This window comes from Arachis ipaensis, chromosome B1, assembly GCF_059453495.1.
Source record: "Arachis ipaensis isolate K30076 ecotype BB chromosome B1, ASM5945349v1, whole genome shotgun sequence".
In the NCBI taxonomy this organism is placed as follows: domain Eukaryota; kingdom Viridiplantae; phylum Streptophyta; class Magnoliopsida; order Fabales; family Fabaceae; genus Arachis; species Arachis ipaensis.
Genome location: NC_142436.1, coordinates 12751499 through 12823587, shown reverse-complemented (window position 1 = coordinate 12823587; position 72089 = coordinate 12751499). Strand labels below are relative to the sequence as shown.

Here is a 72089-nt window from a genome sequence, read left to right as displayed (position 1 = left end):
TATTTCATCATCTTTTTTAGACATTTTCTCCATGTATGGAGGCTTTTTGACACTGCAAACCACTAGTCAGCATCGACGGTACTCACTTGTATGGCAAGTATGGAGGGACTTTGCTGTTGGCTATTGCTCAAGACGGAAACTCGAATATCTTGTCCATTGCTGTTGCACTTGTGGAATGAGAAAATGTAGAGTCCTGAGCATATTTTCTAACCAACCTGAAAAGACATGTGACTCTACAAGAGAGTATTCTGGTGATATCTGACAGGCACAATGGCATCAAGGCTGCATTACAGGCACCTAACAGTGGTTGGCTACCTCCTCATGCTTATCAGGCATTTTGTATTCGTCATGTTGCAGCCAATATTGCTCTTAGCTTTTAGGGGCAGGATGCGAGGAGGCTACTTGTGAATGCTGCTTATGCGAAGATTGAGGCCAAGTTTGAGTATTGGTTTGATATTATGAGAACTGAAAATCTGGCCATGTATGATTGGGCAAACAGAATGGAGTACGAGAGGTGAACAGTCTGAACACAGCACAAGGATGGCGGCAAACGATTTGGCCACATGACTAACAACATATATGAGTGTGTGAACTCTGTTTTAAAGGGCAGCAAGAATCTACCAGTCACTTTGTTGGTCAAGTCGACATATCTATGGTATCCAAAATTGTTTGTTGGTTTTGGGCACTATCATGGAAAACCTGAGAGCTTGACCTAACATTGAATATCCCGCCGCTAGCCACAGTCTCCATGTCCCCACCACTCCCATGACCTACCTGCTAGGTACCACCACCAGCCCCCATACGTCTAGCACTAGCCCGACGAACACGATGCTCGCCAATACCTCCACCGTCCCAACCAGCCTCCTCCTCCTACATCATATCATCTAACCATCACCATTCCTGATCAGTGTCTCATGTACCAATACGATGGCGTCGTTCCACACGCCTGTTATCTGGCATGTCCGGAACTTGTCCTCTTTGTGGTGCCTGTGACGACTCTCTCTAAAAGGCCTCGACTGGTATTTCCACCGGCCGAGGATCGGCGAATGCCGTTCTCGGAGAAAGAACCATGTGCGTCACCCGGTGCCACCAATCTAAGAACTCCACGGAGGGGCCTGGATCAGGCACTCTGTCGATACTAAGGACGGAATCATCTTTGTTCTCCTAGTATAAATTCCATGTATGATAATAATGGGGGAACCACCTATTTCCTCCCCTACCGTCCTTAGCATGAAGCCAGTTTATGTTCAAAGCTCGCTCAGGAACATGCTGCACACCGCCAAGTTGTGGGACCACCCTATCAACTTGATGCCGCTCAATGACGGCAAAAATATCAAGCTGGTAACCGCTCGTCATAACCGACAATGCTCCTCCGTAAGTATCTCATGATGAACCACAACAAGTACGTCAAGGGTGGAGTAAGGCTCCCACACAATCTGAAAATTCAACATCCTCGTACGTTAAAACATTATATGCAGTAAGAATGGTGAACCGCTACTTATGAAACCAACCACACACATGAAACTTACATCTCGAGTGCTCAATCAATCTAATGCAACACGATAATGTATAACCCTTTGCTCATTCCCATCATTTGCTGGTAAGTATGCTGCCCACTTGAATGATAGTAAGTGGTAAGATGAAGGTTTAACACGACATATAATAGTTTATAAACTTGGAACAAATAAACGACACCTGGATGCCAATAGAAATGAAAAATCCTCAAACCCGTGCGGCCTCAGAGAGGAAAACCGCCAGAAGATCCAATTCTGTAGCAGCTAGAGAGGATCCGCTAAGTTGGTGACATTTCTGTTCACTACCTGACACATGCATCGATACAACCATGCCAATGCAGCAGAACCTTGGCTATAACTGCCCACGTCATCAAGATTCGCCACAAAAGGCAACCACTGAATATGAACTCGGTTCGCACTCTTGTCACCAAATAACTGAGTGGATAACAACATCATAATATAGGCACGTGCGTATATGCAAACAGTATCCTCAGTCACATCAGCTAGTAACACTCTAAACCTCTCATGGAACTATGTGAAGTAGACAGTCATCTGCTTGACCTTATTCAGCGGTGACAACTCACCGAATAACTTTTGAAACCATTTCCAAATTGGTCGGCCACCCTCCATGAATTTTTCAAACTCAGCTAGGAACCCACAAACGGCCTACAGACAACCCAAGTTGAAACGCCACAACGTGCAGCGTGAGGTTAAAAAGAACCCTAAACGTATTAACACTACATAATTAATTAATTATTTAATAAATTAATTAATTTATTAAATAATTAAAAAGAACCCTAAACGTATTAACACTAAATAATTAAAAATTATTCTACTTGATACATGCATAAACACTAAATAACATTTGCAGCCTTTTTAATCACAAAATCACAACAAAGTCTAACATTCCATCCGCATTAAATCTAACACCCTAAACTATAAATCTTAAGGTATGATATTATCCATGTCTTATACGCTACAACATACTACATTCTATATTCTAAAATCTGAGATTAAATTATAAAAATTAATCTATTTATTCTAACTCTGTCTATGTTACACTTGCGGTACATAGCCGGTCCCAAACTCGGATAAAGAAGGAGGGTTGTGTTAGGTATTCGACAACCAAATAAAATTTAGTCGAATCTTCATAACATGAATCAAAGACGTTATTGCGCTAAAGCTAGGCCGTTGTCCGAAAGCAACGCGTTGTGTGGCTTGAGTACAGTATCAAATGAGCAAGAGCTGCTGCATCAGTGCCCAAATGTAGTGTTAAATGATCAAGGATTCCCACATTTTCGTGAACGGACGAGGGTAAATAAGCTAGTTTACAACGTAAAAGGTAAAGGTTGGAGCAACAGAAGGTTGAGATTTGGGACATGGAACATAGGCACCCTAACAGGAAAATCCATGGAGGTGGTGGACACCATGACAAGGAGGAAGATTAACATTATGTGCCTACAAGAAACAAAATGGGTTGGTGCAAAGGCTAGGGAGTTGGATACTTCTGGATTCAAACTTTGGTATGCAGGAAAGGTGAAGAATAGGAATGGGGTAGGTATTATCGTAGATAAGTAGTGGAAGAAGGGCGTAGTGGATGTCAAGAGGGTGGGAGATCGGATCATTTCTATTAAACTTGTGGGGAGGGAGGTACTTTTCATGTGATTAGCGTCTATGCACCACAAGTGGGTTCGAACGAACAACACAAGATAAGGTTTTGGGAGGATCTAGAGAGTTTGGTTCAAGACCTACCTTGGAAAGATAAGTTTTTCTTAGGAGGAAATTTAAATGGCCATGTTGGAAGAGAAGTGACTGTGTATAAAAGTATTCACGTAGGCCATGGTTTCAGGGTGATCAATGTCGATGGTAAAACTATTTTGGACTTTTCCTCAACTTTTGACCTTCTCATCGCAAATACATGATTTAAAAAGAGAGACGAACATCTTATAACATATAAGAGTGGCATGACACGCTCTTAAATCGACTTCTTGTTGAGGAGAGTCAACCAGAAATTTTGCATTAATTATAAAATTATCCCGGGAGAAAGTTTAACAACACAACATAGGATGCTCGTCATGGATTTTTGTATTGAGCAAAAGTTGAGAAAAAGACATCATACGAAGTACCCAAGGACGAGGTGGTGGTGGATGAAAGGTGAGGAACAAAGAAGCTTCCTAAGACAAGTATGAGAAGAGACAAAGTGTGATGGGAATAGAAGCGCGGAGGAGATGTAGAGGGAGATGGCAGAAGTTATCAGAAGAACAGCAAAAGAAAATTTTGGTGAATCTAAAGGGATGGGACCAAGAGACAAGGAATCCTGGTGGTGGAATGCGAGTGTACAAGAAAAGATAAAGGTAAAAAGGGAGTGCTTTAAAGAGTGATCTTTGTGCCATAATGCAGATAATTGGAAAAAATATAAAGCGGCTAAAAAAGAGACAAAAGTGGCTGTAAGTGAAGAAAGAATAAGAGCATATGAGGGTCTCTACCAGTCTCTAGGCATGAAAGATGAAGAAAAAGGTATATATAGAATCGCAAAGACTCGGGAAAGAAGAACGAGAGATTTGGATAAGGTTAAGTGCATAAAGGATAAAGAAGAAGAGGTGTTGGCTCAAGAAGAGAAGATTAATGAAAGGTGGAAGAGCTACTTCTACGAGTTATTTAATGAAGGGCATAAGACTTGGTCAGTTATGCACAAGAAAAGAAGATCAAAACTTTGACTACTACCGAAGGATTCGATACATTGAGGTAAAAGAGGATCTAAAGCAGGTGAAAAATGGCATGTTGAGTTAAGAAATTAACTAAATTAATTAATGATGATAAACATTATTTTATTGGAAAAAATAAATAATTAGTGTTAATTATTTATGATGATATGTTGCAGGCCAAAAATAAATATAATGGAGCAGCCCAATTGGATAAAAATAGAAGCAAGGCTGGAAGGCTACTAATCAACAATAGTCCAACTCAAAGCAAGTTGAATCTATTATAATGGGTCAAAAAATAATAGAAGCCCAAAGGTGATGAATAAAAAGCAAACGGGTTGCATGAATGGAAAGACCGACCCAAGCCCGTTAGCAAGCTGATCCCTCTCATATGCTTTCACCAAAAGCAACGTTAACTTTTTCCTTGTCTCAATCAGAAATCACAGAAGAGAGAGAGAGAGTGCTTAGTTCCTAAGCTATTCAAAGAAGAAGAAAGAAAGAGAAGGTTAGGCAAGAAAGGCTGAGGTCAAATCAGCAAAATCAAACCAAATCAAGCTAAGGCAAAGGTTAAAGGTAACACATTTCCTTATGCATGCATCATATGCTCTTCTCTTCTTCCCAACACTCTGCAAGTTTGAAAATGGCATACAAGGGAAAGTTGATTTCTGTTCCAATCTGCTGTGTATCTACGGTCACAAGTGATTCTTGGTGACCAAGTAGCTTCTCAATGGCTCAGATCCGGTTTACCATTGGAAGACTTTTGTGGTTGTTGTTTTATGGCTTTCGGTCAACAAGAGAAGGTCAGAAGCAAAGTTTCTACTCTGAGGATTAATGATAAAAAGTGAGTTTGTAGGTTGGTGAAGTACAGTGCTCAAGAAGTTGACCTAGGAAGAAGAACCTAGCAACATGCAAGGAGATAAAAGAAGATTTTCTGTTTATTCAGAAGCAAAGAGAGATAACCCAGTGTTTTGAGGTTTTGTTCTGAGAATAAGCTCTCTGAAGAAGTTCATCTACCTGGACAGTGCTTTCTTTCAAAGAAGCATTCCGCCAAAATAAAGAACTAAATCAGAGTAGTGCAAATCTGGTTTATCACATAGCAAAGAGGCTGTTGAAGAAGTCAATCTCCTTCATGTTTTACAGATTGCATTTTACTTTTCAATGGTTATCTTTCTGTAATTTCTTGAGTGAAAAGGCATATTGAGAGAGCTCAAGTAAAAGCCAATGAGTTGAAAAAGGCTGAGTGATACACTTGAGAGAAAAGCCTAGAGTTATTTTTAGATTTCTTTAGGTAAGTTTGTGTCTTGTATCTTGTACCTGTGAGGTATCCCTTTCTTAGTTGGGTTAGCACTAAGAGTGAAGAGTTAGGTATTAGCATAACCAATGTCAAGTTAGGTTAGAACTTTAGTGTGAAAGGATTGTGTCAATCCTATAAAATTGGTATATGTAATACTTTAATTATAGTGAAAATTCCACCACTGTTGCGGTGGAGACTGGACATAGGTTGCATAGCACAAGACAACCGAACCAGGATACATGATGGTGTTAGCTCTTCTCCTTTCTGCTCTGTTTTGTTTTCTGATATTCATGAGACAAAAATAAATTGTCTCATAAATTTTCGCTGCTGAGTTCAAATAGTTTCAGACAGCAAGTTTGTTTTAAAAGGGTTAACTCATTAAGTTAAAAGAAAGGCATAGATTCAACCCCCCTTCTCTAAGCCTACTACAACCTTCATGGCAGGGCGGTAGGACCTGATAATATCCCGATTGAAGTTTAGAAGGGCCTTGGAGAAAAATGTATCAATTAGTTAACCAAGCTTTTTAATGAGATTTTAAGATCAAAGAAGATGCCTGACGAGTGAAAAAAGAGCACATTGGTACCTATCTACAAGAATAAGAAGGATATACAAAGTTGCAGAAACTATAAAGAGATCAAACTCATGAGCGATACCATAAAGTTATGGGAAATGGTGGTAGAACGGAGGTTGAGAAAAGAGACACAAGTAACAGAGAACCAAATTGGTTTTATACCAGGCAGATCCACCACCGAAACAATATACCTGTTAAGAAGAATGATGGAGTGGTATCGTAGTAATAAAATGGATCTACATATGGTGTTTATTGATTTGGAAAAAGCATATGATAGGGTGCCAAGGGAGGTCTTATGGAAGGTTTTAGAAAAGAAGAAAGTAAAGATCGCATATATTCGTGCAATTAAAGACATGTATGATGAGGCCACAACAAATGTGAAGACTCAAGGTGGTGTGACAGAGGAATTTTTCATTGGTATAGGATTACACCAGGGATCTTCCTTAAGTCCGTACCTTTTCACATTAGTCTTTGGAAGTACTCACAGAGCACATCCAAGAGCCTGTGCCATGGAACATGTTTTGTTTCCGATGATATCGTCCTTATGGGAGAGTCAAGGGAAGACTTAAACAAGAAGTTGGACTTATAGAGAGAAGCTCTGGAAGTGTATGGTTTGCGGATAAGCCATAGCAAGACGGAATATATGAAATGTAAGTTCGGTTTGTAAAGGAAAAACCCTAATATAGAGGTGAAGATTGGAGAAAATATCCTATGAAAAGTCAAAAGTTTTAAGTATCTTGGGTGCATCATACAGGATAATGGAGAGATTGAACAAGATGTAAATCATAGGATCCAAGCAGGTTGGTCAAAATGGCAGAATGCATCTGGTTTTATATGCGACCAAAAAGTGCCTTTAAAACTTAAAGGTAAATTCTATCGCACTGCTATAAGACTGGATATGCTTTATGGTACAAAGTGTTGGGCAGCCAAAGTGGAGCACGAACATAAGCTAAGTGTGACAGAGATGAAGATGTTGAGATGGATGAGCGGTCATACGCGATTGGATAAAATAAGGAACGAAGATATAAGGGAAAGAGTTGGAGTAGCACCCATTGTGAAAAAATATGGTAGAATCGCATCTCAGGTGGTTTGGACATGTGAGAAAAAGATCGACAGAGCACCTAGTCAGGAGGGTGGATGAGATGGATGATGGACAATTGGTGAAAGGCAGAGGAAGACCTAAGAAGACCATCTATGAGGTGGTCAAACGAGATCTACATGTAAATAGTCTCGTTGTAGACATGATACATGACAGAGCTCAATGGCGTTGTTTGATTCATGTAGCCGACCTCACCTAGTTGTTGTTGTTGTTGTATTAATCTATGTATTCTATTTTCCATACCCTATATTCTAGATCCTAAATTTCAAAGTCTAATACTCAACTATAAAGGTTAAATTATAAATTCTAGCGCCTATATCGTACATACTAGATTCTATTTTACAAATTCTAGTACTTAGAAAAATAAAAACAAGCTAACCTCGTCAACAATGGCACCGGCAATGTGGACAACGCCGTTCAGTCGATACAAGCTCTGTTCGTCTGTCATGATGTCCAACTGAAGGTCACTACTGAAAAAACTTGAATCCGCTCCCAAAGTCCCCTCCTCTCTCTCTCTCTCTAGAATTTCCTCTCTCTAACAAATTTGAAGCTCCACACCAAATGAAGAATCCGCAGTTGGATATCGCAGTTTTATAGGCCCTTTGAACGTAAATCGCGGTTGCCTCCAGCGGTTTACAAACAACCAACACAACACATAAACCGCGGTTTATGTCCAAATCCACTCCTTCAGAAACCGTTGCTACCTATAGCGGTTTCTGCTTGCACGCTCTTCCACGTAAACTGCGGCTGTCAATAACGGTTTATGTATTGCTCTAATCCGCTAATACCAGTAGCGGTTTCTATAGAGTAAGTGAAAGTTGCAATTGCGTCTTCAGTTTTATAAAGTTGTATTCTGGTAAAATATTTCTCTAAACATTTTATTTAAATGAATTGTCCTAAAAATAAGATGCAAAATATAGAGATATAAAAATTAATAGAGAAAATGACAAATAGGTCCCTGACCTTTTGTCCCGAGGACATTTTCGTCCCTAACCATTGAAAAATACTTTTAAGTCCCCGACCTTCACAAAACTTGGACGGATCAGTTATTGACGGAGGCATTTGGATGGATCAGTTCCTGATGGAGGCATTTGGACGGAGGGACTGATCCGTCCAAGTTTTGTAAAGGTCAGGGACTTAAAAATATTTTTCAATGGTCAGGAACTAAAATGTCCATAGTACAAAAAGTCAGGGACCTATTTGTCCTTTTCTCAAATTAATATTTTAAAATTTTGTTTGGTGATAAATTAGAATAAATTATAAAAGTTCAATTTACTCTTTTTTTTTTTTATTCAAGACATTTAGAAAGAAAAATATAATAATAAAAATTATAATTAAAAAAAAATAATAAAAATAATGAAAAATAAAATTAAGTTGTATTTTTTGTAAGCGTTTTTCTTTTCAAAATAAATACAAAATATACTACCTTAGTTATTTAAATTTTGAACACAATATTTTTATTTATGTCTTATCTGCCAAATATAATTTTATATATCTATGCTACTGTCTTAGTGTTTGTAAATAAACATAAAGGTGAGACACGAGATATGTTTTTCAATGAATAGAATTAAAGAAATTAGAGGCACAATGATGTATAAAAGTCAAACCTACTAATTAATTTTTAACTTGTTTAAAAAGAATCAGACCGATTTACATTTTTAAAAATGAAAAACAATTAACATTAAAATTGGATTCTTTGATTTTTATTTTTAAAACTAAAAAAATTTAAAATTTAAAATCGGACTTTTTTATTTGTAATTTTTTTTTTTCTTCAAACAAATCATACAATCCTGGCTGGTAACTTGTTTTCTCTTTTCAAAAAAAATTAATTTTAATTTTGTTTTTAATGTTTTAATGTATCTAAATTATTTCCTAGATGTGGACAACATATGACACGACAACATTAATGTCATTGACACTAGTATATGGTTGACACATGCTAGTAACATATTAATGTATAATTATTATGTTTATTTTTATTGATCATATTGAGTTATTGACTCTAGTAGTATTATTGATATATATGTAAAAATTAAAATTAAAATAAATTAATAAATTAAAAATTAATAGTATTTTTGAAATCGGATAAAAAGTATGCTTTGAATATTTAAAAAAAATCTTTAAGCTCCAATCGTATTAAATTAATTTTTGAAATTAAAAAAATTATACCATATTAGTCTGATGCCATTTTTCTCTCAAGTGAGTCATTATGACATTAGAAAGAGTTTATAACTTTATATATTGTTATGAGGAGACTCACTATCACTAATCACATGCACGTGGAGTAGTTTTTTAGCGTTCACCCACACCATTGGTGCACCGTGGACATGCGCTGCAACTGCGCGTACACTACGTTTGGTTTAAAGGAAAACAAGAGGAAAGAAAAAGGATAGAAGGAAAATAAATAAGTTTTCTGTTTGAATGTCAAAAAAAATGAAAAGAAAAAAACAATTTTTATGAGTCTCACCAAAAAAATTTTTCATCCATAACAAACAAAAAAACAAAAAAAAAAGATTATTTTTATGTATTTATAATATTATCCATAGTTATATTATTATTAATAATTATCAATATAAATTTAGTTTAATATATTATTATAATAAAACATTATATTTAAATATTATATATGTATTAAATAAATAATTTAAATTAAATATATAAAATTATAATATTTTAAATATTTATAAAATGTGAATTTATATTTTATTTTATTATGAAGATATTAATATAATTTTATATTATGATAATTTTTTTTACTTTTATTTTTATCTAAACAAAAAAAAATATTCTTTTTATTTTTTTTTCATTTATTTTCTCTTCATTCAAATAACACATAAATAATTTTATTTTTTTTTTATTTTCTTTCTTTTCATTTTCTTTCTTCTTATTTTCTTTTCTCTATCCAAACAAAACCTTAGTTTGCGTTGAATTGCCTGGTTTTTAGCATGTTTGATCTGTTGACTGATTTTTGTGTAGTTTTTATAATAATGATAAAAAGACTTGAGTCTAAAAAAAATAGAAGTAGGTGAGAATCCACGAAACACAAGAAAGAAGACTTGAAGTCCGAAACTAATCATTTATACTTGCGGATTCACCTTTAAATTAAAAGAGACAATAAATTTGTTGAAAACGAGAGAGCCTCTATTGATTCACATAGTTATACCATTTAAAAGCTTTTCAATCACATTATCGAACGGAGAAGATGAAGTGTAAATACATATGCCTTTTATTCTCAAAATTTATATTTAATTTCAATTTTGTTCCTAATATTTTAATGTTTCTAGATTATATCACATTAATGTGTCATTGATACTAAATATAATTGACACGTGTTAGTAACACATCAATGTATAATTGTTATGTCATTATTTTTATTAATCATATTAATTCTGAGAGTATAATTGAAATATATGTAAAAACTAAAACAAATTAATAAGTTAATAATTAATAATATTTTTGAAATCCAATAAAAATATACTAAGAATATTAAAAAAATCTTCAAGATCCCAGTTGCATTAATTTAATTATTAAAATTAAAAAAATACACCACATTAATCCCCACTAATTTTCTATGAAGTGAGTCATGATGTCGTTAGTGAGCTGGCAAAAGTGCCACACTGGGCTAAGTAGCAACTAGTTCAGGTGATAGCCTGATAGATGAACTTTGATGAATCAATAGGGTCCTTTCCCCCCTTCTGTAACCCTAATTTTGGTAGCATTATATTTTCATCATTTCAATTGTGCTACAGAAAACTCAACCAATCAACAAGACAGTAAATAACTTCAATGATTAAGATTATGCAAAAAAATACTTCTCCAAATATTCAGCTTTTATCCCCGCTCTCTACCACTACCCTTGTCACACGCCGCCATACTCAAGGAAGCTCCTCCTCTACTTCTTCTACCATCCCCTAGGGTGACTCCGACTGGGAGAAGCATGTGAATAGGTCGCCACGCCATGCCTCTCCACTAGTCTTGTTGTCATCGTCAATGGCCATGCAGAATTTGTTGGAGCACACATCTCCCTCGAACTCAAGCGCCACAGTGAAAAAAGTGCCGTTGACCTCAACAACTTCAACCACAACTACAATCCAAACCTCAAGCGGGCATGGCAGCGCCTCTTGGAACATGCCAACATTTTGTCGCCAACCGCAACATCAACGACATCGTAATCATTCACAAGCTCTTTGATGTCGTGTCATTCACACACATTGCCACATATGATTGCTCAGGCTAAAATTCGCTACACAATGAAAAACCCTTCCTCTTACGTCCACACCAATGTTGTCAGGTTCGTGAACCTTTTAAAAGCATGCAAGACCGCGAAGGATATATTGAATGGAAAACATATCCCAATGTTTGAGTTGTGGAACAATTGCTAGGGATCACTTACGTTAATGATGTCGTGAAGGAACTCTTGGAGATTTGAGGATATAACAAAGATGAGAGTACCAGGAGTGAGAAAAGAAGAGACCAAGGCATTTGAGAGTTTTTATATTTTAATTTAGTAAAAAAGACCACTTTAATTTTCCAAAATTTATTTGCCACCTCAGCTAATTGTTATTTAGTCTAGCATGACAAAAAAAGGTGATGCAGTTCACAAACGATATCATAACTCATTTGATAAAAAAAAGAGCATAAGACTAACATGATACAAATTTTTGAATTTTAAATACTGCATATTCAATTAGAATTTTGGGATTTTTTTAGTGCATACTGCCACGACCAATTGAGGCTTAACTTTAGTTGTTTTGAACTTCAAGGTCAATTAAAAAAAGAGTAAAATCCCTTTTTAATTCCTGTTTTTTTTCAAAATTGACAAAACTCTCCCTAATAAATAAAAAATAATTATTTAGCTTTTATCCTTCTCTTTCAGGTTGAGAGTGTGAGTTAGCCTGCGTGATGGTAATATGGAATATACCATTTATAAAGAACTGATTACCCATTTTCAGGTCATCGAAACGATGTCGTTATGTTATTTCTAAATCATTGTGTACTCTTTTGCTAATGGATTAGGTACTGTTTATATTTTTATTTATCATACTTGTTTGGACATTCACTCAGTTAAACTAAAGAACCAAGCTAATAGCAAAGTAAAAGGAATAATGTACACAAACTTATACGATAGTAGCAACAACTCAAGAAGATTCTGTTTGAATTCGTTGCTGTTCCAGATTCTTACATGGCAACATATGCTCCAAACTCGCATTTAGGGTGTTCGAATTTCCTTCTCCTATCTCCACTTGTAATGCTTGTCGATGCCATCGAATTGCAATCTTCCTCCCACTACAACATTGCTGTGAGAATAAAAGAATGCTCTATGAAAGAGCACTAAACACCGATTTAAAAAATTTACTAAGTTTAAAAGCTCAAATTTTGTTGCAGCTCTAAATCGAAATTCAACATTTTTCAAAGTTTAGTTTAAAATGTCACAATTTAAACAAATACCAGGAGTTTAATTTCGGGTCGTTCTTCCTAAAAATTGCAATCGGATACTTAATCATTGGTTATGAGAGATCGAAAGTTTGATCGCAATAAACGAGAATTGAAATGCCAAAAAGTTAAAGAAGCAAATAATAACTAAATATCAAAAGCAATTAAACTAAAAACAATTAAGGCAATTGACAAGTAAAAGGAATCAAATTCAAGCGCTAAAAGGCCTTGACTAGGTTGATGAGTCAATGATCACTATTCTTGTCATTGACCACAAATATAGCAATTATGAAGAGTTAATCCCACTTCGTCAACTTCTACACATTGAGAAAAGTCAAGTAGGCATAATTAATCCTAATCCGTAAGTTCTAACTAACTTACTAATTGAATTAGTAAAAGATTAGCGTTAATAGATGTTGAGTTAAGAAATTAACTAATTCAATTAATGATAACAAACATTGATCTAATGAGTTAAATACTCAATTAGCTTTTAATTGTCTTGGTTATTGTTGCACGCCAAAATTACAATAGCAACATCCTAATGAGATAAAGCAAATTAAACAAAGATTGTTGGTGAGTTCCATATCTAACAAAGCCCAAAGTTATAAAGAAATGAAATCAGCTAGGCCGGATGAAAAATATATCCAACTCAAGTCCAAGGTGATTCCACCAAGAAGAAACATTCCAAGGCCAACATTCACAAATTTGCTTCGGTTAAAATCAGAAAGAAAGAAAGAACTTCGTCCTTCTTGTTCATTCACTAGAGAAGAAAGAGAGAGAAAGGTAAATTACAAAAACTAATGTCTAATCACCTAAATCAAAGCAAGCTAAGCTAAGTCAGAGGATAAAGGTGATTTATTTCCATTTGCATGCAAGTTATTTTCTTCACTCCTTCTCCAACTCTCTGCGACACCATTTTTGGATTAATGAAGAAAGTAGTGTCTGATTACTTCTACTGAAAATCAATGGCTCACAAAGTTACCTGGAGCCAAAGCACATTTTCAAGGGTTTGGATTTGGGATTATCACTGAGTAAGACCATCTCTGATGCTTTGTTGACCACGGTCAAACAAGAGAATTAGATTTGATATCCCTAATTTAGGGATTGATTGGAAAAAGAAAATGGATGGTTTTATCAAAGCTCAAAATCCAAGAAGTTGACTTGGGAGAAAATCTCAATCGTGACACAGCACAAGGTACAAAAAGAAAAATATTTTTGGTAAAGAATCAAGGGAGAAAGAACCATAATCTGAGTTTGTTTGAAGAGTTTTCCTGAGAAGAGTTCAACATTTTTGGACAGTGCTTTCTAAGTTAAATAAGTATTCTGCCAAGATGAATAACTTAATCAGAGTTACCTGAATCTGGTTCAACTAATAGCAACAGAGGCTGTTAATGCATCAATCTCTTTCATGTTCTACAGTTTGTATTTTATTTTCAATATATATCTTTTTGTAATTTCTTTGAGAGGTAAAGGCTGGAAGAGATAAACAAAGAAAAAGCCTAAGAGTGACAAAAGACTGAGTGAAACACTTGAGAGAAAAGCCTATAGTGATTTCAGATTTCTTTAGGTTGTTTCATATGTCTTGTGTCTTGTACCTGTGAGGTGCCCCTTTCTAAATTGGGTTAGCACTTAGAGTGAAGAGTTAGATATTAGCATAACCAAGTCAAGTTAGATAAGAACTTGAGAGAGAAATGATTGAGTGAATCCTAAGAAATTGGTGTATGTAATACTTTAACTATAGTGGAAATTCCATCACTTCTGTGGTGGAGACTGGATGTAGGTTGCATTGCACAAGGTAACTGAACCAGGATACATGCTTGTGTTATTCTTCTTCTTTTTCTCTAAGTTCTGTTTTCTGATATTTATGAGACAAAATAGAATTGTCTCATAAAAGTTTTGCTGCACAGTTCAAACAGATTTTTAAGTGAACGTTTGGTATTACAGGCTTAATCCATTAAAGCAAAAGAATGCCATAGATTCAACCACCCATTCTCTAAGCCTTCTGTAATCTTCAATAGAAACAAGATTAATTAACAACCCTAAAATACTAATCAATATTGGATATCAATGACTCAAGATCACCTAATTTATCAACTCCAAGCCAAGAAAAGAAAAAAATTACTACATGACTAAAGTAAATATTTTTTCAAACACTTAATGTACATGAAAGAACACTACAAGAAAATGGAATATTTGTAACAAAAAATTTATATCAAATTTAAAATTGTTACAAAAAAATAGTATTTTGTAATAATAATTAGTGATTGTTACAAAAGGATAATGTTTTGTAACAACATTACAAGTTATAAAACATGATAATATTTGTAACAACATGTTTTATTTTGTTACAAATTATGTTAGTTTTTGTAACGAGATGGTGTTTTGTTACAAAATATTGTAATATTTTGTAACAAAAAAAAAATAAATTGCAAAAATTTAAAATATTTTGTAACAAAATATTTTTTTGTTTCAAAAACTCCAATTGTTTTGTAACAAAACAACTTTCTGTTTCAAAAACTCCAGTTATTTTGTAACAAAAAAATAATTTGTCACAAAATTCAATATTATTTGTAACAAGTTAATTATTTGTCCCAAAATATAAGTATATTTTATAACAATTTTTTTCAAAGTGTTAATCTGTTTCGAAAATTCCAGTTATTTTTTTCAAAGTATATTTTATAAAAAGTTAATTAAAATATTTTATTAAAATTAATTTGTAAATTTATGATTAAATAATATTTTTTTTAAGATAAAGAAAGTTAATTGTATTACCATGTATTTTCAATTAGAGTAATTTATTGAGAATCAGTAAGTATTTTTATATCACAAATAATATTTTAAAATTTAGAGATTAAGTTAGTTTTTCAAATATTAATACTTTATACTCTAATTTTATTAAAAATATTTTACTCAAATTAAATCCAAAATTTCTAATTCTATACACAAACTCTAACCCTTTTACCCCACTGTCTTACTGTCATTCACCACCGCCATCCCTTCCCAAAAACCCAATACTCAGCTGCTTTTGAAAACAAAGAAAGAAAGAAAGAAAGAAACAGAGGGAGCGAAGAGGAGAAAGGGGAAAAGAAAGGGAGACGTCATCGCTGCTGCCATCGTCGAGGGAGAGAGAGCACATCGCGAGCCAGAGACGCCGCTAGGGAGAAGAGGAGCCGTTGTGCTCCGCCGATGACCATCCGCCGTCGAACTTCGAAGAGAGAAAGACAGTGTGCGAAGATGAGAGAGAGGGGAAGCCGATCCTGTCACCGCTGCCGCACCCAGTCGTCGTCAACGTTACGAGAGCTCGTCGCCGTCACTGGCGAGAGTCGTCGCCGCTGCTGTTGCTGAAGCCACTGTCTTTGTTAGTTACTCAGTCTTGTCTCTGTTTTTGGTCCTCCTTGTATGCCAAAGTCGCTGCTGCCGTGATGGGTGGTCGTGGGGTTGCTTGTGCTTAAACAAAGCTATTACTGCTGCTGCTCCCTGTCGTTTGTTCCTTTCAAGTTTTAGTAAGTTGTCCTTGTTCCAAAATCCTTATTGTTATCGTTCTGTTTTCATGGTTGATTGAGAATGCTGAGATGTTAATATGTTAGGGTTATGTCAATACCACTGCAAATTGTTCACTGGCATTGCCGTTGCTGATCCGATTTAAGGCTATTGCTGCTGCTGCGGGTTAGAACGAAGTTGAAGTCATGCTTAATTTTGTGGTTTTCGACTAACTGAGGTAGGGGATTTGTTTTTAAAAGGGATAAGTACTTTTTTCGTCCCCAAGGTCTGGGGTCAAAATCAAAATCGTCCCCGATCTTTTTTGTTTTATTAAAATCATCCTCAACGTTACAAAACGTTATAAAATCATCCTTTTTACAAAAAATAATAATACTTTGACAATTTTACCCTTGAAACAATTATAAAAATAATATTAAAAAAAAAAAGAAAAACCCCACCCCACCCCACTCCCAGCCTCTTCGGTCTCTCTCCCCCACCCACACCCATCAAATCTCTCCTCCCCCTCCCCCCCCCCAACAATTTTCCTTCCTCCTACACCCACCCCCAAACCCTCACTCCATCACCCCATCACCCCTCACCCCCCAACCCGCCGCCGCCCCTGCGTCCAACCCGCCGCCACCCCTGCTGCGTCCAACCCGCCGCTCCTGCTGCGTCCACGCGTCCAACCCGCTGCCACCCCGCATCCAACCCACCGCCGCCTCTGCTTTTCTGTCTTCTGCTTCTTCTTTTTCTTATTCTTCTTCTATGAACTGAATTTGTTGTGGAATATTGTTGTTGCTGAAATTTTGGTGAAATCTGCGGATTGAATTTTTTGTAAAATTTGTTGTGCATGGGGGGGGAGGAGGCAGTGAGGGGTGGGGGGTTACCGGTGAGGGGGTGAGGGGGAGGCAGTGAGGGGGTGAGGGGTGGGTGAGGGGGAGGCAGTGAGGGGTGGGGGGTTACGGGTGAGGGGGTGGGTGAGGGGGAGGCAGTGAGGGGTGGGTGAGGGGGTGAGGGGGGAGGCAGTGAGGGGTGGGGGGTGAGGTGAGGAGGTGAGGGAGTGGGTGAGGGGGAGGCAGTGAGGGGTGGGGGGTTACGATGAGGAGGTGAGGGAGTGGGTGAGGGGGAGGCGGTGAGCGGTGAGCGGTGAGGGAGTGGTGTTTGTGTTTGTGTGTGTCTGTTGTGGTGGTGGTGGTGGGGTGAGGAAGGTGAAGAGGAGAATGATGATGATGAGGGTATTTTGGTCCAAAAATTTGAGAAAAGATGATTTTAAAGCGTTTTTGAATGTTGGGGATGATTTTAATAAGAAAAAAAGGTTGGGGACGATTTTGATTTCGACCCCAGACCTTGGGGACGAAAAAAGTACTTATCCCTTTTTAAAATAAATGTTTTAAGTTATGAATGCCAATAAAATTAAATAAGTAACTGTAAATGGTTTATGATTGCTTTGTGTGAATAATTGTTAGTATTGAGTTGAATCATAGCTGTAATTGGTGATTGGTTTAATGATTTAATGTAATGATTATTGATGATGTTGTGTATTTTGAAGTTATACTTGCTGCTAGTACTTGTTGATGTTGATTTTGTGTATGGAATGTTGCTATGGCTGCTGAAAATTGATTTTATGAATCAGAACTTGAGATATGTTGTTATAGATGAGATGCTGAAGAATGGATGCTGTGATAATATGGTTACGTTGCACCAATGATATGAAATTGTGATATATTGAATTAAGAGTTCTTGGAAAACTTTGGTTAGTCAAAAGAAAGTTAGAAATATGGTTTTAGATGAATCCTAGGCTTGAATATAGGAATTGGTATGTGAGGTTGTTGGAAATACTTTGTGCAGAATTTTTGTAGAAAACTGCATAATTGGCAGCAGAACGAATGACTTTTTGGGAGTAGTCCAGACCTAATTTTTAGATGAAACTATTTTTCTGTAAAACTTTAGTGTGTCTTGAATATTCCATAAAAATTTCAGGGAATTTGGCCCAGTGGTTTGGAAGATATGATTTTTGAAAGTTTAGTGGTTGCTGCATATTTTTCTGGTTTTCTGGTTCTGCAGCACCAACTTCCAAACGCTATAACTTTTAATTTAAACATAATTTTGAGTTGATTTCAAAAGGATTTTAAAGATATATCAGTCTATTTTAAGTGAGTATAAGTTTCATGTTCATATCTATTTTGTAGACTTAGATAAGTCACTTGGAAGGTCGGTTGTTTGCTGAAAACTCTAAACTGGTTTATGAAAACAGGGCTCCACTTCCAATTGATAATTAATTAATCAAATGAAGTGATATGAACCTGAATCCTGATAATGTAAACTTCATTTTTAATTGATCCAATGTTGAGTACTGTTGTTGTGTGCTTGTTAATACCACCAATACTTACTGATTTTAATTGTTCATTGCTTAGTCATGGTGATTCTTTTAATTATTGAATGTCAATGATATTTTTTCTTATAAATGATAATGAGTAATGGTTTGGGGTTTGGCTTGAAGCCTGAAACTTAATTGAACTAATTGTATTTGCCTACCTATCTGCAGTGGCTGAAGATGATGCTTTCTTGGTCAAGCAAATTGGCCAGAGTTTTCGGTATTCTAAAATAGAGGTATATTCCTCTTCTTATATTCATGAATAGTCAATTTTGTTCCTTGTTAACATACATGCATCATCTATGTATGGAAGACTAAACATAGATCGAATCCATTTTCTTATCAAGGCAAGAAGGGAGGAACAAATCCAAGCTGCTCATGACGAAGCCATGTTTGGTGCTTCATCACTCCCACCTCCTACCAGTACTGACAGTGAGCCTGAAAGGGAGAATGAGAAAGAAGTTGATAAAAAAGTTGTTGTTACAAGCCTCTTAAGTGAAACGGTAAGTGGTTTCACTGCAGACTTATGTGGATAAGCATGATGAATCATTTAAGTAATCCTTGTATTTGTGTGTGCATTTGTTGTTGAATAATTTCTCACATTAAGTTATTATTGCTGCTCTATACTTGCTGTTGGTTGCTGCTGATTTTCCCCCCTCATTGCTTGCTTGTTGAATGATTATTAAATTCAATGAGAAAGGAAATACTGCTGAGTTATTGTTGTTTGTGTTGGAGTAGATGATGGTTGCTGAACTGAGATTAGTTTTATTGATAAATCTGTTGCTGAAATCGTTTAGTTTAGCTTTATTGATTTTCTATTGAATTAATGGATAAACTGCTGTGCCCCTGCTGCTTGCAAGTGTAATGGTTATTGACTTCAATGAATAGAATGCTGCCTGAATCCATTACCTTTGTTCATTTTACTGTTTTGGATGCTGTATGATGGGCCATTGATTGCTGTTCTGCTGAGTGCTGCTCTACTTCTTGGTGGTTGGATTGGTTTTAATTGTTTCCTCATGTTTTCTTGCTGGAATTGGCTTATTTACTTCCTTCCTATGAATTCATTATGATTTTTTGTATTTTTAACTGTCAAAGAATTCATATGGAATTTGAATTGATTGATTGAAATTGTGAAATAGGCAAATTTACTGCTGAAATGCTGCCGAAATTTATCTTAAGCTGTTTTCAATATTCATCTTTGATTCTATTAATTGATTGAGTTGGTATTTAATTGCTTTTGGTTTTCAACTGTTGCTAAGCTTAATTGATTGATTATCCGGTTAAGTGCTTCACTGTTTTGGTTGTTGGAAGCTGGAAGCTTGGGTTTTGTTATTCACTATTTGGTTGTTGTCCTATTTGGTTGCTCAATTAAACTACATTGTGTTATTTGAGCAAACAAGTTCTATTTGACGAATTTCTGTGTCAAAATAGACCCTTGTTTGCTACATAATTTCTGATTGCCTCAAGATATTTCTTTTGACTATGCACCTAACTTTTTGTTTCGGATTTTCTTATTTATAGGAGTGCTGAAATGGTGACCACATGCTACTTTGAGGGCTCAAGAATATTTTGATTCATAGAGACACTAATCTATGTTAGAACTTTTAACTTTTGGTTGAACTTGTGCAAGACATATAACTTGTAGAACTAATCAATGTACTCACTAATGTTATTTTGTTTTAAAACAATTTTAGCTAAATGAGGCATGTTTGAATTATGTATGTTTTTACATATTATATAAATATAGATTTGCTTAATAAAATAGTTAATATATTAGTTAATTAAAAAAATGTTACAAAATTAAGTTATATTTTGTAACTAAATTTTTTGATAGGAAAAAATAGATTGTCACGAAAAATACCTTGAAGATCAAAATTTGAATATAGATTTGCTTAATAAAATAGTTAATATATTAGTTAATTAAAAAAAATGTTACAAAATCAAGTTATATTTTGTAACTAAATTTTTTGATAGGAAAAAATAGATTGTCACGAAAAATACCTTGAAGATCAAAATTTGTTACCACTTTTGTAACGGCTTCTGGTTTTTTGTATCAGAAAAAATTGTTACAAAACATCATATTGAATTGTAACAGTTCCATTTTTCGTTACAAAAACTTTTTGTAACAGGACTTACCGCAACGGCCCCTTTTTTTGTTACAAAAAACTTTTGTTTCAAAATTTCGATGTTTTGTAACAATTTTTTTTGTTACAAATACGCCTTTTTCTTGTAGTGAAAAAACATCATAAATGGCTAGAATTAATAAAAACTACAACTAACCAATGCAAGAATTCAATACTAACAACTTAAATAAATATAAATAAAACATAAAACATAAAATTCATTTATAAGAAATCAAAAGAATTCACATAGTTCATCAAAGTAACATAAACAAAGTCAACTCAACAAAAAATCTAATTAAAGTAGTGTAAAAAAAAAACAAGAAAATGAGATTAAAACCTAAAATTAAAGAAAAAATTAAGTAAAACCCTAGGAATTCTAGAAAGAAGTTTGAGTTTTTCTCTCTATAATCCCACTAAAAATCTAAGAAAGTGTGAAAATGAGTGTGTGTATGAGTGTTGCCTTCTTCCTTTTCATCTTGGCTTCAAAATATATCAGAATATAGCTTTTTTTTTTTGAAGAAAGTGAGCTCAACACAGTAAAGTGGAGCAAGTATGAACAAGATAACAACAGAGAAGCCAAAATAAATAAAATAAAGTATATTAAAGAGACATAACTATGAAGTAGATTCCGTTGTCATCTCCAACATTGCCATCAACAACCAAACGGATCTACGCCACACCATTCCTTATAACTCAGAAACGACTTATGCTTGATTCCATCAACACCTGTCTCCAATTTCTGGAAGATCCTGCTATTCCATTCTAACCAAATGTTCCAGATAACCACAAAGAATCCTATCTGCCACTTCTTTCTCTCAGAACTACGACCAGACACTTCCATCCAACTCTCAAACAGCTCTTTGACAGTCCCCGGAATAGCCCAAGCTCTGTCTGCACCCGCCAACCAAGCGCACCACACCTGCCAAGTGAAGTCACAGCCAAGAAACAAATTGTGCACAAATTCTATTTCTTTTTTACACAAAACACAAATATTATCGCTATGTCGTATGATTCCTAACCTACTCAGTCTCTCTTTAGTATTGATCCTGCCTATTAGGACAAACCATGCAAAAAGCTCTACTCTTGGAGGAACCAATCCTCTCCAAATGGCACTAGTGAAGCTGTAACTTGTGATGTCTTCTGCGAGGGTCTCATTCTGCAGCACCTGCACAAAAGAATTAGTAGAATAGATACCTTTTTTTTTTTTATCAAATTTCCATACAATTGTGTCCTCTCTACTAGGCGACATTCTTACTAGTTGCAGTCGGTCATGGAGTTGATTGAATAACTTAAGTTCCCATTGGAATAACTCTCTTCTCCACTGAAAGTTCCACACCCATTCTATCCCATCACAGAACCCACAATCCCCTACCATAGATCCTTGTTGATTTGAAGCAGAGAAGAGTCTCGGAAAACTATCTTTCAACGTACCACCTTGTAGCCAATCATCCTCCCAGAAACGAGTACGCCTGCCATTTTCCACCTCCATAGCCAAACCACTGATCATCATATCTCTCCCATGTGGTTCTTGAATATTAAGCTGACAAATATCTTTCCACGGGCCACCTCTTAAAGGTAGTGGCTGTTTTGACAACATTATAGAAGGGTTTAATAGATTACACGAACAAACAACCTTCTTCCGCAGCGGACTGTCTTCCTTCGAGAAACGCCACCACCACTTGAACAGAAGCGCTGTATTTCTGATTAGCGCATCCCCCACCCCCAAACCGCCTAACTTTTTTGGAGCTTGCACCATCTCCCATTTCACAAGTGGTATACCATTTTTCCCATCTTCTTTACTCCACAAAAACCTTCTCTGTAGCCCGATTATCTTTTCTGCAACCGCTTTTGCCATTTTGTACAAGCTTAAGTAGTAGACCGGCAGACTATTTAGGACTGATTTTATGAGTACCAGCTTGCCAGCTTTGTTGAGGGACTTAGCTTTCCACAAACTGAGCTTATCTTCCACCTTGTCTATGATCAGTTTTCATGTCTTCACCAACCGGGAGTTTGCATCTAACGAGATTCCTAAATATCTGACAGGTAAAGTAGCTTGAGTGCATCCTAACAAACCACACATATCCGTCACTCATTCCTGCTCACAGTTAACCGAAATCAGATTTGACTTATCGAAGTTAATACTTAGGCCAGACATCCACTCGAAACAACGCAAAAGCCTCTGATAGTTCCGTATTGTTTCTGTATCCTGTAGGCTGAATAAAATGGTGTCATCTGTAAATTGGAGATGCGATAATTCTATGTTATCCCTACCCACCAACAGTGGAGAGATGCTCCCATTCCTGACTGCCTCACCCACCATCCTATGCAAGACGTCGACAACCAGAACAAACAGAAAAGGAGACAGCGGAGCTCCTTGTCTCAAACCTCTCTCCATTCTGAATGGCTTGGTTGGTGATCCACCTATCAACACCGACATAGATGCTATGGTCACACATTCCTTCACCCATGCCCTCCATCTTAGACCAAAAGCCATTTTATGGAGCACCTCATCCACAAAGCTCCATCTCACTCTGTCGTAAGCTTTCTGAAAGTCTAGTTTGATAATTGCCGCCTGCTTCTTACGCAATTTCAGCCATTGGACCGTCTCACAAGCAATGAGAGCACCATCATGTATCTTGCGACCCTTGACAAATGCAGACTGCGTCTCTCCCACTAAACCTGGCATTACTGACCACATTCGTCTCACCAAGACTTTGGATATCGCCTTGTAGATACAACCAACCATACTAATTGGCCTCAAGTCCTTAATTTCCTTAGCTCTGATAAATTTTGGAGCTAGCGCCACCCATGTTATATTAGCATCTGTTGGTAGCTTCGCACTTTGGAAAAAACCCAAAACAGCTGCAGTAAACTCTTGGCCAATCTCACCTCAGCATTTCTTTATGAAATTCATATTGTAGCCATCAACACCTGACGCTTTACTGGACCCACAATCCCAAACAGCCTCTCGGACTTCCTCAGGCGATGGTATCACCTCTAACTCTCGTGCCTCCTCCTCATTAATCTGCCTTACCAACCCATCGCGGATTCCAACCCTTGGATAGTACTCCTGTCGATATAGTTCTTTATAGTATCCTGTAATTGCAACTTTTATTCTGGCCTGGTTCCTCACTACTCTGCCATTAATTACCAGGGAGTCGATTATGTTGTTCCTTCGTCTAGCCGACGCTATGTTATGAAAGTATCTAGTGTTCTTGTCCATATCTTTAGCATGTTGAGAACCAGACATCTGCTTCCAATGAATCTCCTTTCTGGCATACCACTTCGCACAACAAGTAACAAGAGCCTTTCGTCTAGCCTCCAGCGTTCCATCATGACTACCAGCACTAACCATGTCGTCAATCTTCTTCATCTCTTCCTCGAATTTCTTTATCCTGTTGTCAATGTCCCCAAAATTGTCATTGTGCCATCTCCTCAGTGGACTCATCAACACCTTCAGCTTACTAGTAAACTGTTCATCACCCAAGTTTCTCCACTTATCCTTCACCATCCTCAGGAACCCTTCATGTGTAAACCATGAGTCTAAGCTTCGGAACGGTCTTGGACCTGCACTAAATCTCGCATCTTCTAGAATCAATGGGCAATTATCTGATAGCCCTCTAGGTCCTCCTCTCAAACGAGTATCTGGAAACTCCTCAAGCCACTCCACACTGATAAGAACCCTATCTATTCGGCTACAGGAACGACCTTGAAACCATGTGAACTTCCGATCAGTAAGCGGTAAATCTACTAGCTGTAAATCTTGCACCCATTTCTTAAAGTCTTCTACAGATGCCGGTAAACTAGCTGCACCTTTTCTTTCCTCCAACTTTAGTATCTCATTAAAGTCTCCCATGAAACAAAACGGAACCTGACATAGACCCACAATATAGCTCAACTCCTCCCACATCATCAGTTTTTCACTCCGAACATGTGCGCCATACACCAAACAGAATGCACAGTTAAAGTTATTTTTTGTCAGCACGCCTTGCACACAAAGCCAACCATCCCTTTATAGCAGTTCAATTTTTTAAACAGCAAGTCATTCCACATTAATAATAAACCGCCAGAGGCTCCTACTGATTCCACATATTCCCAGCCCACTGTGTCACAACCCCACACTCGAGCAACATCAAATTTAGTCACTACCTCCTTTTTAGTTTCAATTAATCCTAGCATATTCAATTTAAACTTCTTTTTCAACTCTTTCACCATACTTAACTTTCCATCCCCTCCTAAACCTCGAATATTCCAACAACTATAAATTATTTAAGCGAATTTTTACACATCTTTTTATGTTGTTTGGGCCTACACCTCCTTGCTTTCTCCTTTTGTTTTGCCATCTTTCTTTTTGCCGCCATAGCTTCATTCTGACTTTGTAAAATCGCCATGATATCTTCTTCTTCATCATAGAAAACTGCACCAAACTCCACCGCTAACTTCCATGTTTCTTTATTTTCGGCTAACTGATAATCCTGTGAAAGCCTCTGATCAGCTTCTTGATTTGTTTCTTCCTCTTCTGCATTGGATTCTATTTCCTTTGTGCCCCTTCCTTCCACATCTTTATTTTCCGCAACTTCATCCTCTTCTCCGGTCTCCGCATCCTCACTCTTGTCTTTGGAAAGCCCAAAACATGAGGATGCATGCGTTTCATCAACTCAGCACGTGGAGTCGTCTTGCGCATGCAAAAAAATCTCGTTTAAGCGAGTTACCAGATAACTTCTCTTCTGAATCGCTTCCCGAATTCCCTTTTTCGTTCCATTCTTTTCGATCTTTTGAAGTCATTGATGTATCTTAACCCTGAAACACTTAAATCAATTTAATTACGACATCGAATGGTATAAAAATGGGTTAAAAAATTAATAATTTAAAGTACAAAAAGCATATTTTTACACACAATTTCATCGAAAGCAGGATTTGAAAAATTTAATGAATTAAGCAAAAATTATGTGAGTTAGTTAATAAATTCTATATTTTTTAGTACAATTTAAAATGATAAAATAGAATTTATCACTCTACATCACTCATCATTTCTTGCTTCTATTAGAATTAAGAATGTGTTTTTTCTTAAATGCGTGTTTTAAAGTAGTCAAGGAAAATAATAATATTTTGCTGATCTACAAAAGAATAATCAGTCCCATACAAATATTAGACTGCGTTTGTTTTTGAAAATAGAACAAGACAAGACACTAAGAACAAGATATAAAGGACAAAGATACAATTTTATGTTTTTGTATTTTGTTTGGTGATAAATTAGAACATATTATAAAATTTTAATTTATTTTCATCCAAAAAATTTGAGAAGAAAAATATAATAGTAAAAGATTATAATTATAAAAAATTAACAAGAATAATAAAAAAAAAATAAAAAATAAGTTGTATCATTTATTAGTATCTCTGTGTCTTTCTTGTCAAGATATACACAAAATACACTAATTTAATATCTCTAAATACAATATTTCATCCATCAAACACAATTTTATGTTTTTGTATTTTTATCTCAATGTTCCATCTTTATAAACAAAAGCAGCCTTACCATCTATGTTAGTCCCACGTAGGCTAGCTCAAGCTCTCAACCTTCTTGCAATTTTTGTCAACTCTTAGGCTGGGTTTGGTAAAGCTTTTGCTTTTTAAAAGTAGCTTATGAAAGCTGTCTTTTAAAAGATAGCTTTTTAAAAGCTACAACACTTGAGTTTGGTAAAATCAAATTAAAAATGACTTTTAATAAGTACAAGCACCACAATTGTGTTTGGTAAAACAGCTTTTAAAAGTTAAAAAAATTATAATAAATATGTTTATAACAAAAAATAATTTCTTTTTTTAAATTTTTTAAAAATTTATATAATATTTTAAAATAAAATAATGTTAAAATAAAAAATTCATAATAAACATAAATATAATAAATAAATTCTTTTATTTTTTAACTTTAAAATTTTATATAAGTATCATAAAAATTTATTTTATCCTAAACATCATTACTAAAAATACTAAATTAACATATTTAGTATTTATTTTATTATATAAGCATCATAATAATTAACATATTTACTTGATTTATTCTCTGTACTAATATAAATAGATTTATCATTAGTCAATAATAAAATTTGTATGTAATCCAATGTTAATACTGGGTACGTTCATTACCCACCTATATATATTGGCTCACCTTTATAGATCACAAAAAATAGGACACTTATCTCAAATAAACTACTCTTATAATTATATATCTATATTTACATATGTATATACATGTTGTTATTATAATTTTGACTAATGTTCATGCAAAGAAAATTTTATGATTGGTTTTCATAAACCAGATCAACCTCTTCCCGTTTCAAAGAACAGAGAAAAACAAACATAATAGATCTACTGAAAAAATACAAAATTAACGCAAAAAAAAAAAAACATAAATAAATAGAAGTTTATACCTAATATATGATAGAGATGTATTTGTATTGAAATTTGTGAAGATTAGGTTGAAAAATAAAAAATATATGAAGATTGTGTTAGAATTTGTGAAGGTTAGGATGAGAAGTTAGAAATATACGAGAATTTTAATGACAATATAATAGCGGGAAATACGTGCGGGAAAATGAAAAAAATTTGGTAAGCATAAGCCAGCTTTGAAAAGCTCCCTCCTAGGTGCTTTCAAAAGCACCCCTAACTTTTAAAAGCCGTAAGCACAAGCACTTGGGCTTTTTAATTTACCAAACGCAAAATGACGTGCTTGTAAAAGCACAAGCACCTCTTAAAAAAGCTTTACCAAACCCAGCCTTATTCACAAAAGAATTCATCTCTAACAGAAGAAAAAGATAAGGGTCAATTAGTCATTTTTTATTTGTTAGGGGGCAACTTGTAATGAAAAAAGTCAGGGCCGAAAAGAGGCTTTACAGCCTTTACTCGTTAAAAGGAAACATCCCGGTAACAAGTAATAACCCAGCATCTCGACCGCTCCTCTCCCGTCCTCCACTAAACTCACCTCATCTTTGCCCTACTCAGCAGTCTGCACCGCCGCATCGCCACCCAGTATCACCCACCAGCCGTCAACCCAACCCTCCCATTACGACCTCCTCCAGCGAAGCTTCTCGTCGATAGCTTCGTTCCTCCTGACTCCGCCGCTCTGCTTTGCCATCTCTTCCCTGCCTTCTACTTCGCCACTCTAAACAGCTACTTCTCGTTGCGGCGGCCAACTTTGGGCGCACTCGCTTCCGCTTATTAACTACCTAACCGTACATTAGGCATTGTTAACAGTGTACATATCAGACACTATGGGCACTTCCGATCCACCAATCAAGGTCGACCTAGAAGACGAGCTCGAAGGCGAGCTAGTTGGTACCAAGGATTACTTCTTTTCCAAGATAGGCGAGTCCGTACCGTTGAAGCCCGATGAAGACTCCAACTACGACCCTGAATCCCTTCCTTCTCAGCCTCTTGCAGTCTCCGAACGCTTCCGTCTCGTTTTCGTCGCTCATTCTTCGGGTAAATATCCTAGTTTACTTCATTTCTGGTAATGTATTTGGTCCTCACTGTTGTTAATTTAGGTTTTTATTTTTATTTTAGGGTTCTTTGTTGTAAGGACGAAGGACGTTATTGATTCGGCAAACGAATTTAAAGAGAAGGGAAGTGGTTCTCTTGTACAACAGCTGAGTCTCGTTGATGTCTCTATTGGTAGGGTTCACTGTTTGGCTCTTTCCACGGATAACTCAACTTTGGCAGCTTCGGTCTCCGGCGACATACGGTTTTACTCTGTACCTAATTTCTTGAATAAGGTATTTTTTTTCCCATCATTTTGTTGTTGTTATCATTATGCTAAATGTTGATGTATTTGGATGCCTACTTTTATCTTTTTCTGTATCCAGAACTACTTTATACCTAGCTATGCCAGAGTGTGAAAACACTACTTTTTCTTATTTATTTGTTTAAGCATTTTAGTTTTGTTGGGGGAAGTGCCCAAATGGCTTTGTAGGTTCCTGAAACCCAAATATTTGATTGGTCTCTAATATGCTATTACCAAAACATTGAAACTTGAAAATTTTTGGACGAGAGGTTTGGGAAATGAAGAAATGCTAGACATACAACTAGCATTTCCCTATAAAAGATCCCCCAAAAGTGTGACATAAGCTTTAGTATTATCCATCGAGTTGGACTGGACCTGAGGAAGGTTTTGCTAAGTTAAATTGTGATGGAGTGTCTTTATGGATGAGAACTGTGCTGGCTTTGGCTGTGTGTTGCGGAATAGCTCTGGCAACTGGGTTTTTGGGTGCTGTGGTCCTGTTTTCGGCAACGGGGTTTTGCGAGCTGAGCTTTGGGCAGTTTGGAGAGGTCTATACATGGCTTACCAGCAAATGATGACAGCTGTTGTGTGTGAGACTGACTCTGCAGATGCTTTCTATCCAGTAAACCACTGGAAAATCCCTTAAGAGCATGAGGAGAGGGATTTGATCCAGCAGATTTTTTATCTGAAGTTGAAAGCTAATTGGATGATTCAGTTCTCTCTCATTCAGCGGGATGCTAATTGAGTTGCAGATGTGATGGCCAAGTTGGGAGCGCAGAATGATGGAATTGCAGTAGATTGGATTAATCCAGCTATGGAAGTCGAGCCAATTCTTGCTCAAGAGATGGGTTAGGGTGTTGCATCCCTGCCCTGCTGTTTTCTTTCGTTCCTTTGTCTTTGTTTTTATTTTTCTTCTTTTTTTTAAGTCTCACATCAACAAAAAAATTATCCATCTTTACAACTCCCCTATCTCTTCTTGATATGTTCTTTATTGCTGAGACTTCTCCATTGTCATCATAATGCATTTCATTTGATATTCTGTTCCTCTGGCAAGCTTGTAATGCATTCTCTAATTTTTGGTGCCTGAAGTTTTTGATATCTTCTGAACAACTCTGGCTTTTGCATGATCATTGTTAGTAGCTTGCAGTTTGTTGGAACAGTCATTAGGATATTGTATCACCTTATTGTATATTTTACTAAAGATTAAATTAAGTGCAATAGCTAATCAATGAGGAATTGTAGAAATAGTCAATAGCAATGTATTAAAAACTACAGTTGACTAATATTCTACTATTGTTATGATGACCCCAGACCCCATCTCATCTTGAGGCTAGTTAAGCTCTCAGATTATTGAAAGAAAGACATACAGACCTTGTATTTCCACACTGGCATTTAATAGAGTTAATTAATGATGTGCTGTTGTTGCAGGCTTTTTATCCTCTTAGTATTATTATTATTTATTATTGAGTTTTTCTTTGATGATACTTTATTTTCTAGTGTGCTCTTTGCATTTGTCCTACAAGAATTTCTTTTTCTATAGGAACAAGGCTCTCCTTATGTGTGTATAACATCTATTGATTGCTTAGAATATGTTTCTCACATGTTCTTACATCATTACATACTTTTGTTTCTTTATAAGCACATCTTATGTGGAATTTATGGCGAGTGTTGCGTGTTTTAGGTTACTTGAGCAGTTTTCATGATTTATTTTTCATGTTTTTTAATAGAATTGAGGAGGCCAAATTTTGCATTGAATATACATTTGGTTGCAGCTGAACGCTCGTTTTGATAAGGTTTCTTAAGCACATTGCTTGAAATGGGATACAATTATGCTTTCTGTATATATTTGTAACACGGTTTCATTTATTTAGACAGGGGTTCAATATCACATAGGAGGGCATGAGAAGCTTTCTTAGTTTATCAAGATGATTTATGCTTTCCATTTTTTTGGCTCTTTGCTTAGGTGGATACTTTATCCTCTTTAATATGTATTTAATCTCCACCTTAATAAGCTCCTTTCTTTTTTCTAGAACAGAACCCCCACCCCCCCAAAAAAAGAAAACAAACAAAAAATAAAACTGCACCAAAACCTAAAGCAATTCTGACAATGGCATTTACGGCAACAAATCCTTTTGGTGATGCCATTGGTAAGGGGATCCTTTGGTAATCCAAGAATCACTTTTGCTCCCTTCCTAATTAGTCATCTCTTCCCTTAGAATGTTGGCACTTCCAAGAATCCCTTTTATAGATTTCTTTTAAATAGGTATTATTTTGTGTCCTTCAGTTGACACCACTCAATCTCTAGGTTTGTAACATTTCTCCTTGATCTCTCCTTAGCATCCACCCTCAACCAGAAACATTAGCAACTGGTTTAGCTATCTCCTAGTGTGACTTCGCAGTCCCTAGAAAATTTTTCTCTCTTAACACTTGATTTACTAGACTAGGATCATGTCCAGCCTGAAGTCTCATGTACTCTCTCAGTCTCTTGTTGGTTGAATGATTATCCCTATCCCTAGAAAAAATAGCTTACACAAGAATTTGCTGGATGCTAACACTACTGCCTGAGTGTTTTGGTTTAGCTTTTTGATGGGGTTTCTGTAGTAGAAATGTTAGTTTGGGACATTAGCTACTTTTGCTCTTTTAAAGTTTCCTTATTCTTAGTGTTTGTCCTGTTTATGATTTTTTAATTTGTAATGACAATCTGTTTTTTATTGCATCATCATTAACCAGGAAGTGAAGCAGTCTTTTTCCTGTTCACTCAATGATTCGGCCACCGTCAAGGACATGCGATGGATAACAACATCAGAAAATTCATTTGTTGTGCTTTCAAATACGGGAGTGCTATATTATGGAGAGGTTAATTCTCCCCTTAAATGTGTGATGGACTCTGTTGAAGCTGGTATGATACTATCATTATTCTGCTCTACTTTATTTGCCACCTTATTATCAATATTTGCTATTTGGTGTTTATTGATTTGATGGGTGAAATTCCAGTGCTAGACAGTATGAGTTAATTTCAATTTCAGTCTGCTACATTATTTGCTTCTCTACCATAGCTTCAGTTATTATTTTAGTTGTTATCTGGTTGTTGGGGAATCTTCATTGCAAAGATTCTTCACTCTCTTCCGTTTGGTTCATGCATACTTATTTTCATGTCTAATCTAATTACTTGTTCTAATTTATTTCTTCAAGTTGATTGGGGCATAAAAGGGAACTTTATTGCTGTGGCAAGAAGGAATGTTCTAAGTATTTTATCGGTTAAGTTTGAAGAATGGATTTCAATTTCGTTATCCTTCAAATCCTGGATTGGTGATTCTGACCTGAATTGTAGCATAAAAGGTTTGCATTCTCCTCTTCATCTCTCTATTTTTAATACACTAAGATATTGTATATGTGTATGTGCTCATGTTGGCTATTGTCTTTCAATATTTAAATTCTTTACAAATATATTAGCAATGATTCGATCAAAAGGACAATATCCCAAAGCTATTAAACGAATATGATTAGAAAAAATAAGTCACTACTCTTTCATACTTGCTCTCTGAGCTTGAGATCAAGATTTAATATATATTTATAGTTTTTAGGCAATCAAGCATAACAAAAAGCAGCAGAATCTAGCTGCTGATTCAATCTTTTATTATGGTAAAACATATTAGTTTTGGATGATTCTCATTATACATAAATCCCTCCAGTTTTTTATTCTATTTTTTTTCTCATTATACAAGGTTTCAATCATAAGGACAGTATGTCAAAGCCATTAAATCAATTGGAATTATAAGTCACTAGTCTATTTCTTACTTCCTCAGAGATCAAGATTAATATATATTTACAGTTTTAGGCAATCAAGCATAATAAAAAGTAGCGGCAGTGAGGGAATTAAAATCTAGCTGCTGAATGCTGATTCAATCTTTTATTAATGGTAGTCTTCGATCAAGATGTTCTCGCATTCCCCATTTGGGCAATTATGGTAGTCCCCCCTTCTACCCGATGGCCAGCTCCCTCTGCTTCACCTCCCCTGGTATTGTATGGGCTGCACTTGACACTTTCCAAGACGGCCTATACAACCTTCCTTCTTTCTCCCACGTAGTTTGTTGGTCAAACCAGGGATTCTTTTTCGGCCTTCGGGGTCAACCCGGTGGATTCTATGAAGGCGGCGGTGTGACCAGGCCATCATAAGAAAATACAGCGGGGAAACATATTGGTTTTAGACTTATACATGTAAATACTTCCAGTTTTTTATTCTAATCTTTTCCCTGTTTTCCATGTTGCTTTAAGTTTGGAATGCCTTAGGAGGAAAAGACGTCAATTGGTTTAACCACACTTTTCAATGAAATTTTAATATACAAGAAGATGCCAAACGAGTGGAGGAAGAACATTTTGGTTTCTAGGGGATATATAAAATTGCGGAAATTGCAGAGGGATCAAACTCATGACTTATGAGTCGTACCATGAAAATATGGGAGAGGATGATAGAACGGAGGTTGAGACAGGAGACAAAGGTCTAGGAAAACCAGTTTGATTTTATGCCAGGTAGATCCACCATAGAAGTTATATACATGCTAAGGAAAATGATGGAGAGATACCGGAGTAATTAAAAAAAAAAGCTACATATAGTGTTTATTGATTTGAAAAAAACATAAAATAAGATACTAAGACAAGTCCTATGGAAGGTTTTGGAAAAGAAGAATGTAAGGATTGCATATATTCATGTAACTAAGGATATGTATGATGGGGTTACAATTAGTGTGAAGACTCAATTTGGTGTAACAGAGGATTTTCCCATTGGTGTAGGATTGCATCAAGGTTCAACTCTAAGTCCATATATTTTAACATTAGTTTTGGAAGTGCTTATTGAGCATATTCAGGAACTCATGCCATGGTGCATGTTTTTTGCCTATGATGTCGTCCTTATGGGAGAATCATGAGAAGATTTAAATCAGAAGCTAGATTTATAGAGAGAAGCTTTCATGGTGTGTGGTTTGCGCATAAGTCGCGATAAGACGAAACATATGGAATGTAAGTTCGGTCGAGAGGGGGAAACACTAGCATAGAAGTAAAATTTGGAAATAGCATTCTACAACAAGTTAAGCATTTTAAGTATCTTGGGGGTATCATACAAAATAATGCAGAAATTAGGAAGTACAACATAGGAATCAAGCTGGTTGGTCAAAGTACGTCTGATTTTATATCCGACAAAAAGATACCATTAAAACTTAATGACAAATTTTATCGCATTGCCATTAGACCGAACTATGTTATATGGAACAACGTGTTGGACCACAAAAAGTGAGCATGAACATAAATTGAGTGTGACAGAGGTGAGGATGCTAAGATGGATGAGCGGCCATACACGTATAGACAAAATAAGAAACACAGATATAAGATAATGTTGGAGTAGCTCCTATAGAAAAGATGGTAGAATCTCGTCTTAGGTGGTTTGGATATGTGGGAAGAATATCAGCAGAACATCTTGTTAGGAAAATGGATCAGATAGAATATAGACAGGTGGCGGAAAGTAGAGTAAGATCCAAGAAAACCATACACGTGGTGGTCAAAGGAGATCTATGAGTAAACGGTCTCACTACAAACATGATACGTAATAGGACGTAATGACATCGTTTGATTCATGTAGCTGACCCCACCTAGTGGGATAATGTTTTGTTGTTGGTTTGACTTGAGTAGAAAAATATTTTAGAGGGTAAAGTATATTTTTTGTTCCTAAAATTTGGCAAAAGTTTCAAAAATATTACTAAGTTTTATTTTTTCAATTTTGTCCCAGAAGTTTTCGATTTGCATCAAATATATTCCTGGCCGCTAATTTTTCAAAAAATTTAGGACCAATTCAACAATAATTTCATAAGAACAACCTTCAACACAAACAAATCAAGCATAATTTTCCTGCATTTTTGTTGGATTGGTCTTAAATTTTTTGAAAATTTAGCTATCGGGGATATATTTGATGCAAATCGAAAACTTTTGGGATAAAATAAAAATTAAGGATATTTTTGAAATTTTTGCTAAACTTCAAGAACAAAAAATATACTTTACCCTATTTTAGAAGTAATTAAAAAGTTGGTATTACACTATTAGGAAGTGTCAATAAGAAATGCACTTCCCCATTTTATTTTTTGCTTGGATTTTGGTGTTGAAAATTCAATACATGGTGCTGTTTCTTTGCTATGCAGAACGTCTAACATAAAGTCTTTTCTTTGAGATGTACCAGTGGATTCTGTCAAGTGTGTTCGATCTGATTCCATTATAATTGGATGCTTGCAATTTACTGAAGATGGCAAGGAGGAAAATTATCTTCTCCAAGTTATTAGAAGTAGAAATGGTGAAATTAGGGCTGTAAGTGTAAAATTCTTGCATTTGCTTTTTGGTATCATGCATTTATTACCTATTCATGTCTATACCTCACCATATGTATTAAATTTACATTTGCTGGATCTTGAGAATGATTGCATGCTTTCACTAAAAGTGAATTTGTTTATAATATTGCTTGGTTATTGGTAAAATAAATATTTGCGGTTTAGCATTCTTTCATGATAATGTATCTAGACCTCTTTTTTTAGCTATTAGTAAATTTTTTGCTGGACATGCATTTGTTTGCCCTTGCTCAACAGCTTAAATGAATTGATTCTTTGGCTGGGAACTGAATTTGGTTGATCATTGATCAAACGATCAAGAGAGTGATTCTCCTTCAAATCTCAAATTATACATCTTAAAATAGTACCTAATGTCACTATAATTAGTTTTCCATGATGGAAATATCTTCAGTTGTAGTTGTACTCAACTAATATTTTTTAATATTAAAACTTGCTTTTAGCCCCACGTGTTTATGGATTTGGTTTTAGTCCCTATACTAACTACTAAATGGATTTTGATGTGAATTCCTATACTGGTACTCCTTTAGTAGTTAGTCCCTAACTGGTTATGCAATAAAAATAAAAATGCATTGGTATGGATGCTGTAATAACCAAAGGAACTTGCATTTGTTTTTACATGCAGCATTAAACATTTTTTTTCTTTTTTCTTTCAGGGTTGTTCTGAATTTGTTGTCCAATCTTTCTCTGATATCTACCTAGGACTTATTGATGACATTGTACCATTTGGAAGTGGACCCTACCTTTTATTGGTGTACCTAGAACAATGGTAATTGTTTTGCATTTCATGGCTTGACACTCCGTTCACCCCTTATTTCCCCCGTTTTGAATACATGTTAAAAGCTTCATAACATGAAAGCTCTTTATTGCTTTTACTATTTGGTTTTTAAGCATGCATAAAATTTGATGTATGTTGTCATCCTGACATTATAGATATCTCAAGATATAATAAGAAGCTTCATTTTGCTTTAGCCTACATTGGCTAAAACCAAATCTAGGTCTATTTTTGAACACAGTTCCAACTGTTACAAAATAAAATAAGAACTTCATTTGTTGCCTGATCTAGGTTTATTGGTCTTGATGTTCTGCTTTGAAAATAGATTCCTTGTTGTCTTTAACATTTTTCTGGAGAATTATGAGTGTTTATAAACATTTCTTTCTGTAACAAGAAATTTTTTATTTTACCATAAAATACATAAATTAACATTCTAATTAATAGTTGACAAAATACAAAGGTACAACATTGACTAATTTATAAGTACAATTTTTCTTATTATAATTATAATTTCAAAATTAAATTATACATATAAATATATATCAATATGTTATAATGTCAAAATAACAGATTTTCTGACAAGCATGTTTTTTGTGATAGAATTAGACACTTAGCATCCAGTTGGTGTAGGTCATGATATTTATGGGGACTTCCCTCTTGAACATGTTGAGAGATTGGAAACCTATGCTTTATACATAAATCTTTTGTTTTTTGCTTTTCATTTTGTATAAGGGATCCCTTATCCCCCAATTTGTATTATCCTTGTCGTCATAATGAAATTCTTTTTTTTTTATCACACAAAAATGTCACATTTGAAAATAGATGAATTGTAGCTTATTTTAATGTTGTAAAGAAGTGGTGAAGACTGAAGAGTATCCTTTAGAAATAAAGGAGGGGAGTGAAACATAATAATGCTTTCTATAAAGGGATAAAGTTATATTTTACTCTTGATTAAAACTTATTTGATGGTCATCAATATCATGCCTTGAATTATAGTTTATTTATAAGAAGAATTATATTGGAAATGAACTTGATTTTTTCTAATTTTTAATTTTTTACTTTTTGAATAACTATAGCGAGCTTGCAATCCATGGCAACAAGAAGAATACGGATCAGCACATTATGTTAGTAGGTTGGTCAGTGGATGATTATAAGAATGAAGCTGTGCTTGTTGATATTGAAAGGGATAATTGTGTTCCAAGAATTGAGCTTCAGGGTACTTCCAAACTCATTTCTTTTTATGGTACCTCTTTTGTTTCCATCAGAAAAGGCAGATATCAATTAATGGAAATACATATTTCTTATGCCTTTTTTTTTTTGGTTTCTTTTTTCCCCAATGAAAGTAGAAAGTCATTTTTACATAAATAGAATCAAGCAAATTTAGTGACCTCTGTATCGTGAGTTCTTGAGATAATGGAAGTTCCTAAGGAGGCGTCTTTAGGGGAAAATATTTGATAGACTAAGGAGTTAATGGAAAAGATAGCGAAACTTTTGTGTAACTTTGTGAGATCCAAACTCAGCCATAATAATCCAGGAAAAGTTGTCTGTTGGGCTTTTATTTCATCGAGACAGTTGCATCTAAAAGTTGAAGAGAGGATAGGCTTCCTGAAATCCAGTTTCTCCATATCTATTCAGGATTGTAGAAAACCCCTACAAATGCAATCATATGCTTTCTTGACAAACCCCCCCCCCCTCCTCTCTTTCGCACGCGCGCACAACACAAATGAAAAGTTCTATATTTACTTGGTGAGTATAAATTATATTTTATGTAAGTTCTTATGCACTTTCATTTTCAGAAAATGGTGATGATAATTTGCTCTTGGGTCTATGTATTGATAAGGCATCAATATATCAGAAAGTGGGAGTTGAAATTGGTGTGGAGGGAAGGAAAGAGCTCTCACCACATTGTGTTCTCATATGTCTTACATTAGATGGAAAACTTGTTTTGTTCCATGTTGCTAGGTATGTTATTTGAAGTATGTTTTCTATTTTGTCAGCTGTATAGATTTTTCTCCACATGGAATTTTCAAATAAAATGTTGAGAAGGAATTGTTTTTAGTCTTGCAGGCCGTGAAGTTTCAGCTGATGTTCCTGCTGTCATTGAGGGAGATGCTTCTTTGAAGCTACCCGTGGAGAATCCTTCCACTGTTTCTCATGGATTTCAGAAAGAGGAATCAGATCAGGTGTTTTTGGTCTTCAACTTTTGGATATGAAACAGAAGAGTTATTGCATTGACTGTTGGGTCTCAGTTAATGACAATTCTGATAATAATTATGTGCAGGCTTATGAAGTAAGTGAGAATCAGAAATCCAAGGCTATTGCCAATTCTAATCAAGTGGCAAAAACTGAAGATTTTGTTAAGCACCCAGAGGTGGAGTCACTGTCAAATTTGAAGTCTAATATTAAGCAAACAGTTCAAAATGTAGTAGATCTGAACCATGCCACTGATAGTAATAGTGCATCTACCTTTGAGCAACGGGCAAACTTAGGTCAAAATCCTGCAGCACTTGGATCAAATATTGGCTCTTTTATGACAAACACTCATTCTGCTACTCCTGTTTTGTCATATAATAACACTTCACAGAAAACTACTGTGATGTCTAAGGTTCCATTGAATACAAACAGTCCATGGGACTCACAGAGACCTTCTCATCATTCACCTAGTGAAACATCTTCAATTCCAAAAGGATCTGACTTCTCCTCATTTTCAACGTCAAGCCCTATTGGTGGTGTGGGTTACCAAAGTCAAATATATACTAGGGGCAGTACAAATGTTCACAGTACCAAAGTTCCTGGAAGCATCGATCAAAAACCCTCTCTTGTACAGGACAATTCTGCCATTAGGCCTATTCAAAGTACAGAACAAGTTACTACAATAAGATCCGCAAATACACAACCAGTCTCAGCATTTTCCTCACATTTGTCTTTGAATGGAAATGCAACAGCTGGCAAGTCTTCTACTCGGAAATTTCATCCTTCTAATGAGCAGCATGGAACTCCATCAATGCTTGGGATCTCAAACTCTGATTTATCAAAGCCGTTTAGCAATGTATTATTTCTGAAAATGTTTCATAGTTCCATATTTGACAGGGTAGTACTGAAGAGAGTATGTTAAGGCCTGTTTCATTTTTGTATTTTTGTTTTCTTGTTTTCATGTTTGATGTTTTTATTTTAAGAATTTTCCGAAGAAAAAAGTGAACATTTTAGAGGATTATATGTTTTCACTATATCTAAGTTTTTTCTTCATAAAATTCTGAAAAAGAAAACTGAAAGATGAAAATAGGAAGCAAAGTGGAAACGAGAGGCCCTTAATTGCTCTTTCCATCTTGCCACTTGTGCCAAAAGAAGAATCTAGACTGAGTTCCATATTTTTCTTCCTCTGCTATTAGTTTACTTTATTATTAGATGAGTAGAAAGGATTTAGAAGGAGAAAAGATAGGAACTCTTATGCAATTCTTTTCCATGTTTTAATTCTTCTCTTTTTATTCTTTTCTCTAGATCAATGAGATGACAAAAGAACTGGATCTACTGTTGAGGTCGATAGAAGAGGCTGGTGGATTTAAAGATGCTTGCACTAAGTCACTAAAAAGTTCAATTGAAGCAGTGGAGCAAGGCATGGAGACCTTATCTAGAAAATGCAAATTTTGGATGGTGATATTTCTTTCCTTTCAATTTTTTTTTTCACCTTTCCTGTTACATAACATCTTTTCCATGACATCTCTTGTTGTGGATAATATAATGTTTAATTTTTTACTTGTATTATGGTATTGACTTAATACAGATTATTTTTTAAAGTGCTGTAGAGATCCTGATTATATACCACAGCAATATTACAATAATAAAACCTCTTCCCATTTGATGGGGTTATCAATAATTTTTAATTGTGTATATTTGATACAGTCGTGTATATTTTTAGGCTAGATTAGTTGGTCCTTGATCCTGTTTTTGTCTTCAAAATTCAACAAATAGATGACTTAAAACATTGTACACGATGGAACTATTCTATAAATTGTACTATACTATGAAACTCAGGCTTTAATCTAATACATTGGTTACATTGGAAATATTGTGAATATTAATTCTACGTCATTAAATTTTGTATGTTATTAACAACTTAAACAAAAAGGGATGGGTTGGTGCTTGTATCACATTCGTGGCAAGAATTTCAACTCTGCCATAAATATGAGCGCAGTCTCTTTCTTCAGCTCAATTGGTAGTCCTAAATTCACAATCCACAGTGGGAGCAATAATTTCCTAATGGAAAATCTAGCTACTAAGATATATCTCAACTCCAAAATCAGAGAGAGGGTCACTGATGGTATCTTCAAGTTTGCCCTCTCTCTTAAGTCTTGATCTTTATGCATATCTCAACAATTGCTTTATTTATATTAAACACATACATGAAGCAGTTGTTGAGATATTCATAAACATCAAGACTTAAGAAGCTCTAGAAATGACTAGACTGGACTTTAGGGGAGCTTAGCATAAATAACCCGTTTCTTTTCACTATTGGGGTTTTATTTTAATGTTTTTTATTCATTAGGTATTCCCTTGCTCTTTTTCTGTTCTGTTCTTGTTGGTGCTGTTTCTTTTTTATGTCGTTCATATTTTTTGAGGTGGCTCATTTTCAAATGTCTGTGCTTCACTATGCAGTGCCAAACGGAAGAACATGTTGAGGAGGTTCATTATCTACTTAATAAAACCATACAAGGTGATGTTTACATGCAGATGCGTATTGTATTTTTCTCTTTAATCTGTTTTTATTTGTCCTTTTTGTATTTACTTTTTTATGTATAACAGTAAAGAGTGTATCAATGGTGACAGTTATAGGATTTCAAGAGTAATGTAAAGAAGTTATCTTACATGCTTTTTATTTTAAAAAAATAATAAAATTTTATTGGAGATCAATATATTGTCTCCAAATGAATTAAGGGAGGTATGCGTTGTTTAAAACTAGAGGGAGTAAAGTGTAATCAATATATCTCAAGATGGGGTAATTGTAATTTGCCATTGATTCCTTGAATATATCAGGTTGTTCAAGGCTTTAAGTTGGTAGTAGTCAGGGAGAGAAATAAGCAATAGGGTAATCAGATATTGATATTAGTGATGTATTGCAAAAGGCAAAACACAGGTCCAATTCATTATAGCATTAGTTACTATATTCACCATAATGAAACAATTAAACAAGTGATAAACAATGAAACATTTGGATATTCTAACACATCTAGTCTTTCCTTTTCATTAAAAAACCTGTTATTCTTTTTACTTAAATGGTTATCTTGTTGGATGACAGTTGTGGCACGAAAAATATACATGGAAGGCATATATAAACAAGCTGCTGATAGCCGATATTGGGACCTCTGGAATCGCCAAAAGCTGAATTCGGAACTAGAGCTAAAGCGACAACATATTTTGACTCTGAATCAGGTATTGGTGATATTTTTCCAATAAGGGATTCATGATGCCTAGCATTTAACAATTTTGTTCAATTGTTTCAGGATTTGACATATCAATTAATTGAACTGGAGAGGCACTTCAATGGCCTTGAACTGAACAAGTTCAGTCAATATGGTGGCCGTAATATAGATCATGGAGCTTGTCAAAATAGATATGGACCTCCTAGGTATGATAATTTGTAGCCACTATTAGAGCTTATACATTATACTTAATCCACTTAACAGGTATACACAACTTCAATTGTAGATATGTTGGTTTTCTTCTATATCCATTATCTCATTTTCCTTAGGTATTTTGTAGTACAATTCCTTTATATACAGATAAGCTTAGATATCAAGTAAACTCCTGCCTGCTTCACATTCTGCATGACTGCATGTCTCATCTGTCTTTTTAGTCTCCTTGCACATGTGTCTGCTCTAACTGTGTTCCTCATGTGGATTCAGGCTTGGTTTGGTAAAGCTTTTTGGAGAGGAGCTTGTCAAAAGCACAAGCACCTCGTTTTGTGTTTGGTAAATTAAAAGCTCACGTGCTTATGCTTGTAGCTTTTAAAAGCTAGGGGTGTTTTTGAAAGCACCTAAGGGGGAACTTTTCAAAGTTGGCTTGTGTTTATCAAAATTAAAATGTCTAATATAACCCTATAAAATAATAAATATCCAAAATTTTCCTTATTAATTATTAGTACAAAAAGAGTAATTATTCTTTATTATATCTATGTCTATTATGGTCCTTTTTACTTTTAAAAGTTATTTTACCAAACACAATTATGGTGCTTGTGCTTATCCATTTTTAGTTTGATTTTACCAAACGCAGGTACAGAGCTTTTAAAAAGCTGGCTTTTAAAAGACAGCTTTCATAAGCTACTTTTAAAAAGTAAAAGCTTTACCAAACCAAGCCTCAGAGTGGTCAAAGAGGGTTACTGGCTTACTGCATTTGTGTATCTTGGTGGTTGTTGGGTTCTATTTTGTTGTTGGTAGAGTCTATTTGGTCTTATTTTTGTAAATCTAACACACTGATTATTCTTCTCTCTCTATGCTAAGTATTGATTTACTAGTAGATAAATAAACAAATAAACTGGGTATGATGAATAATAAACTATATGGATAGGTATAAATGCTATAGACTTTGACCTTTTTCTGTGTATTGTTTTACTAAATTATAATTCCCTTTTTTTTCTCTCCTCTTTGCAGACACATGCAGTCAATGCATAGTCTACATAATGCAATTAGTTCACAACTTGTAGCTGCTGAGAATCTCTCTGAATGCCTTTCTAAACAAATGACAACATTGAGTTTAAGCTCTCTACCTAAGGAACAAAAGAATGTGAGAGAGTTATTTGAAACAATAGGAATTCCGTTTGACAATTCTTTTGGCTCTCCAGCCATGAAAGATGTGAGGACCCCTTTAGCTAAGCAGCTTGTCTCTGGTTCGACTTCTAAGAAAGATCAATCTAAAAGAATTCAAACCAGTGCTATGAAGAGTTGTGAACCAGAAACGGCTAGGAGGAGGAGAGACTCACTTGACCAGGTATTAGTCAGTTACTGGTTGGTTCGGTTTTATCATACAACTATGCCACACAATTAAGCAAGCAGATTGGTTAATGCTGCTCAGTTAATTGCTGTGGGTAAAGATTTGATTTTACTTTTTATCTCGCACTGCTGAAATTCTTGATGGAAAAGAATTTCTACTAAAAGGAAAGACACATGTAAAACAAGCAACAAAAGTCTAAAATTTTAAAATTAGTGTTGGATGCAGAATTTTCCGTGTCTTTCTTTTTTTGGATGGGATCTATATGATAGAATGTTCTGATGGATATATTGCATTTATTAATGGTTATGATGTGGGTTTTAACAACTTGGGTGCAGAGTTGGGCCTCCTTTGAACCACCTAAAACCACAATCAAAAGGATGCTGCTAAAAGAACCGCAGAAACCAAACCGGAATGGATCATTCTCTTCGTTGAAGAAAGAAAAGGTTCAAACTTCTATGATGACAGAATCTGCTTCTCAAAAATCAGATGCAGGAACACCTTCAATTGCTTTCCCTACAACTAAAATGAAAGGTGAATTGGGATTAATTGTTTATCCTTTTTTTTACCTCTAGGTATTCGATTAATATTTAATCTGACATATTATTGACCATGCTGTCTGACTTTGGTCTTTCTCTACAAAATACACATACAGCAGGAATTCTGGATTCCCCCGTTGAACTCAAACAGGGTTCAGAGCAGGCATTTAAATGGGCTGGTAGCCTCCAAGCACCCACACAAGTTTCAGAGTCCAAACCCCGTGTTTTACAAAATATCACTTCAGCAGTTCCCTCTTGGCCTGTATCACAATCGCCAGCTGCAATGATGCCTGGTAGTTACACAGAAACCAAAAATGTTGCTTCCGAAAAATTGGACGTTCCAAGAGTTAATTTATTCTCCAACAGTGATAATACATCAATACTGAATTCGAAAACACCTCAAAAATTCTCTATTCCTTCCTTTTCTAACACAGAAAAACCTTCATTCCTAATTAAATCTACTGAAATGCCAAGTACAATGAGTAAAATAACAATGGCTACTAGTGCTACAATGGGAAACAAACTTTCAAGTGCATTTACTTCTGAATCCTGGAAAAAACATGATTCTTCATCCTTGGAGTCACATTCATCTGCTATATCAGCACCATCAACCTCCCTTGGAAAGATTACTGAGTTCAATTTTACTAAAAGCCGACCCAATGAAAATATTTCTGAACTGCCTACATCTGGTTCATGTGAATCTCCGTCACCTCCAATTATTAAACCATTATCAGCTTCGCCATTGTCATCTTCCATCTCATCTGCAGCAGTGTCTCCAGCTCCAGTGTCAGTGCCATTAAGCAGACCTTTGTCTAGTTCAGACACCAGCATAAACTCTAATAGCACTATGTCAACTACTTCAGCAAGAGCTTCTGTCTTATCTGATCAGGGCCTAAAACATGCAGTGTTCTCTTCAACTACTACGTCTGGCTTGAATTCAACCTCAGAGTCACTTAAGTCAGAGATTCGGCCAGCTTCTGTGTCTAATTTAAATACAGATTTAGATGATGCTGCAGAGATGACCCCTCAGCTGAGTGAACCTCAAACACGTGAGTCTGAACTGAAGGATGGACCTCCTGGAAATCTCACTCCTACTGGTGAGGAGTCTTCGGGAAATGTTGCAAGTTCTGGACCCAATGTAGTCCCAGTTTCTCTACCAGAGCAGCCATCGTCCGATGGATCTATGCAGCTTTCGACTTCTTTCCTTACATCTGCTAATGTTCCGAGTAGCAAAAATGGGGGTATGGATGCTGGTCTTTCATATGAGGATGAGATGGATGAAGAAGCTCCTGAGACTGGTAACACGACTGAACTGAATTTTGGGAGCCTCGGTGGGTTTGGGACTAGTCCAATCCCTAATTCATCTGTGCCCAAACAAAACCCATTTGGAGGTTCCTTTGGTAATGTAGCAACAAGTTTGCCAAGCTCGTCATTTACATTCTCACCTCCTAGCGGGGAGTTGTTTCGACCTGCATCCTTTACATTCCCAAGTTCTCAGTCATCTACATCCGCCCAGTCGACAAACACAGGTGCATTCTCTGGTGGCTTTGGTGCTGGGGGAACTGGTCCAACACCAACTCCAAGTGCGTTTGGGCAGCCAGCACAAATTGGATCTGGCCAACAGGTTCTTGGATCAGTTCTTGGTACTTTCGGACAATCAAGACAGCTTGGTGGTGCTTTGCCTGGAAGTGGTTTTGCAGCTCCCGGTGGTTTTGGCGGATTTGCTGGAAGTAATTCCAATAGTGGTTTTCCAACTGCTGCCACCGGTGGAGGGTTTGCTGGTAGAGCATCGGCTGCTGGAGGTTTTGCTGGCATAACATCAACAGGTGCAGGATTTGGTGGCATAGCAGCGTCAAGTGGAGGCTTTGCTGGTGTTGCTTCCACAGGTGGTGGATTCTCTGGACTCACTTCTCCTGTTGGTGGATTTGCTGGTGCTGCTTCCTCTGGTGGCGGCTTTGGTGCTGCCTCATCAACTGGTGGATTTGCAGGAGCTGCTCCAGGAACTGGGGGTTTTGGGGCATTCAGCAACCAAGGAAGCGGTGGTTTTTCTGCTTTTGGTGCAGTCGGAGGCAGTAAACCACCAGAGCTGTTCACACAGATGAGAAAGTAGTATTAAACCTTTGAAAAATTTAGGCGCAGATGAGCAGAAAGTAGGATTTTATGTTTTTAACTGTCCAGTTCTCATGTATTTATATAAGAAAAATGGAATAGCAGATTTTGAATGTGTTTTTCCTGGCTGCTTAAAATAGTCCCTTTGAAGTAAATAAATTACCGAAATAATATTCGAAAATTCATATAGTTAATAATCTAAAATATAAGAATGGCAAATAAATTTCAGAAGATATAAAAATGTGATAAAAATAATTAGATAGTAGATATATATTTTAAAAAAGAGTAAAGTATCGTTTTTGTCCCTAACGTTTGGGGTAAGTCTTAAAATCGTCCCTAATGTTTTAAAATTGGCTCAATATTGTCCTGCCGTTAGAAATTCTTTAACAGAATTGATGGCGGGATAAAATTGAGACGATTTTGAAACGTTAGGCACTTAAATAGAATGAAAACGTTGGGGAAAAAAACGATACATATAAATAAATTTTAATTTTATCCTTTAATAATATTAATTTTTTATTGTACATAATAATATTCAAATATTTTTAATTACATCTAAGTAAATTACAGTTAATCACATTATTTTCATTCTAAATAAATTTTTTTATATTAATTTATAACTTTAAGTATAAAATTATAAAAAAATAAATTTATTTAGAATGGAAGTAATGTGATTAAGTGTAATTTACTTAGTGTAATTAAAAAATAATTGAATACTATGTACAGTAAAAAAATGATATTATTGAAGGATAAAATTAAAATTTATTTCTATGTATCGTTTTTGTCCCCAACGTTTTTGTCCTATTTAAGTCTTTAACGTTTCAAAATTGTCACAATTTTGTCCTGCCGTCAATTCTGTTAACGGATCCCTAACGGCAGGATAATATTGAGTCAACTTTAAAACGTTAGGCACTTAAATAGGACGATTGAAACGTTAGAGATAACTTTGGGATTTACCCCAAACGTTGAGCTCTTTAAAAGATATCGGGTTTTGATATGATTTTTCATAAATAATTTTAAAAAATGAGGCATTTTTAAAAAATAAATGGTAATTCTATGATTTGTGCTTTTTTGTTTTTGTTCATAAATGACCGAAAAATTTTAGAAAATGAAAAAAATTTAATGGTCAAATTTATCTCTGATTTAACTTATTCAAATAAGAATAAAATTTTACTACCAAACAAAATATTTAATCAAGTCCAACTAAGATATACCTGTTTTCAACATTATGCTTGCATGCATTCCTCTTCTTTAGAGAATGCAGTCTAAAGAGCAGGAAAAAAAAAAAACGCTAATTTTATGTTTTTTATATATATATACATATTATATTTTCTAGGTTAATATTATTTAATTTAATTGGCTTGCTATACATCTAAGTCCTTTTGGTGTTCTTTTGGTATCAAGTTCAATCAAGTTTGTTCAAGCTCAATAAAAACTAGTTTCATTAGTGAGAGCATGAATACACGTTCCAACTATCTCCACTAATGTGAACGCCTGTATCCCGTGTTCCTCCTCCTTTTTCTTTGCGTTCTTTTTTCTTCTTCGTGTGTTTTCTCCTCATCGTCTTTTTTTATTATTTTTGTTATTGATGTGTTTTTTTTTTCTTTTCCTCCTCTTCCTGGTGATTTTGCAGCATAATGTGTTTCTTCTTTTTTGTTTGATTTTTTCTTATTTTTATTCTTGTTAAGAAGTTAAAATAAGAAGAATTATGAGAAGGTAAAATAAGAAGGAGAAGATGAAAAAGAAAAGAAGAAAAAGATGATAAAGAAGAAGAGGTGGAGAAGTTTTGAGTTATGCAGCATATAACAGAAAATAACAGCAAAATTTTTAATCGTAACACGGAAGTTTTTCAATTTAAGAGGGTGAAATAAGACTCATGAGAATGTGAAAGAAGGAGGAGAAGGATGATGATGATGAAGAGGTAGAGAAGGAAGGAGAGTTTTAAATTGTGGAGAAAAATAACACTAAAATTTCTTAACAATAACACCAAAATTTTGATAAAAACCACAGAAATATCTTCTTTAATGTTACATTTTTTTTTGCTTCTTATTATTCTTTTTTTTTTGTTACTCTTCTTTTTTTTTAAGAGCATTGCTTCTCATAATAGACTTGAATGATCATGTCTGTAATGTATTGCAATCTTATTTTGTTGAATGAATGTCACTACAAGAAAAACGCTGAGTACCGTCGGATTTATCGGCGGAAAGACGAGAATAATCCGCCGTTAACATTATTACCGACGAATTTAATCCGACGGAATAAACCTCGCTGGTAATTGTTTACTGTCAGATTTTGTAGTCCGCCGATTATTTGCGCCGAATTTAGCGTCGATCGGAATTAGTTTTTTAAGTCACGAATTTCTGGTGTCAATTACTGGCAGATTTTTTCCAACGATAATATTGGCGCCAAACTATTTTGTTCCTGCATTATTACCGTTGGATTTTTTCCCGTTAAATTCGACGATAAAAAATTATTGATTTTTTTTTATTTTTTTGACGAAACTAGAGGTGAAATTAAAATTTTGTTTATTTAAATTTATTTTTTTTCACAATTTGTAGTCAAATTCTAAATAATAAAAGCCAAATATGTTAAATTATCAAGTCTACAAATAAAATAAAAAGTTAACTCGGAATACGATAAACATTGTATAAAAAACCTAGCTACTAGAGATCCTAGTAGTCGTCGTTGTTGTCGTCCCGCTGGTCCTACCGCTGAGGTGGCAGCCTAGGCGGTGATATCCATGCCCCTTCAGCCGGGCCGCTGCCATTAGCAGTGCCACCAGCAGGAATCTTCTTGTAGCTCGGTCATGGGTGGTCATACATCAGCTTGATGACATTAGTGCACTCCTGTGTACATGCGTTGTTATTTGGCGCAAACCTATCAATATAGAAATTAAGATAAGTAGTTTACTTAAAAATTATTTGAAATAATCTATAAACTTCAATTGGATTTTACATTTTTTTAAAAATTTTGACAGAGTTTCATTTATAACCAGAATTTGCAAAAAACTCAATCCATCAACAATTCACTTAAACAATTCACAAACAAACCAATACAGAATTAGATGACTCAAGCAACAACATCTATCAACAATCAAGAAGCCTCAAACACACACAGCAGTTCAACCCTACTAAACTAAATCGAACCTATCTTAACAACCTAAATCCGTCAAAACTAGAAATTGAGTGTAACTAAATTAAACTAACTAACTTATATGAAAAAATTAAGATTAAAATATAAAAGACTTAAAATAGTACTTACGCTGTCAACCCATCAAGTCAAATCGTCATCCGTACGATGGGAGGTGTCGAAGGGGCTTCTGGCTGGGATCCGTGAGAGGATTCTGGCACAACGGTATTTGTCGCTAGAGCCGTCGTAGTAGCACTAGTACGCTGCTGAGCGGATGGAGGTAGTGGAGGGATGTAGTTAGGGTTTGGGACCGTGATGAACGGCTGGTCCAGTGAACCCGTTGCCTGAGTCGTCACAGGGGTAGTCGGAGTAAAAGGGGACGACTGAGAAGTCCCAGATGTACCATTAGAACCCCTCCCTCTACCACGACTACGAAGCCGATTCGGTGTACCTATACCTATCGACATGTCTGCAAAAAGCGCACCAATTAAAAAAAGTTCATTTAACTCGTTTTGTTGCTAAGAAGATCAAATAAGTTAACTCACCAAACAACTTTACAATTAACGCACATAAAACTCATTTGCTCTTAAACAATTGCATCCATTAAAATTCATTAAAACTTTCCAAAACATCGTTCTAATTTTTTAATTTTATTCAAAATCTTATAAAAATTTCGACAGAGCTTCCCCTAAAATTCGGATTTTTCCATCCTTCAAGGGTTCCATCCAAACCAAATATCTCTCAACCATTCTCAACTTTTCAAATATCAAGCAATTTACTCAACATAAATTTTCTTGGTTTGTTATCTTTAATTGAATTTAAGTTATTAATTTTTTCAATTATTAAGACAACATACAAGGGTTCAAATCCTAATCCACCCACCAAGATACTTCAAACATTGTTACTAATCAACTTAAATGCACACATTTACGAAACTTTCAAAACATTCTAAATTTGTAAAACAAACAAACCCTAAATCATATGATTTGCTTTAATTTCTTCATCATCAAACCAATTTTTATAAATTCTCTAATTGATTCTAAATTATCACTTAATTGAAGCAGCAAGCAACTTGAAAAGAAAATTAAAGCACCAAGAAATAATTTTCAAATAAAAGATTAAGAACAAATCAACAACAATAATAAAAAAAATATAATGAAAACTTCACTAAGCAACATGAATAATCAACACAAATAAACACAAATTTTATTTTATAATAACAAGTAATGTTAGACCTTAATCCTATGTTACAAGTTCAGAAATATTACTTGAAATGAGTTTTAACACAGGAAGGGAACAACTAAGCAGGAGCTTCTGACCTTCCTCCTCACGTCGGCGCCAAGAAGAAGAGTAGCAGGAGAAAAACAATAGCAGAAACATCGGCAGAAGTGTTTGTAGCAGCAGCGGCAGCAGAACAGTGGGAGGGAGCCGTCGAAGGGGGCTGGTGGAGAGGAGAGGGCTAACGATGAGATGTTGACAGAGAGGATAGATGAGAGAGTTAGAGAGAGAAACTGGGAGGCAAGAGGTCAGAGAGAGAGAGAGAGAGAGAGAGAGAGAGAGAGAGAGAGAGAGAGAGAGAGAGAGAGAGAGAGAGAGAGAGAGAGAGAGAGATGAAGGGGAAGATGGTTCGCTGTTTGAATTTAGGGCACGATTACTGTCGAATTCGGGTCACCAAAATGGAGCGTTTCACTAAACGTTTTTACCGACGAAAAAATCTGACGGTAAATCCGATGCTAAATTTCGCACCTATCTTTCTCGTTTTTCCTACAATTTTATTGTCGGAAACGGAAATACACCGGTAATACTTTGATCAGACGAATTTGACGCCTACACCCTCCGTAAATCCACCGGTAAAACCACCGCTAATGTTCGCTGCTAAATCCGACGGTATTCAACGTCTTTCTTGTAGTGTGTAAGTTCATACTTATTGGATTAAATTCTTTGCAGAAATAAAATAGCACTGAAATTTGGTTAAAGTGACATCGGAATTTAAATATAATGATACATAATGTAAAAATTAAATTACCTACTAAAAGATCACATTAACTCTATAAAATGAAATAAGATAGAATTGATACCAAAAATTCACTAACACAACACAAAAATATTGAATCTTTCTAAAAAATATTACATATTCAATGAATTGAATGCTTATCTCATATATAAAACAACACAAAAATCTAAAATAGAACACCGAAATATTTTTACTCTAACACCGAAATTTTCAACTAAATGATATGATAGAACTAAGAATTTATTTCATGAAAACTTGAGTTGCATATTCGATAATTTTAATAGAAAAGAGAATAAGTGAAAAAATCTGTAGATAACATAGTGAAATTAAGCAGAACAAGTGCAAAATTTTGAAATAGAATTAACAGTGACATTTAGATATAAGAAGAAGAAGAAGAAGACGTATCTAATATATAAAACAACACATAAATTTCTAAAGAATAACATCGAAATGTCTTCACTCTAACACCGAAATGTCTTTACTCTAATCTTGAAATTTTCAACTAAATAATGTGAAGAAACTAAAAATTTATTTCATGAAAACTTGAGTTGCAGATTTATAAATTTTGATAAAAAAAATAAGTAAAAAAAAATCTATAAATAAAGCAGCAAAATTAACTAGTACAAGTGCGAAAATTTGAAAGAGAACGAACAATGTTATTTAGGTATAAGAAGAAGACAATGATGGCGACGATAACGATAACAATGATGATAATGATGATGATGATGGATGAGGAAGAGGAAAAGGAAGGAGGATAAGAAATTTAAATGAGAAAATGAGGAGGAGGAGGAGGAGCAGATGAAGGTGGTGGTAGTGGTGACGACGATAGAAGACAAGGAGTACGCGCGTAATATGAAAAACAGTTCTAACAACTTGGTTAAGTATTTTGCTTAATTGTCGAGTTTTATTCTTCAAATAATCTCATAAAACTTGGTTATTATTTATAAAAGAAAGGAGTTCCACTATACATCCAAATTTTTTTGGCAACTAATTTTAACCAAATTGGCCAAAATCCAACAAAATCCACTAACACAACATGCGCGTGAAATCAGCCATACTTCTTCTTCGTGTTTCTTTGTACGCCTCCTCTTCCTTCTTCTATTGGTGTTGCTGTTACTGCATTTTATTTTTGTTTCTTCTTCTCCTCCTATTTCTCATGTGATATTACATTGCAGTTATTTATTCTTCTTTGTTTGAGAAGGAGAAAGAGGAAGAAGAAGAATTTTAAATTATGTAGTTGACATTTAAATTTCTTAGTTTTGACACTGAAATTTTACTACAAAAGCACAAAATATCTTTTTTAATGCTGCATTTTTTTCTTGTTTTTATTCTTCTTTCTTTCTTTCTTTCTTTTTTATGTTGTTCTTGTTTCTTCTTTTAGGAATATAACTTCTCATATTAGACTTGAATAAACATGTTTATACATTGTTGCAATCTTATTTAGTTGAATGGATGTAGATTCCTCCTCTTTCTACTAATTTTGTAGTATTATCTGTCTTTTCTTCTTTTTCTTTGTTTGATTTTTTCTTATTTTTATTCTTATTAAGAGAGTAAAACAAGAAGAATAATGAGAAGATAAAATAAGGAAAAGATAAATAAGAAAAGAAGAAAAAGAAGAAGATGATAATGAAAAAGAAGGAAAATGAGGAGTTTTGAGTTATGATTAAGTAATTTCGGTACATTCTGAATTTAAATAAGGTGCCCTCCTTAGCCTGAGCTTGTTTTTAATTAAGTTTATTTGTGTCATCATCATTAAAGAATTTCAGTGCATTCTAAATTTGAACTGTTATACATATAAGGAAGAAGTAGACAACGACGATGATGACAATAACAATAACGATAATGACAATGATGATGAATATGGAGAAGGAGGTGGTTGTGATGGTGACGGCAACGATGATAACGAAAGGAAAAGATGAGAAAAAAGGAAGAAGAGAAGAAAAGCAATAGCAACAGGGGTGAAGAAAAAGAAACATACCTGAAGAAGAATGTGCGCGTGAATTTAAAACACTTTATAACAACTTGATTAGATTTAGTTAGGTATTTTATTTGGTTGTGAAGCTTTTCTCAAAAGAAAGATATCTTTGTGTTACTTACGTCATTTTTTAACCAATAGACTGAATCGGTTTAACAAGAAATCGAAATCTAATCCAGTTTGATAAACTAGAACCACTTATTGACTAAATTTTTAAAGTGGTCCCTTAGATTCACAATTTTTACTATTTTAGTCCCTCAAATTCAAATATATTTATACTGGTCTCTGAAATTCAGTTCTAGGCACCATATTAGTCCCTAAATCCTTTTTAGTATTGAATCAGCGAACTAAATGTTGAATTGGCTATGACTTATCATGATGGAAACATGACTAAACAAAATCGTTTCGTTTTGGCACTTAAACAAGGCAAAAACGAGAAGAGGAAGAAGAGTTTATATAATATACAAATCATTATATCTCATTTCATTCTCCAAAATGATCTCGTTTTTGCCTTATTTAAGAGTTAAATCGAAAAAACGCTATTTAGCTATGTGTGTAGCATAGTAAATCAGAACTATCTCAACATTTCGTTTGTTAACTCAACGTTAAAAAGGATCCAGAAATCAATATGGTGCTTAAAACTGGATCTCGGGAATTAATACAGTAAATTTTAAATCTAAAAAATTAAAATAGTAAAAGTTATGAATCTCAAGAACCACTATAAAAATTTAATCCCACTTATTTCAAAAACATATAAAGGACTTAAAACCTGCTTGAAAAATCCATGAAGTGAACTAAATCGAAACCTAAACGGCTCTATCGAGAACCGTCAGTCCTAATTCCAGTCTCTTGTTCATCTCACTTGTTCTCGGGCTGATGGTGGTACGCGCATAGGTAATAGAAAAAGTCATGCAAAGTAACATTGAAGGCGCATAGAGAATAATAGATGAAAATATTCGAAGTAATTGTTTTTTGGTTCGTCTCATATTTTGAGCTTCGCTCCGACTAATACAGACTCAAATAGCTGTATAAATCATAGTTGTCAGAACTGAACCGATAATCAAACCGGTCAAATTACTGGATTATTGGGTTACTGGTTCAACTGATGGGTCACTGGTTAAACCGGTTGACTCGGTACTATGCAAATAAAAAATAAAAATAGTCAAAAACCTAAAATTAAATTTTGAAAAATGCATATTTTTACTAACATTTTAAGAACAATTAAGTCGAATTCTATAAATAACTAATACAAAAATAGACATATAATTAGTTCATACTACTATATAGTATCTTAATTAGACACAATAAGAATAACAATTTATGAATTATATCTAAAGAATAATTTCAAGGTCTAAATATTTTTATATAATTAAATAATTATATAAATTAATTTTTTTTTCAGAATAAATAATTTTTATTTTATTTTTATATTCATTATTATTTTTTATTTTAAAATTAATTAATTTATACTTCAATTAAAAATAATTAATTTAAAAAATATTGAGTTAAGTATTTCCATGTATATATATATATGTGTGTGTGTGTATTAGTTATAAAAAATTGAAATATATATTATGAAAAATATTAGCAATACTAAAGCAACGGGTTAGTGCAGTAGTTGTAAACTTGGTCTTCAATTGAGAAGACTCAAGTTTGACTCCTCCCTGCATTGTATTTTTTCAAATTTCCCAATCCGCATGCTGACGTCATCGGCACGCAGGTTGACTGTTGACTGAACCGGTTCGGTTCTGGTCCGTTTCGGTTTTGATCGATTTGATCGGTTTGAGTCGGTTTTGACCGATTCATTTCCTTAAACGGTTAATATACCAAATCGGACCGGTACAAGATTCAGTTCACAAATTTTTCGGTCAAACTGACCGATCCGGTCCAATTTTTACAACTATGGTATAAACTAGACCTCAAATTTGAAACCTGCTTAAGTGAATTCAAATTGCTTACAATTTAAATTAACTCTTGTTGGTACATCCAAAACAATTTTGAAGAGGGAGAGTGAGATGTTTAATTATGCCAACAGCCCAACACCATGCGTGGGTCATTGGTCATGTGTGATTTGTAGCAAACCCAATTCACATGATTAAATTTAGGGTAAAGTATATTTTTTGTCTAACCAAATTAGATTAATTTAGTAGTTTAGTTTACTAGTTCGCTTATGCATGCAGCAACCCATTGGCCAACGACAAACCCTTAAATGGAGTTGTCCTTAGCTTGTCGGGTTGAGGGATATCGTGGGAAAAAAAATATTTTTTGTCTTTGAAATTTATTAAAAATTTTAAAAATATCCATAAGTTTTATTTTGTTTCAATTTTGTCTTAGAAGTTTTTTATTTGCGTCAAATATATTCCTGACGATAAATTTCTCAAAAAACTTAAGACCAATTCAGTAACAATTTTACAAGAACAATCATCAATACAAGCAAACCATATGTCACATTAATATTGGATTAGTTCTAAATTTTCTGAAAATTTAGTTGTCAGAGATATATTTAATGTAAATCGAAAATTTTTGGAACAAAATCAAAACAAAATAAAATTTAGAGATATTTTTAAAATTTTTAATAAATTTTAAAGACAAAAAATATTTTTTTTCTTAAATTTATTTTAAGAAAGAAAAGAAAACCTTGTATAATCAAGTCTAATGAAATTTGATAAATTATAGGTGATTAGGTGTAATCAGATAAGGTTGGTTCGAATTTAAATGAACAATATACTCAAATCAATTAAAATGTAATTGGATTATTTGGATAGGATTCAATGTTTCTTAACTCATAACCAATCTGATCCAACCTGACTAAAATTAGGTTTGTTCCATTTAGATAATCGGGTATACAAGAGAAATAAAAATTATAGAGAAAAAAAATGAGAAAATATTATAAATATTAAAAAAAATAAATTAAAACTAAAAATTATCATTTCAGATAAACACCATAACAAATTAATATGAGTAAAGTATCGTTTTTGTCCCTAACGTTTGGGTAAATCCTATTTGTGTCTCTAACGTTTAAATTGTCCTATTTGTATCCCTAACGTTTATAAAAGTGATTCAATGTTATCCTATTATCAATTATACTAACAAATCAGATTATATTTTTCAATTATTCTCACTTGGATGTATTCATTCTCAATTAGGTCTCACTTGGATGTGTTTGATTTTAATATTATACACATTATTTGTGTTTAGATTCAATTATGTTCCTAGAAAAGTGAATTATGTAAATGTTGTAGGAATTAGTATCGACTTTCGATGAGCTATTTTTCGGAGTGGATCATCGATTCTATCCCAAACATTTGTATTCTAACTTGAAGAAGAGATTTTTAAAACTCAAACTAAAGCGTTCATAATGTGTAATTGACGGCAGGATAATATTGAATCACTTTTACAAACGTTAGGGATACAAATAGGATGATTTAAACGTTAGGGACACAAATAGAATTTACCCCAAACGTTGGGGACAAAAACAATACTTTACTCAATTAATATTATAACTACAAATTAATATAAAAGATCAACACTACAAATCATATATTTTTAATTGCATATATATATATATATATATATATATATATATATATATATGATAATTGGATATTCGGATTGGATTAGGTTTTACAAGTCTAAATCTGATATTCAATCTGTATGGTGGTTCGGGTACCATACGGTTTAGGGAGATCCTTCGGTTAGTAAGGTGGGGTATCGCCTAGTTCCGGGTTGCGGGGTTGGAGCTGGAGCAGCTGACGTCCCGAGATCTTGGTGTGGAGAGAGGGGGGTGCCACCTGTAAAGACACTCCGACGCTCTAGTCAGTTAGGTGTGCCGGCAAAAAGTGAGCAAGGTGATATGTGTGACGTACCTCGGGGTAGGGGTAGGACCCTCCCCTTATATACCTTGTCAAAAAAGTGGGCCCCATAGGAGAAGGTCTCCTTCCAGGAAGTTTCCTTCTCCCCAGCTGTTATGCAGCTGGCAAGGAGGGTGCGTGGCCGGGTCGGTAGGTCTTCGGGCCGGGTCGGTCTTTACGCCTAGCTGGGCTGGGCCGTAACAGTGCCCCAACGTGCCAGCAATGGTCGTGAGTGCTGTTGGTGGCGTGTTATATTTTCTCTCGCGCGTTGTCGCCAGGTCGTCCGCTCGTGGAGAGGACGTGCCTCTCGCGCGTGTGTCCGTTTTGTTGCTAGGATAACCTTTCGCTGCCTCGTTCTTCGTGTCTGGCATTTAATGCTCATAATGAGCTATTTCAAATCCCTGCGTGCAAAGACTGTTTTGCCCTTGCCCTTTGCGCTTCTTGAGTCAGTTTCTTGATCCCTCAGTCAGTTTTTGTATTTCGTTCCTACTGTAGTGCTTGGTTCTTTCTACTTCTATCTTCTTCTCTCTCGAATTTCCTACTGCGATTTTTGTATCCTTGTGCATTCGTTCCTTCTTGCTTCCCTTCGAATCCTTGCAACTGTCCTGGTAAGCACTCATTCTTCACTCTTGGTTCCAAGTTTACTTTATCTTTCCTGTCTGTGCTCCTGTATGCATGCTGTTCTTCTGATTTGACTTGTATGCTGGATGACATTAGTGTTAGGTAGGTGATGAGCGGATAATTTATACGCTTTTTGGCATTATTTTTAGGTAGTTTTTAGTATATTTTAGTTAATTTTTATTATGTTTTTATTAGTTTTTATTCAAAAATTATATTTCTGGACTTTACTATGAGTTTGTGTATTTTTTTGTGATTTCAGGTATTTTCTGGCTGAAATTGAGGGACCTGAGCAAAAATCTGATTCAGAGGCTGAAAAAGGACTGCAGATGCTGTTGGATTCTGACCTTCCTACACTCGAAGTTGATTTTCTGGAGCTATAGAAGCCCAATTGGTGCGCTTTTAATTGCGTTGGAAAGTAGACATTCTGGGCTTTTCAGCAATATATAATAGTCCATACTTTATCTGAGATTTGATGGCCCAAATTGGCGTTCCAAGTCAGCATAAAAATTCTGGTGTCAAAACGCCAGAACTGTTATAAAAGCTGGAGTTAAACGCCCAAACTGGCACAAAAGATGGCGTTTAACTCCAAGAAAAGTCTCTGCATGTGAAAGCTTCAATCCTCAGCCCAAGCACACACCAAGTGGGCCCGGAAGTGGATTCTGCATCATTTACTCATTTCTGTAAATCCTAGGCTACTAGTTTTCTATAAATAGGACCTTTTGCTATTGTATTTACACACCTCATGACACTTTACACGTTTCATATTGTATTTCTGACAGCATGAGTCTCTAAATCCCATGGTTGGGGGTGAGGAACTCTGCTGTGTTTTGATGAATTAATGCAATTACTACTGTTTTCTATTCAATCACGCTTGTTCCTATTCTAAGATATTCACTCGCACTTCAACTTGATGAATGTGATGATCCGTGACACTCATCACCATTCTCAACCTATGAACGCGTGCCTGAAAACCACCTCCGTTCTACCTTAGACTGGGTGCTTATCTCTTAGCCTCCTGATTCAGATCAGAGTCTTTGCGGTATAAGCTAGAATTATTGGTAGCCATTCTTGAGATCCGGAAAGTCTAAACCTTGTCTGTGGTATTCCGAGTAGGATCTGGGAAGGGATGACTGTGACGAGCTTCAAACTCGCAAGTGCTAGACGTAGTGACAGACGTAAAAGGATCAATGGATCCTATTCCAACATGAGTGAGAACTGACAGATGATTAGCCGTGCGGTGACAGCGCATTTGGACCATTTTCACTGAGAGGATGGATGGTAGCCATTGACAATGGTGATCCACCAACATACAGCTTGCCGTGGAAGGAGCCTTGCGTGCGTGAAGAAGAAGACAGTAGGAAAGCAGAGATTCAGAAGACAGAGCATCTCCAAAACCTCAACCTGTTCTCCATTACTGCATAACAAGTATTTATTTCATGTTCTTTTACTTTTTACAATCAAATCTGAGAATTATTGATATCCTGACTAAGAGTTACAAGATAACCATAACTTGCTTCAAGCCGACAATCTCCGTGGGATCGACCCTTACTCACGTAAGGTATTACTTGGACGACCCAGTGCACTTGCTGGTTAGTTGTGCGGAGTTGCAAAAGTATGATTGTAATTTCGTGCACCAAGTTTTTGGCGCCGTTGCCGGGGATTGTTCGAGTTTGGACTACTGACGGTTTATCTTGTTGCTTAGATTAGGAATAATTTATTTTTGTTGGTTTAGAGTCACTAAATTTGAGTCTTTTATTTGAGTTAGTTTTATATTTTAAGTTTGGTGTCAATTGCATGCTTTTATTTTCTTTCAATTCTTCGAATTTGCATGTTCTTAGTCTTTCTTGATCTTTAAAAATCCTAAGTTTGGTGTCTTCTTTGTGTTTTCCTTTAAATTTTGGAAAATTTGTGTTTGATTTTCTAAAAATTTTAAGTTTGGTATCCCTTGTGCTTTTATTTACTTAAAAATTTTTTTTCAAAAATTTGTTCTTGGTGTTCATCTTGATCTTCAAAGTGTTCTTGGTGTTCATCTTGACATTCAAAGTTTTCTTGTTTGTTCTCTTTGTTTTGATCTAAAATTTCTAAGTTTAGTGTCATTTTGTTGTTTTTCTCTTTCCTCATTAAAATTCAAAAATAAAAAAAATTTATCTTTTCCTTATTTTACTCATAAATTTCGAAATTTTGCATTAAATTAGTCAAAGATTTTCAAAATCATATCTTTTTTTTAGTTAAGTCAAAATTCTAATTTCAAAAATTGATCTTTTCAAATCTTTTTCAAAAATAAAATCTTTTTAATTTCTTCTATCATATCTTTTCAATCATATTTTTTTAATAAATTACAATTATATCTTCTCAATCATATCTTTTTCAAAATAATTTTCAATCATATCTTTCTGATTGCTAATTTCAAAATATTTTTAATTAATTATTTAATTTAGTTGTCAATTTGCTTTTATTTCATTTTCTTCTAATTTTTGAAACTTTTTTTTATCTCCCATTTATTTTGTTTTATTTTATTTGGTTACTTTTAATTAAATAAAATAAATAAATTTAAAAATATAAATTAATTATAATTCATATCAATTTCCTTTTCTCCATCATGGACATAAGTGAAAATGAATAGTTCAGAAGGACTCTGGGGTCATATGCTAACCCCATTACAGCTGCATATGGGAGTAGCATCTGTATACCTCCCATCAAAGCAAGCAGTTTTGAGCTAAATTCTCAGCTCATTATCATGGTGCAGCAAAACTGCCAGTATTCAGGTCTTCCACAGGAAGAACCTACTGAGTTTCTGGCACAGTTCTTACAAATTGCTGACACAGTACATGATAAAGAAGTGGATCAGGATGTCTACAGATTATTACTATTTTCATTTGCTGTAAAAGATCAAGCTAAGAGGTGGTTAAATAACCAACCCTCAGCAAGCATAAAAACATGGAGACAGTTATCAGACAAATTTCTGAATCAATTTTATCCTCCAAAAAGGATGACACAGCTAAGGCTGGACATCCAAGGCTTTAAACAAGAGGATCATGAATCCCTTTATAATGCCTGGGAGAGGTACAGAGGGATGCTAAGGAAATGCCCCTCTGAAATATTCTCAGAGTGGGTACAGTTAGACATTTTCTACTATGGGCTTACAGAAAGAGCTCAAATGTCTCTAGACTACTCAGCTGGTGGATCTTTACACATGAGAAAGACAATTGAAGAGGCTCAAGAACTCATAGATACGGTTGCTAGAAATCAACATCTGTACTCAAGCAGTGAGTCCTCCATAAAAGAAGAGGCTAGGGCAGTAACTACTGATCCTAATCCTCAAGAACAGATTGTTGAACTTAATCAGCAATTACTCCTTATGACAAAACAATTAGCAGAATTTAAAGAGATGCTCCAAGACACCAAAAATGCTAACAAGAATATAGAAGCACAATCGAATCAGACAAGATAGCAGCTATCTAAACAGATAACAGAAGAATGCCAAGCTGTTCAACTAAGGAGCGGGAAGACATTGAATAATTCAGCTTAAGGTAGCAGAAAGCCAAGAAAGGAACAACTGACAGAGGATGACCAAACCACTACCCAAAATCCCTCTGAGGACAGCAAGAGCCCAGAGAAGAATAATTCTGGCATTCAAACGCCAGAAAAGGGTGAAAGATTGGCGTTAAACGCCCAGTGGATGCCCACTTCTGGCATTCGAACGCCAAAAAAGGGAGAAAAGTTGGCGTTAAACGCCCATTCCCTGCCCAGTTCTGGCGTTCAAACGCCAGAAAAGGGTGGGAAGCTGGCGTTAAACGCCCATCCAGCACCCTATCCTCGCGTTCAAACGCCAATGAGGGATCAGACACCTGCAAGTGCTGATCATAACCCCTCTAAGAAGGCTTCTCCAACCATCTCTATAGGGAATAAACCTGCTGCAACTAAGGTTGAAGAATATAAAGCCAAGATGCCTTATCCTCAGAAACTCCGCCAAGCGAAACAGGATAAATAATTTGCCCGCTTTGCAGACTATCTCAGGACTCTTTAGATAAAGATCCCGTTTGCAGAGGCACTTGAGTAAATACCCTCTTATGCTAAGTTCATGAAAGAGATCTTAAGTCATAAGAAGGATTGGAGAGAAACTGAAAAAGTTTTTCTCACTGAAGAATGCAGTGCAGTCATTCTGAAAAGCTTACCAGAGAAGCTTAAAGATCCAGGAAGCTTTATGATACAATGCACATTAGAGGGTGCTTGTACCAAGACAGCTCTATGTGACCTTGGAGTAAGTATCAACCTAATACCTGCATCCACTGTCAGAAAGCTTGGCTTGAATGAAGAAGTCAAACCAACCCGGATATGTCTTCAACTTGCTGATGGCTCCATTAAATACCCATTAGGCATAATTGAGGACATGATTATCAAGGTTGGGCCATTTGCCTTTCCCAATGGAGGAGCACAAGAGTGCAACTCTCATTCTAGGAAGACCCTTCCTAGCAACTGGACGAACTCTCATTGATGTCCAAAAAGGGGAAGTGACCATGAGAGTCAATGAGGATGAGTTCAAGTTAAATGCTGTCAAAGCTATGCAGCATCTAGACACATTAAATGACTGCATGAGCACTGATATTATTGACTCCTTGGTGGAAGAGATCAATATAACTGAGAGTCTCGAATCAAAGCTAGAGGACATCTTTAAAGATGTTCAGCCTGATCTGGAGGAACCAGAGGAAATAAAAGAACCTCTGAAAATTTTTCAGGAAGAGGATAAGCCTCCTAAACCCGAGCTCAAACCACTACCACCATCCCTGAAATATGCATTTCTAGGAGAAGATGACACTTTTTCGGTGATCATAAGCTCTACTTTAAATCCACAAGAAGAGAAAGCACTAATTCAGGTGCTGAGGACACACAAGACAGCTCTTGGGTGGTCCATAAGTGATCTTAAGGGCATTAGCCCAGTAAGATGCATGCACAAGATCCTATTGGAGGATGATGCTAAGCCAGTGGTTCAACCACAGAGGCAGCTAAATCCAGCCATGAAGGAGGTGGTGCAGAAAGAGGTCACTAAGTTACTAGAGGCTGGGATTATTTATCCTATTTCTGATAGCCCCTGGGTAAGCCCTGTCCAAGTTGTACCCAAAAAGGGAGGCATGACAGTGGTTCACAATGAAAAGAATGAACTGGTTCCTACAAGAACAGTTACAGGGTGGCGTATGTGTATTGACTACAGAAGGCTCAATACAGCCACCAGAAAGGATCATTTTCCTTTACCATTCATAGACCAGATGCTAGAGAGACTATCAGGTCATGACTATTACTGCTTTTTGGATGGCTATTCAGGCTATAACCAAATTGCAGTAGATCCTCAAGATCAAGAGAAAACATCATTCACATGTCCATCTGGAGTATTCGCATACAGAAGGATGCCTTTTGGTCTGTGCAATGCACCTGCAACCTTTCAGAGATGCATGCTCTCTATTTTCTCTGATATGGTGGAAAAATTTCTGGAAGTCTTCATGGATGACTTCTCAGTATTTGGAGACTCATTCAGCTCCTGTCTTGACCATTTAGCACTTGTTCTGAAAAGATGCCAAGAGACCAACCTAGTTTTAAAATGGGAAAAATGTCACTTTATGGTGACTGAAGAAATTGTCCTTGGGCATAAAATTTCAAACAAGGGAATAGAGGTGGATCAAGCTAAAGTGGAAGTAATTGAAAAATTACCACCACCTGCCAATGTTAAGGCAATCAGAAGCTTTCTGGGGCATGCATGATTCTATAGGAGGTTTATAAAGGATTTTTCAAAAATTGCAAAACCTCTGAGCAATCTGCTAGCTGCGGACACACCATTTGTGTTTGACACAGAGTGTCTGCAGGCGTTTGAAACTCTGAAAGCTAAGCTGGTCACAGCACCAGTTATTTCTGTACCAGACTGGACATTACCATTCGAACTAATGTGTGATGCCAGTGACCATGCCCTTGGTGCAGTATTGGGACAGAGGCATAACAAACTTCTGCACGTCATTTACTATGCCAGCCGTGTTCTAAATGACGCACAGAAAAATTACACAACCACAGAAAAAGAGTTGCTTGCAGTGGTTTATGCCATTGACAAGTTTAGATCCTATTTTGTAGGTTCAAAAGTGATTGTGTACACTGACCATGCTGCTCTTAAATATCTACTCACAAAGTAGGATTCAAAACCCAGGCTCATAAGATGGGTGTTGCTTCTGTAAGAGTTTGATATAGAAATAAGAGATAGAAAAGGGACAGAAAACCAGGTAGATGATCACCTGTCCCGGATAGAACCAGTAGCAGGGGCGTCCCTCCCTCCTACTGAGATCTCTGAGACCTTTCCGGATGAGCAACTCTTCTCCATTCAGGAAGCACCATGGTTTACAGACATTGCAAATTATAAAGCTGTGAGGTTCATACCCAAGGAGTACAGCAGGCAGCAAATGAAAAAACTAATTTCTGATGCAAAGTACTACTTATGGGATGAGCCATATCTCTTTAAGAGATGTGCAGACGGAATGATCCGCAGATGCGTGCCCAGAGAAGAGGCACAGAAGATCCTATGGCATTGCCATGGATCACAATATGGAGGACATTTCGGAGGTGAGCGAACAGCCACTAAGGTCCTCCAATGTGGGTTCTACCGGCCTACTCTCCATAGAGATGCCCGAGAGCTTATGCGTAACTGTGACAGTTGCTAGAGAGCTGGTAACTTACCTCATGGTTATGCCATGCCTCAACAAGGAATCTTAGAGATTGAGTTATTTGATGTATGGGGTATTGACTTCATGGGTCCTTTCCCACCATCATACTAAAAAACTTACATTCTGGTGGCAGTAGACTATGTATCTAAATGGGTAGAAGCAATTGTCACACCCACTAATGATACTAAGACCGCGCTGAAGTTCCTCCAGAAACATATCTTCAGCAGATTTGGCGTCCCCAGAGTACTAATCAGTGACGGGGGCACTCATTTCTGCAATAAACAGCTATACTCTGCTATGGTCCGATATGGAATTAGCCACAAAGTAACAACTCCATATCACCCACAGACAAATGGGTAGACTGAAGTCTCTAATAGAGAACTAAAAAGAATCCTGAAATGGACTGTAATTGCCCGTAGAAAGGATTGGGCAAAAAGCTTGGATGATGCTCTGTGGGCATACAGAACAGCATTCAAGACTCCTATAGGAACCTCTCCATACCAGCTTGTGTATGGCAAGGCCTGTCATCTGCCCGTGGAACTGGAACATAAATCCTACTGGGCAACCAGATTCTTAAACCTGGATGCTAAGTTAGCTGGAGAGAAAAGATTGCTCCAGCTGAATGAGCTAGAGGAATTCAGACTCAATGCTTTTGAAAATGCAAAAATTTATAAGGAGAAAGCAAAAAGGTGGCATGACAAGAAACTATCATCTAGAGTCTTTGAACCAGGACAGAAGGTTCTGCTATTTAACTTTAGGCTCAGATTATTTCCTGGGAAATTGAAATCCCGGTGGAGGGGACCATATGTGATTACAAGTGCGTCACCATGTGGACATGTTGAGCTTCAGGATATTGACTCTGACAAAAAGTTCATTGTTAATGGACAGAGAATCAAACATTATCTTGAAAGCAATTTTGAGCAAGAATGCTCAAAACTGAGACTAGAATAAAGCTCAGTCAAGGTCCAGCTAAAGACAATAAAGAAACGCTTATTGGGAGGCAACTGATGAGCGGATAATTTATACGCTTTTTGGCATTAGTTTTAGTATGTTTTTAGTAGAATCTAGTTACTTTTAGGGATGTTTTCATTAGTTTTTATGTTAAATTCACATTTCTGGACTTTACTATGAGTTTGTGTGTTTTTCTGTGATTTCAGGTATTTTCTGGCTGAAATTGAGGGACTTGAGCAAAAATCAGATTCAGAGGTTGAAAAAGGACTGCTGATGCTGTTGGATTCTGACCTCCCTGCACTCAAAATGGATTTTCTAGAGCTACAGAACTCAAAATGGCGCGCTTCTAATTGCGTTGGAAATTAGACATCTAGGGCTTTCCAGCAAAATATAATAGTCCATACTTTGCCCAAGTTTAGATGACGCAAACTGGCGTTCAACGCCAGCTCTCTGCCCAATTCTGGCGTCCAGCGCCAGAAACAAGCTGCAAAGTGGAGTTCAACGCCCAAACTGGCACAAAAGCTGGCGTTCAACTCCAAGAATGACCTCTGCACGTGTAACATTCAAGCTCAGCCCAAGCACACACCAAGTGGGCCCCAGAAGTGGATTTATGCATCAATTACTTACTTCTGTAAACCCTAGTAGCTAGTTTATTATAAATAGGACCTTTTACTATTGTATTAGATATCTTTGGATTATCTTTTGATCTTTTGATCATCTTTGGACGCCTAGTTCTTAGATCATAGGGGTTGGCCATTCGGCCATGCCTGGACCTTTCACTTATGTATTTTTAACGGTAGACTTTTTACACTCCATAGATTAAGGTGTGGAGCTCTGCTGTTCCTCAAAGATTAATGCAAAGTACTACTGTTTTTCTATTCAATTCATCTTATTTCGCTTCTAAGATATTCATTCGTACTTCAACTTGAATGTGATGAACGTGAAAATCATCATCATTCCCCATGAACGCGTGCCTGACAACCACTTCCGTTCTACCCTAGATTGAATGAGTATCTCTTAGATCTCTTAATCAGAATCTTCGTGGCGTACGCTAGATTGATGGCGGCATTCAAGAGAATCCGGAAAGTCTAAACCTTGTCTGTGGTATTCCGAGTAGGATTCAATGATTGAATGACTGTGATGAGCTTCAAACTCGCGAGTGCTGGGCGTAGTGACAGACGCAAAAGGAGGGTGAATCCTATTCCAGCATGATCGGGAACCTCAGATGATTAGCCGTGCCGTGACAGGGCATCTTGGACCATTTTCACAAGAGGAGGGGATGTAGCCACTGACAACGGTCATGCCCTTGCATAAAGCCAGCCATGGAAAGGAGTAAGATTGATTGGATGAAGACAGCGGGAAAGCAGAGATTCAGAGGAATGAAAGCATCTCTACACGCTTATCTGAAATTCTCACCAATGAATTGCATAAGTGTTTCTATCCTTAGTTTATTATTCATTTTCAAAAACTCCATAACTATTTTATATCCGCCTGACTGAGATTTACAAGGTGACCATAGCTTGCTTCATACCAACAATCTCCGTGGGATCGACCCTTACTCACGTAAGGTTTATTACTTGGACGACCCAGTGCACTTGCTGGTTAGTTGTATCGAAGTTGTGACAAATTATGAATTGAGATTAGAGCACCAAGTTTTTGGAGCCATTACCAGAGATCACAATTTCGTGCACCAAGTTTTTGGCGCCGTTGCCGGGGATTGTTCGAGTTTGGACAACTGACGGTTCATCGTGTTGCTCAGATTAGGTAATTTTCTTTTTGTTTTATTTTCAAAAATTTTTCAAAAATCTTTTAAAAATTTTCTCATCTGTTTTCGAAAAAAAAAAATAAAAAAAAAATTCTTATCTTTTTCAAAATCTTTTTCAAAAAATCAAATCTTTTTTCAATTTTTTAGTTATTTTCAAAAATTTCAAAATATTTTTCGAAAATCTTTTTCTTAATTTTACATCATATTTTCGAAAATAACAACATCAATTAATGTTTTGATTCAAAAATTTCAAGTTTGTTACTTGCTTGTTAAGAAAGATTCAAACTTTGAGTTCTAGAATCATATCTTGTGATTTCTTGTGAATCAAGTCATTAATTGTGATTTTAAAAATCAAATCCTTTTAAAAAACTAATTTAAATCATATCTTTTCAAAAATATCTTCTTATCTTTTTCAAAAATTTGATTTCAAAATATCTTTTCTAACTTCTTATCTTCTTATCTTTTCAAAATTGATTTTCAAAATTTGTTTCAACTAACTAACTAACTTTTTGTTTGTTTCTTATCTTTTTCAAAACCACCTAACTAACTCTCTCTCTCTAACTTTCGAAAATATCTCCCTCTTTTTCAAAAATTCTTTTTAATTAATTAATTATTTTAACTTTTGATTTTAAACTTTTCGAAAAATTACTAACCTTTTTCAAAAACTATTTTCGAAAATCACTAACTCTTTTTCAAAAAAATAATTTTCGAAAATCCTTCTCCCTCATCCCCTTCTATTTATTTATTCATCTACTAACATCTCTTCCTCACATCACTCACCAAATTCGAACCCCCTCTTCTATCTGTGTTCGAATTTTTTCTTCTTTTCTTCTTCTACTAACAATAAGGAACCTCTTTACTGTGACATAGAGGATTCCTCTTCTTTTCTTTTTCTCTTCTCTTTCTTATGAGCAGGGACAAAGAAAAAGGCATTCTTGTTGAAGCTGATCCAGAACCTGAATGGACTCTGAAGAGAAAACTAAGAGAAGCTAAATTACAACAATCCAGAGACAACCTTATGGAAAATTTCGAACAAGTAAAGGAGATGGCAGCCGAACCCAACAACAATAATGCAAGGAGAATGCTTGGTGACTTTACTGCACCTAATTCCAATTTACATGGAAGAAGCATCTCCATTCCTACCATTGGAGCAAACAATTTTGAGCTGAAACCTCAGCTAGTTTCTCTGATGTAGCAGAACTGCAAGTTTCATGGACTTCCATCTGAAGATCCTTTTCAGTTCTTAATTGAATTCTTGCAGATCTGTGATACTGTTAAGACTAATGGAGTAGATCCTAAAGTCTACAGGCTCATGCTTTTCCCTTTTGCTGTAAGAGACAGAGCTAGAATATGGTTGGACTCTCAACCCAAAGACAGCCTGAACTCTTGGGATAAGCTAGTCAAGGCTTTCTTAGCCAAGTTCTTTCCTCCTCAAAAGCTGAGTAAGCTTAGAGTGGATGTTCAGACCTTCAGACAGAAAGAAGGTGAATCTCTCTATGAAGCTTGGGAAAGATACAAAAAGCTGACCAAAAAGTGTTCTTCTGACATGCTTTCAGAATGGACCATCCTGGATATATTCTATGATGGTTTATCTGAGCTATCAAAGATGTCATTGGATACTTCTGCAGGTGGATCCATTCACCTAAAGAAAATGCCTGCAAAAGCTCAAGAACTCATTGACATGGTTGCTAATAACCAGTTCATGTACACTTCTGAGAGGAATCCTGTGAGTAATGGGACGCCTATGAAGAAGGGAGTTCTTGAAATTGATACTCTGAATGCCATATTGGCTCAGAACAAAATATTGACTCAACAAGTCAATATGATTTCTCAGAGTCTGAATGGAATGCAAGCTGCATCCAACAGTACTCAAGAGGCATCTTCTGAAGAAGAAGCTTATGATCCTGAGAACCCTGCAATAGCAGAGGTAAATTATATGGGTGAACCTTATGGAAACACATATAATCCATCATAGAGAAATCACCCAAATCTCTCATGGAAGGATCAAAAGCCTCAACAAGGCTTTAATAATGGTGGAAGAAACAGGTTTAACAATAGTAAACCTTTTCCATCATCCACTCAGCAACAGACAGAGAACTCTGAACAAAATACCTCTAATTTAGCAAACTTAGTCTCTGATCTGTCCAAGGCCACTGTAAGTTTCATGAATAAAACAAGGTCTTCCATTAGAAATTTGGAAGCACAAGTGGGCCAGCTGAGTAAAAGGATCACTGAAATCCCTCCTAGTACTCTCCCAAGCAATACAGAAGAAAATCCAAAAGGAGAGTGCAAGGCCATTGAATTGATCACCATGGCCGAACCCAAAGAGGGAGAGGAAAACGTGAATCCCAAGGAGGAAGACCTCCTGGGACGTCCAGTGATCAATAAGGAGTTTCCCTCTGAGGAACCAAAGGAATCTGAGACTCATCTAGAGACCATAGAGATTCCATTGAACCTCCTTATGCCATTCATGAGCTCTGATGAGTATTCCTCTTCTGAAGAGAATGAGGATGTTACTGAAGAGCAAACCGCCAAGTTTCTTGGTGCAATCATGAAGCTGAATGCAAAATTATTTGGCATTGAGACTTGGGAAGATGAACCTCCCTTGTTCACCAATGAACTAAGTGATCTGGATCAACTGACATTGCCTCAGAAGAAACAGGATCCTGGAAAGTTCATAATACCTTGTACCATAGGCACCATGATCTTTAAGGCTCTGTGTGACCTTGGTTCAGGAATAAACCTCATGTCCCTCTCTGTAATAGAGAAACTGGGAATCTATGGGGTGCAAGCTGCTAAAATCTCATTAGAGATGGCAGACAATTCAAGAAAATAGGCTTATGGACAAGTAGAGGACGTGTTAGTAAAGGTTGAAGGCCTTTACATCCCTACTGATTTCATAGTCCTGGATACTGGAAAGGAAGAGGATGAATCCATCATCCTAGGAAGACCTTTCCTAGCCACAGCAAGAGCTGTGATTGATGTGGACAGAGGAGAATTGATCCTTCAATTAAATAAGGACAACCTTGTGTTTACAACTCAAGGATCTCTCTCCGCATCCATGGAGAGGAAGCAGAAAAAGCTTCTCTCACTACAGAGTCAACCAGAGCCCCCACAGTCAAACTCTCAGTTTGGTGTTGGGAGGCCACAACCAAACTCTAAGTTTGGTGTTGAACTCCCATACCCAAACTCTAAGTTTGGTGTTGGGAAGTCTCAACAAAGCTCTGAACATCTGTGAGGTTCCATGAGAACCCACTGTCAAGCTATTGACATTAAAGAAGCGCTTGTTGGGAGGCAACCCAATGTTTATTTATCTAATTTTATTTTTGTTTTCATATTTTCTTAGGTTCATGATCATGTGGAGTCACAAAATAAATATAAAAATTAAAAACGGAATCAAAAACAGTGGAAGAAAAATCACACCCTGGAGGAAGCACCTGTCTGGCGTTCAACGCCAGAACAGAGCATGGTTCTGGCGCTGAACGCCCAAAATGGGCAGTATCTGGGCGCTGAACGCCCAAAATGGGCAGCATCTGGGTGCTGAACGCCAGAATTGCACCCTGGAGAAGAGCTGGCGCTGAACGCCCAGAACAAGCATGGTTCTGGCGTTCAACGCCAGAAATGGGCAACAAATGGGCATTGAACGCCCAAAATGGGCACCAACCTGGCGCTGAATGCCCAGAGTTGTGTGCAAGGGCATTTTACATGCCTAATTTGGTGCAAGGTTGTAATTCCTTGAACACCTTAGGATCTGTGGACCCCACAGGATCATCTCAGGATCTGTAGACCCCACAGGATCATCTCAGGATCTGTGAACCCCACAGGATCATCTCAGGATCTGTGAATCTCACAGGATCCCCACCCACCTCACCCTCTCTCTCTCCATTCATGGTTATCCCTTCTGTTTTCCATTCACCACTCAAATCCATACACACATCCCTCTATCTCCTCCATATCTTCTTCTTCTTCATCTATTCTTTCTTCTCTTGCTCGAGGGTGAGCAATATTCTAAGTTTGGTGTGGTAAAAGCATAAGCTTTTTGTTTTTTCATTACCATTAATGGCACCTAAGGCCAGAGAAACCTCAAGAAAGAGGAAAGGGAAGACAAATGCTTCCACCTCTGAGCCATGGGAGATGGAAAGATTCATCTCACAAGCCCATCACTAAGAAAAGGATGGAGCAAATAAGAGAGCACATTCATGAATCTCAACAGGCACATGAAGAAGCTCATCATCAAGAAATCCCTGAGATACATCAAGGGATGCACTTGCCTCCACAGAAAGCACTTGCAAATCAACACCTCCCTAGGAGAATTAAGTTCCAACATGGGACAATTAAGGGTGGAACATCAAGAACACTCCATCATCCTTCATGAAATTAGAGAAGATCAAAAAGCAATGAGGGAGGAGCAACAAAGACAAGGAAGAGACATAGAAGAGCTCAAGGACATCATTGGTTCCTCAAGAAAGAAACGCACCCATCACTAAGGTGGACTCATTCCTTGTTCTTACTTTCTCTGTTTTTCGTTTTCTATGTTAAGTGCTTATCCATGTTTGTGTCTTCATTACATGATCATTAGTAGTTAGTAACTATGTCTTAAAGTTATGAATGTCCTATGAATCCATCACCTCTCTTAAATGAAAACTGTTTTAATTCAAAAGAACAAGAAGTACATGAGTTTCAAATTTATCCTTGAATTTAGTTTAATTATATTGATGTGGTGACAATGCTTCTTGTTTTCTGAATGTACGCTTGAACAGTGCATATGTCTTTTGAAGTTGTTGTTTAAGAATGTTAAATATGTTGGCTCTTGAAAGAATGATGACAAGGAGACATGTTATTTGATAATCTAAAAAATCATAAAAATGATTCTTGAAGCAAGAAAAAGCAGCAAAGAACAAAGCTTGCAGAAAAAAAATAAAATAGGTGAAAAAAAATAATAGAAAGAAAAAGAAAAAGCAAGCAGAAAAAGTCAAAAGCTCTTAAAACCAAGAGGCAAGAGCAAAAAGCCAATAACCCTTAAAACCAAAAGGCAAGGGCAAATAAAAAGGATCCCAAGGCTTTGAGCATCAGTGGATAGGAGGGCCTAAAGGAATAAAATCCTGGTCTAAGCGGCTAAACCAAGCTGTCCCTAACCATGTGCTTATGGCGTGTAGGTGTCAAGTGAAAACTTGAGACTGAGCGGTTAAAGTCAAGGTCCAAAGCAAAAAAAGAGTGTGCTTAAGAACCCTGGACACCTCTAATTGGGGACTTTAGCAAAGCTGAGTCACAATCTGAGAAGGTTCACCCAATTATGTGTCTGTGGCATTTATGTATCCGGTGATAATACTGGAAAACAAAGTGCTTAGGGCCACGACCAAGACTCATGAAATAGCTGTGTTCAAGAATCATCATACTGAACTAGGAGAATCAATAACACTATCTGAACTCTGAGTTCCTATAGATGCCAATCATTCTGAACCTCAATGGATAAAGTGAGATGCCAAAACTATTCAAGAGGCAAAAAGCTATAAGTCCCGCTCATTTAATTGGAGCTATGTTTCATTGATAGTTTGGAATTTATAGTATATTCTCTTCTTTTTATCCTATTTAATTTTCATTTGCGTGGGGACAAACAACAATTTAAGTTTGGTGTTGTGATGAGCGGATAATTTATACGCTTTTTGGCATTGTTTTTAGTATGTTTTTAGTAGAATCTGGTTACTTTTAGGGATGTTTTCATTAGTTTTTATGTTAAATTCACATTTCTGGACTTTACTATGAGTTTGTGAGTTTTTCTGTGATTTCAGGTATTTTCTGGCTGAAATTGAGGGACTTGAGCAAAAATCAGATTCAGAGGTTGAAGAAGGACTGCTGATGCTGTTGGATTCTGACCTCCCTGCACTCAAAATGGATTTTCTAGAGCTACAGAACTCAAAATGGCACGCTTCCAAT

The 72089-nt window shown here is 35.9% G+C and overlaps 1 protein-coding gene across 2 annotated transcripts; it reads left to right on the top strand.

Moving 5' to 3' along the window:
• The first annotated feature begins 27438 nt into the window (after positions 1–27438).
• LNO1 (Nuclear pore complex protein) lies at positions 27439–45332 on the top strand. 2 transcript variants are annotated; one of them, XM_088501032.1, is made up of 17 exons: positions 27439–28069; positions 28151–28359; positions 31095–31263; positions 31557–31703; positions 34588–34712; positions 35404–35516; positions 36599–36738; positions 37319–37484; positions 37582–37705; positions 37804–38571; positions 39021–39173; positions 40176–40233; positions 40816–40949; positions 41021–41145; positions 42167–42503; positions 42842–43037; positions 43162–45332. In XM_088501032.1, exons 1-17 carry the CDS (start codon positions 27859–27861, stop codon positions 45150–45152), a joined length of 5166 nt encoding a protein of 1721 aa, XP_088357158.1. In that variant the 5' UTR covers positions 27439–27858; the 3' UTR covers positions 45153–45332. The 2 variants fall into 2 exon arrangements, with proteins under 2 accessions (XP_088357158.1, XP_088357157.1); XM_088501031.1 differs by having other exon boundaries at positions 43159–45332.
• Positions 45333–72089: the final 26757 nt, after the last annotated feature.

Coding starts and splice junctions, on each gene's coding strand:
- LNO1 (XM_088501031.1), top strand. CDS start 27,859: ATGGGCACTTCCGATCCACCAATCAAGGTCGACCTAGAAGACGAGCTC. Junction 36,739..37,318: donor TCCAAGAATTGAGCTTCAGG/GTACTTCCAAAC, acceptor TTTCATTTTCAG/AAAATGGTGATGATAATTTG. Junction 38,572..39,020: donor TATCAAAGCCGTTTAGCAAT/GTATTATTTCTG, acceptor TCTTTTCTCTAG/ATCAATGAGATGACAAAAGA.